Here is a 52,862-nt window from a genome sequence, read left to right as displayed (position 1 = left end):
CTGCCTTTGGATAAAACCCAAGTCAGTGAAGAAACAGACACTTCTAACTCCTTTTGTTGCTGAATGCAGACCTCAGAGACCTCAGCTCTTGGTTTTGCAAGCAGAAATGTGACTTTCCTTAGGAAACGGTTTTAAATGTTTGCTCTTCTCCACAAATGCTGGTATTTAGGGTTCTGAGACAGTTGTAAAAACACAAAATTGGAGCATTTGGAAAATTCTCGAGCAGCCTGGTTCTAGTAGGAGGTGTCCCTGCCTGTAACAGGGTTGGAACTAAATGATCTTTAAGGTCCCTTCCAACCCAAACCATTCTGTGATCTCTGATCATTTAGGTGACAATTTGGTACCATCTTGGGTACGTTCCACTGGAGCTGGTGGAACCTTCTGCTAGATGAGGGTTGATGTTATTTGATGTACCAGCAAAGCACAGAGTCTGGGGGCTGTGTTGTGTGGTCCAGCTGCTCTCTTGACAGCACAGCACCTGAAAGTTGTGTCCTTTGTCTAGATCCCATCGTGAAAGACCAAGCTCGGATGGGCTCCTCCAACATGCCAGGTGGCAGCACTCCTGTCAGCAGTGCCAGTATGATGTCAGGTCAGTTCTCTCACCAGCTCTTCTTAATGTCTGGCATTTTAAAGCATTTCTGTGTTCTGTGGGGATCCAGGAGGGTGAGTTCTGCTGATGGGACATGGGGTCACCTCCTGGGACCAGTGACAATGGCAAGCAGGGCTACGAAGAGGTGGGTGGGAGAAGGTGGTGAGGCCTCGCTGTGGCCTGACCTGGTTTTCTCCTGCGGAAAAGCACTTTGCAACTGGCTGGGTGGAGGTTTTTTTGGCAGCAGTTTGAAGGACACTGATCCTGCCAGAGTGTGACACTTGGGGAGCGTGTGCAACTCTGTGCCCTCCTCAGAGGCTGCAGGGAACAGAGATCTTCCATCTCAGCTGATTTTTGGCAGCTCTGAGAGCGTAACAAAGCAGCAGCAAACTGACCTGCAAAGGTTCATTATGGAAGCTGAGCTGCCCTGGCTGATGCCACACTGGTTTCATTCTAATTCCTTCTTCCCTGTCTCTCTTCCAGGGATTTCTTCAGTGCCAACACCTTCCCCCCTTGGACCTCTAGCAGGCTCACCTGTCATTTCTGCCACCACCACGCTGGGGATGCCTGTTCCAGCTGCTGCAGGAGCTCAGCAGTAGTGATGGGTTCGTGTCTCCTGCTGTGCCTGAGCTGAGTCAGGTGGAGAAGAGGTTGTCCCCCTCCACCTCTCCTCAAGACACAGCTCGTGCCTGGCAGGGGCTGGGAGGGGATGAAGGCTTCAGAGGCACCGTGTCTGAACTGTTGCTTGTGGATTTATAGTAGTTCAGTCATTATATACAAAAAATTATTCTAGGCTGATTTTTTTTTTTTTTTCCCCCCTCCTTTTTTTACTTGAACTTTTCGTAACTCAGGGTAATCCCTGAAAATACAAACAGGTGGAATATTTCTTGGAGTTTTTTTTTTTTTGGTTGGTTTTGTTTTTCTCCCCTCTCTCCCTATCCCCATTCTAAAGAAAGCAAGAAAAGAAAAAAAAAGGAAAAAAAACACAACTATTTTTCATTTAAGAACAAAGGAACCAACAGCATTTCCAAGCTCTTTGCATCCTGCTGGAAATCTCTTCATGTTCCCACCATTGCTCCTCCATGAGCCTACACCTTAGGGGATTTGTGCTGTTTCTCCAGAGAGACTCCCAAACCAAGTCTTTGTGGGGTGGGGAGGGGGGATTCTTAACCTACCACTCACCCCTAACCCCACAGCCTCCACCTGACTCAGCCAGGGGTACGCTGAGGAGACAACTCCAGCGTGGTAGAAGCTTAAAAAGAGTAAGTGAAGATAATGTCTTGAAACCCTAATTGGATTGAATCATGTCTCCTTAGGAGCCAAGCAGAAGGCCAGCTCACCCCTTTGCATGTCATTTTAGCTAGACAAGATGAAGTTACTGATCCAATTGGAGTCCTTATCCCCCTCCTGAAGGAGGGACTTCTCTTAGAGCAAGCCAAACTCTAACCAGCCCCTTTCTCTTGGAGGCTTTCTTCCCCTTGCCATTGCTTGGCTTGGGTCTCTGGAATTAAGTTTGTTATTGGGTATCTTGGTTTTTCTGGGTTTCTTTTGGTTGTTGGTTTTGTTTTGTTTTGTTTTGTTTTATCTTCAATTGTTTCTATAGGTTTGATTGAAGCTGGTGGCTACTTAAAAAAAAAAAAAACTAAAAAAAAAAACTAAAAAGGAAAAAACCAAACTACTAATCAGACTGCGCCAAGTCGGATCTCACATCTTCACCACCCACCATCCCCTCCCTCACGTGCCATGTGGTGAGAAAAAGTTACCAGTTTTACCTCACAGTCTTGTAAATATGCACTGAGAGGAAGGAGCTGAGCAGCTGTGAAACCGAAAATGGTAGAGCAGTAAAAAAAAAAAAAAAAAAGGAAAAAAAGAAAAGAAAAGGAAAAAAAAAAAACAATTGTGGACAACTCTTGATCATTGAGAACAGAAGAGCACCCTTGTTACAGCCCTGCTAACCCCTTGCTGTGTATATATCCTTTGTCCTTCATATGTGAAAGATCCAGTGTTGGAATTCTTTGGTGTAAATAAACATTTGGTTTTATTTATCGAGGTTAGATTTGAAGTTCCCTGTGTAGAGGACCTCTCCCAGGGGTTGGTGGTGGTAAGGGCAAGAGGAGGGGAGGCTGCGTGCCCCTCGTCTGCACCTCACTCAGACCTCGCCTCACAGGGACCTGCCTCAGGAGTCAAGGACAACCATCAAGGGGAAGAAATTGTTCCTCATGTCCAACCTAAACCTCCCCTAGGGCAACTCGAAACTATTTCCTCTTGTCCTATTACTGTTCCTTGGGGGAAGAGACCAACCACCACCTGGCTCCAACCTCCTTTCAGGGAGCTGTAGAGAGCCAGAAGGTCTCCCCTCAGCCTCCTTTTCTCCAGGCTGAACACCCCCAGCTCCCTCAGCTGCTCCTCCCCAGCCCTGTTCTCCAGACCATTCTCTGCCTGCTCCAACCTGTCAATGTCATTCTTTGAGTGAGGGGCCCAAAACCCAACCCAGAATTGGAGATGTGGCCTCACCAGTGCCCAGTCCAGGGGGACAATCCCTGCCCTGCTCCTTGTGGCTGGTATAGCTGATCAAAGCCAGGCTGCTAGTGGCCTCGACCACCTCAGCACACAGTGGCTTATCTTCAGGCAGCTGTGAACCACCAGCCCTAGGTCCTTTTCCACTGGGAACAGAACCTTAATCCTCTCTCTCTGCAAGTGATCAGAAAGTTGGGCCGTGTTGACAGTCTTCTTAATGTCCTGTTGCATGACAGCCCCAGCGGGTGGGTGTTTGCAGCAGGGTCTGAGCTGCACAGGGAGATTTACCTCGGCTCTTGGGGATCGTTTCCAGCGAGGTTTGTGTGTACCTCTAAGTTTGCTGCCCCTTCCCAGCTTAAAGAGCCGCTGAGCTCTACTGGAGAGGCGTCTGAGGAGCGTGCTTATGGGGGTACTACTGGCGGATATACTACCCCACCCCGACAGTGCCGGGAAGAAGCCGTTTCGGTGGTTTATTAAACTTGTTTAATTGGCCGCTCGGGGCCGGGGAGAGCTCCACGTGCTGTGCGCTGCCGTCTGCGCATGCGCGATCCCGCCCCGTGCCGCACGTGGCCCTTCCCGCGCGCTGCGCCTGCGGATTGCGGCGCTGTGACGTAACGCGCGCGCGCCGGAGGCTAATGGGAGGGGAAGAGAAGGGGAGGGGCGTGAGGGGTGGAGGGGCAGCGCGCAGTGGGGGCGGGACCGAGAACCGGACCGGGAGGGGAGGTGGCAGAACCCCGGTCCGATCCGGTCCGGTTTACCGGCCCGGTATGCGCCGAAGTGTTTGGGGAATATGGCCCGACGGAGCCCGCCGCGCAACGGTGTCGGCGGTCACGGTAAGGGCCTGGCCGCTGCGGGCCCGCAGAGAGGGGGCACGCTGGTTCCTTCGAGGTGGGGTGGGGGCTGGAGCGTCCCCTGGAGGCGCGGTGGCGCCCTCTAGCGGTGGGGCGGAGCTCGATGCTGTGCTCGGCGCTGTACCCGCAGGGACCGGGCCCGGGGGCAGCCCGGGAACCCTTCGCTGTGGAAGTGTCCCTCGGGGCGGTGGAGGGCTCCCTCGCTCGGGCGGCCAGGGAGCAGCCGGGGCTGCGTTTTGGCCGCTGCCTGACGAGACGCTTGGGCTGTTTTGCTTTCCGGGCTTCGCTTTTCGCTGCCGCACATCACGGCAGTAGCGAGGGCGGGGGACGGGACTTGGCAGCAGCAGCACGGGGGCTGTGTCGGCTTCGGGAACCGTTGTGTAAGCGTCGGTGCCCGGTTGGAAAGCTGGGCTGCCTCATTCTGCGGAACCGAGCTCTGGTACTGGCGGTCATGGAGTTACAGAATGGTTTTGGTTGGAACAGACCTCTGGAGTCCCGCTGTTAACCTACTACCGCCCGGGTTTGGTTCTCTACAGGCAGCTGGGCGCTGCGCTCGGAGGCTTCGCTGTGAGAACGGGGCCAGCCGCTAGATTTAGCGGCGGAAGTAAATAAAGACCCACCGGGGCCGGTCGGGTGGAGCTTCCGCGAGGGCAGCGTTGGAGTTAGGGAACCATGAGCCCAGAGCTCTGGACTTGTGTTTGTGCCTCTCCTTCAAAGGGTGAATCATTCGGCGAGTTCAGGTTTTGGGGGTGCAAGTAAAAAGTTTTGAACTCCCCAGTTTTATGGCATCTCTCCCCTGTGCATTTAGCCAGTGGGAACATCGGGGTGTTTGCTGGTGAATCTTCAAGGAGGAGCTCACAATAAGTGCTGCTTCCTTCATCTAATCCTTAAATTGTGTCCTTCCCTCATACTACTCCTTAAATTCCTTGGGTCCTTACTTCATGCTATTGCTGGAGTTCTCTGTGTGAGGAGGTGTTTTTTTCTCCTTCCCTAGGCTTTGTGTCCTTCTTCCCTTGGTGTCTCCATGTCTCAGGGGACAGGGACCAGACAGTTGAGCAGAGCTGGTTCCTCTGTTCCTGGACAAATTGCTTTGCTTGCACAGGGTGTGAGGAAGGAGATAAAAGGAAATTGGGGTCACTGGGCGAGTGGAAGAAGCTTTAATGTTATCAGGGACTTGCTGTTTGGAGCTGAATCTCTGCTGTGGGCTGTTGAGGCTGGTTTTCAGCCCCAAAGTGCTTTAAAAAAGCTATTTGGAGAAGGGACAGCACCCACCTCTTGACCTGCTGAGTGTCTGTGTGTCCCAGCTGCCTGCTGCCCTGCTGTCTGCCTTTCACACACCTCAGAAAGTGGCACTTCCAGCCAGACACTCGCACACAGCTCCTTGGGAGTGGGGAGAAGCTGGCACTGTGCCAAGAGGCCAGAGGTGCCACGTGGGCAGAAGGAGCTGCCGGGAGGGCGTGGGGAGAAGCAGCTCTGTCTCCATCCAATCTTCTCATCCTCCCACCCCGAATCCTATTCGGCCACGTCCCAGAGCGAATGAGTCCCAGCACTAGTTGGACCTGTTGGAAAAGCCTGGCCAGAGGCCCCATGGCTGCTCAGCAAAGCCTCTGCACTGGAAACTCCTCTGGTGTGGGATATCAAGTGGCAGCAGAAACAAATCCCACAGTCCGGTGGGAAATGGTGTCCCAGGAAGCTATTCCCTGTCCTCTAAGAGCATGTAACCCTTCTGAAACCAGACAGCACCCTGTGCTGTGTGAGTTGTTCCCTTCCCTGCCTGCCCCCAACCACTCCTGCTCCACAGAGCAGCTTTGGGTGTTCAATCCTGGCTCAGCTGAGGGTGCAGAGAGCTGCCAGGTCTGGGGTTGTTGGGACAGAAGTTGATCTGCTTGCAATTCATTAATTCCAGCAAAATTCCAGCCTTCCTTGTGACTTCTGTCAGTGGAAATGCTCAAACTTCTCAGCCTGGGCTAGGTGAAGGTGTCCATGACCATGGCAGGGGTTTAGAATCAGATGATCATTAAGGTCGTTTCCAACCCAAACCATTCCCTGACTCTCGCTAGGATGGCTCCATCCAGGAGCCCCTCTCTGGCTGGGAGTTGGTGGGAGCACAAAGTCCTGCTCTGAGGAGACACTTGACACCTGAGCTGGCAGCTGCGTCAGAGAGCAAACAGTTGCAGCCTGGCTTTGCACAGCTGTCACAGCCCCAAACACAGTCATCACCTGCTGGGGAATGTGGGATTTGAGGGTGTGGGATCCACCCAGGCAGCAGTGACAGCTCCATAGCAGGAGGAGCAGCAGTTTCCTCCCACGATGGGACTGGTGGGGTCGTGGAGATGTTGTGGAGGGGCCTTGTGAGCCATGAAGTACTCACTTGGAGCACTGTGTCCAGCTATGAGAGCCCCAGCACAAGAGGGACATGGACCTGCTGGAGTGGGTCCAGAAGGGGCTATGAAGAGGATCAGAGGGCTGGAGAACCTCCCCTGTGGGGACAGGCTCAAGGAGTTGGGGCTGTTCAGCCTGGAGAAGAGAAAGCTCCAGGGAGACCTTAGAGCTGCATTTCAATATCTGAAGGAGACCTACAGGCAGGCTGGGGAGAGACTGTTCAGAAGGTGGGGGTAGGACGAGGGGCAGTGGTTTGAAAGTGGAGCAGGGAAGGTTTAGGTTGGACATCAGGAGGAAGCTCTGCACAATGAGGTTGGTCAGACACTGGAACAGGTTGTCCAGAGATGTGGTTGAGGCTCCATCCCTGAAGACATTCAAGATCAGACTTGATGTGGCCCTGGGCAGCCTGATCTAGTTGGAGGTGTCCCTGCTGAGTGCTGGACAAATGCCCTTCGAGGGTCCCTTCCAGCTCAATGCAATCTGTGAAGTGCCCCCAAGCCTGTCTCTGTGGAGATAGGGAAAGTCAGCTGGAGGTTGTCCTTTCCCTGTCCTCACAGCTCTGTGCCAACCCTCTCCTGTCACCTCCCTGGTGCGTGTGACATCGCTGCCAGGGGATTTCCACCACCCTCCCCCCCGCTCTTAGCTGCTCCCCTCCCTGTGGTGGTGCTGCCCATCAGCTGGTGCCTGTGTGCTCTCCTCACAGACTTCGACGCTAAGAAGAAAAGGAAAGTGGCGGAGATCTACCAGGCTCTGAACAGTGACCCCATCAACGTGGCGGCGCTGCGGCGCATGGCCATCAGCGAGGGCGGGCTGCTGACCGACGAGATCCGCTGCAAGGTGTGGCCAAAGCTGCTCAGCGTCAACACCGACGACCTGCCCCCGCTCCCAGGTACGCTGCAGCCTGCAAATCACCGGCAGGAACTTCTCTGCTCTCAAGGGGGTGCCAGAGCCCTCGACCAGGCTGCCCGGAGAAGTTGCAGAGTCGTCTCCCCTCCGCCACCCAGAGAAGCCCCAAAGGCTTCCGAGGTGTCTCTTGCAGGGGTAGGGGGAAGGGACCTTACAGGAGAGCTGGGGAGGGACTTTTGAGAAGGGCTCGGTCTGATGGGAGGAGAGGGAATGGATTGGAGCTTGAGGAGGAGAGATTGAGACTGGAGATGAGGAAGAAATTCTTGACAGTGAGGGTGGGAGACACTGTCACAGGTTGCCCAGGGTGTCCCCTCCCTGGAGGTGTTCAGGGCCAGGCTGGATGAGGCCTTGAGCAACCTGGGCTGGTGGGAGCTGTCCCTGCCCATGGCAGGGGGGTTGGAACTGGATGATCTTGAAAGTTCCTTCCAACCCAACCCATGCTATGAGTGGTGTTTGATCAGAGCAGAAGCAGGGAAAAAGACCTTGCTGCTGAGGTACCTGCATGGTTTATGAACCTTGGCAATGCAGCATCATAGAACTGTTTGATTGGAAAAGCTCTCCAGGATCATCCAGTCCAACCAGCAACCCAACCTCACCATGGCCATCAAACCATGGCCCCAAGTGCCATGGCCTCAGGTTTCTTGAACACCTCCAGAGATGGGGACATCCCTGGGCAGCCTGATCCAATCCCTGACCAACAAATCTCCAGGTTCTGTAGGTTCACAGCCACTGTCAGATGTTGTTCCTGAATCTGTGGCTGTTCAGAACTGTGCCAGGTGACAGGGAGCTCAGTCCAGAGCTGGGTTGTGTTAGGTGATCAGAGCTGCTGGAAGACAGCGTTTCACTCCACTGTGCTCACACAGAGCTCTCTGTGCCGGCAAATTCTTTGTGTCCATGGGGAATTGAGGCTGGTTCTGAATGATTCCTGCCTCATAAACTCCCTTGTGTGGTCCCCACTACACATGCCACACCCTGCTGAGGAAGAAATTGTTGCTCACCTCCAATCTAAACTTCCCCTGCTGCAACTTGAGGCTGTTTCCTCTTGCCCTGTCACAATTTTTAATTTGTGCACCAAACCAGTAGAGGAGCAAAGCTGTTCCCAGGCCTGTGGGGAGCGTGGTAACAGGTGAAGCATTTTAACTTCACTCCTTTAAAGAAAGAAATCTCCTGTCCTCCCACCGAGGTGCTGGGGACGGCGCTGGGCTGTGACATACAAGCAAGGGGACAGACAAGGGGGTGGTGTGTCTGTGTGTGGTCCCCTGCCCCCCAGCAGGCTGTCTGCTGGCTCCCTTGCCCTCTTCCTTTGCAGAGCTCAGAGGTAACTCCCATTCCTTCTCTTCTCAGCAGGGAAGGAGCTGCGGGAGGACAACAAGGACTACCAGCAGGTGCTGCTGGACGTGCGGCGATCCCTGCGCCGCTTCCCACCAGGTGAGGGAAGGGTCCTGCTCGGGGGCTCCTCCTGCCTCACACCATGCTCAGGGCTTGCAGTAGGGGATGCTCCACTGCTCCAAGAGCCTCTGGAATTCTGCTCCTTGGGAGCTTTACAGGAGCTTCTGAGAATCACAGAATGGTTTAGTCTGCAAAGAGGCCTTTAATATCACTGAGTCCAACCCTGCCAGGGCACTGCCAAACCGTGGCCTCAGCACCACAGCTCCAAGGCTTTGAAACCCCTCCAGGGATGGGGACTCCACCACTGCCCTGGGCAGCCTGGGTCAGGCTTTGATAACCCTCAAGGGGAAGAAATTGTTCCTCATGTCCAACCTAAACCTCCCCTGGGGCAACTCGAAGCCATTTCCTCTTGTCCTATTACTGTTCCTTGGAAGAAGAGCCCAATCCCCACCTGGCTCCAGCCTCCTTTCAGGGAGCTGTAGAGAGCCAGAAGGTCTCCCCTCAGCCTCCTTCTCTCCAGGCAGAACACCCCCAGCTCCCTCAGCTGCTCCTCCCCAGCCCTGTTCTCCAGACCCTTCCCCAGCTTTGTCAACCTTCTCCAGCCCCTCAATGTCCTCAGAGTGCAGTGCCCAAAACTGAACCCAGGATTCAAGCTGCAGCCTTCCCAGTGCCCAGTACACAGGGGACAATCCCTGCCCTGGTCCTGCAGGCACTGGTAGGTGACACAGCCCATCCCACCACGCCCTGCTGCTGTCCCCACAGGTATGCCAGATGACCAGAGGGAAGGTCTGCAGGAGGAGCTCATCGATATCATCCTCCACGTCCTGAAGCGCAACCCCCAGCTGCACTACTACCAGGGCTACCATGACATCGTGGTCACCTTCCTGCTGGTGGTGGGGGACAGGCTAGCCACTGCTCTAGTGGAAAAGCTCTCCACACATCATCTCAGGTACTTGGTGGCCTCAGCTAGAGGAGAGGAGCCACCTGCATGCCCTCAGGCTGTGGGGATACCAGGGCTGGCCTGGAAGGGAAGCCTGGAAGGCAGAACCTTGGGTCAAGACCCATCGTGGCCATACCCAAAGGGAAGCTGTTGGAGCAGTGTAGCCACAACACCACATGTGGCTGTGCAGGGAGTTGAGCTCCAGGGAAGGGATAATTGAGGGCTCTCAGTTCATTTCCAGCACCTCCTGCAGCTGAAGAGGCCCAGCCCATGCATTACTCATGGTTCTTGTCCATCTCTGCTGTCGGGGCCTCTGCAGCTCCTGGGTGCTGGCTCAGCCCTCTGCCTCCTGCTTGCCTGGCAGAGCCCTGGGCAGGGTGGTTGGTGCCAGCAGTGTCCTGAGCCCCACATCAAGTGATTCTCCTGCTTCTGTGTGTGCTGGAATGAGAAGAAAATTCCAGCTGGGGAGTGCTTTGGGGGGGTTGTCCTTCTTCCCCCAGGCTGGGCATTAGTTTTGGGAGAGACTTCATGGTCCATGTGTGCACTGAAGGAAGCCTCAGCTGGGGCCAAAGGGGTTGGCTGGGGCCAGGTTTTCCGCCCTGCCTGTCTCAGAGGTGGGAAAGAGACTGGCCCAAAATTCCTGGGGGCAAAGCTACTCATTGCAGGGATGTTTATCTTCTGGTTTCACTGGAGGAGACTTTGCTGCTGTTGTTGCCTGATGGAGCCTCTCTTAATCTTCCCTCAGGGATTTTATGGACCCAACGATGGATAACACCAAGCACATCTTAAATTACCTGATGCCCATCATAGACCAGGTGAACCCTGAGGTGCACGACTTCATGCAGAGGTAGGCAGATGTCCCTCAGAGCCTCCTGGCTCTTCCTTCTGAGTCTCCATCTTATTGTTCATGGGGCTTTCTGCACCAGCCCAGGGAGGTTGTGGGTGCCCCCTCCCTGGAGGTGTTCAAGGCCAGGTTGAATGAGGCCTTGAGCAACCTGGGCTGGTGGGAGGTGTCCCTGCCCATGGTAGGGGCTTGGAACTGGATGATCTTTAAGGTTCCTACCAACCCAAACCATTCCCTGGTTCTAGAAAGTATAGTCTGGGCAGGTCAAAGCAGAAGCAGGAAGATGAGGAGGAAGGTTCAGCCCAGAGGCCTTTTCTGGTGTCCCTGTCACATTTCATGGCCAGGATGCCTTTGAGTACCAAGCTTGCTTAGAAACTCCCAGAAATCAATAAACCTTTAGGATGGGAAGGAATCAGAAAGGTTGGCTGTGCTGCAGGGCTGGGATGTCCTTGGGTCAGTGTGTCCCAGGGGCAGGGCACATCACAGAGGCAGCTTCTCCTGAAAGCAGAACATAGGATCAGAGGATGTTAGGGGTTGGAACTGACCCCAGGAGATCATCCAGTCCAACCCCCCTGTCAGAGCAGGACCATAGAATCCAGCACAGGTCACACAGCAACACATCCAGATGGGGCTTGAAAGTCTCCAGAGAAGGAGACTCCACAACCTCTCTGGGCAGCTCTGTGACCCTCACAGTGCAGAAGTTCCTCCTCATGCTGAGGTGGAACCTCCTGTGTTGGAGTTTCTATCCACTGCCCCTTGTCCTATCCCAGGGTGCAGCTGAGCAGAGCCTGTCCCCTCCCTCTTGACCCTCAGCCCTCAGCTGTTTATAAACATTGATTAAATCCCCTCTCAGCCTTTCTCTTCTCCAGACTGAACAGCCCCAGGACGCTGGGTTTGGCTTTGAGCCCAGCGGGTGCCAGGGGTTGTGCCTCGGGTGCGGACTGAGCTCTGGATGCTCAGCCAGCACTGCCTCCCTTCCCAGCTCCCAGGAGTGTGTCAGCACTGGTGCCAGGCTGCTGGCAGCAGCTGCTCTGAGAGCCCTTTCTCTCTGCAGCGCGGAGGTGGGCACCATCTTTGCCCTCAGCTGGCTCATCACCTGGTTTGGGCACGTCCTGTCCGACTTCAGGCACGTGGTGCGATTGTACGACTTCTTCCTGGCCTGCCACCCGCTGATGCCCATCTACTTTGCTGCTGTGGTAGGTACTGGGCAGTCTTGGGGGCACCTTCACTGAATCCTTGGGAGCTACCCCTGCTTTGGGGGCTGCCAAACCCAGTGCTGCTGCTGCTGCTGCTTGTCCCTGGCTGCACCCCCACTCTGCAGAGGCGACCCCAGGGCCAGTGATGTCCTTGGTGATGGATCTAGTAGAGCTCAGGGCAGCCTGGAGATGACTTCCACTGGTAGGCACTTACTGGGATGCTGGGGAGCCTGGCTGGCTGAGGACAGCCCGGTGCTGGGTGTCCAGCAGCCCTTCCTCCTATGGGAGATCCGAACACATCTCTGCTTAAGGGCACCCCACGGAGTTTTAAGCCCTGCTGAGGTTCTGCCCACATCTCTGACTTGCCAGAGCAGGCTGAGTTCAGAAGATGGACCTAACGCCCTAGGAAGGGTCTTTCCATGGCCTGAGTCTCAAGAAGAAGGGTTTGGTGTTTCTTTTCCCCAGGATGGGGCTCTCTGCAGCCTGAGAGCCTCAGGAAGAAGGGTTTAGTGTTTCTTCTCCCCAGTGAATGCCTCCCTGTGGTGTCTCTTTGAGGTGGGGCAGGTCTTTGAGCTGGAAGTGAAGTGTGGGTCTCTTTCAACTCTGCAGTGAGTGTCAAGGAGCCAGCCCTGCTCCCCCAGCTGTCCTCAGTGCTCTCCCTCCTCTCTGCAGATTGTGCTGTATCGGAAGCAGGAAGTCCTGGACTGTGAATGTGACATGGCCTCTGTCCACCACCTCCTGTCCCAGATCCCACAGGACCTTCCTTATGAGACTCTGATCAGCAGAGCGGGGGACCTTTTTGTCCAGTTCCCACCATCTGAACTGGCCAGGGAGGCAGCTCAGCAGCAGGCAGAACGGTGAGTGCAGGCTGCTTTGTGTGTTCTCAGGCACTGGAACAGGCTGCCCAGGGGGTGATGGAGTAACCATCCTTGGAGGTCTTCAAGAAATTTGTGGCCATGGCACTTAGGGCCATGGTTTAGTGGTGGTGTTGGGTTGATGGTTGGACTGGATGATCTTAGGGAGCTTTTCCAACCTTAATGATTCTGTGATTCTCCACATCCTCTGGGTGTTTTTTCTTTCCTCACCATGAAGATCTGGAGGTGTTCAAGGCCAGGCTGGATGAGGCCTTGAGCAACCTGGTCCTACCCATAGCACAGGGGTCGGAACTGGATGATCTCCAAGCTCCCTTCCAACCCAAACCATTCTATGAGTCTCCCCCCTGGCTGCTCCTGCAGCTGGGGACCTTCCTTGACCCCTTTCTTCTCCTGCAGCACCGCAGCTTCCACGTTCAAGGACTTTGAGCTGGCGTCGGTGCAGCAGCGACCGGACACTGTGTTGAGACAGCGCTTCAGGGAGCGGCTCCGGGGGGAGGAGAGGACAAAATCCTTCCTGACAAAGCCAAGGACCAACCGCTTTGTCAAGCTGGCAGTGATGGGGCTGACGGTGGCACTGGGGGCAGCTGCCCTGGCCGTGGTGAAGAGCGCCCTGGAGTGGGCACCCAAGTTTGAACTGCAGCTATTCCCCTGAAGCTGGGGGAAGAGGCCCTCCCTGTCAGCTTCTCCTGCCTGCTGGGCAGGGCTGATGGAAGGACACATCCAGAAGCCACCTGGCTGAAGATGACTTTTTTTTTTTTCCCCACTCTTGGCCTTTGCGACAGGAAACCGACAGGAGCCTGCCCAGCAGGAGCCTTCCCACACCTCCTCTCCTTCGGGTGCAGGGGTGAGCAGACACTGCCACTGTCCCCTGAGGAGCCACAGGGGGACTGAGCTGGGCTCTGCAGGTTGTGCACAGGTGACTGCAGGAGCAGAGAGCCACGTGTGGGCTGTGCCAAAACCATCCCACCCGCTCCCGGCAGGAGCAGCAGCGAGGGCAGGTCCTCCCCTGGGGGAGGGCATGAGGGCAGGGGTTGGGGAAGATGACACCAGGGGTTATTGCACTCCTGCAGCACAGGGCAGCCCTCTGGCTCTGCATCCAGCTTCACCAGTGGCCTGACCCTTCCTTCTCTTACTGGCACCCTCTGTGTAGAGCCAACCCTTCCACAAAGCCCTGCTGTGGGCTCCTCTCCAGCTCCTGCTTCCTCATCTCCCCAGCCTGATCTGCTCATGGGAGAGAGGGGCAGGAGCAGAGCAGAGGGAGCTCACTGAGGTGGGACTTCATCCTGCTTGGGGTAAGTGCTGCCATGTGCCAGATGGTGTCACCATGAGCAGCAGCACCACCAGTTGCAGACTGGTGTGACAGCTCTGGAAGGCTCTGAGGCCAGGAAAGGCTTTCTCCACCTCTGCACAGGGCACTCTGTGTCACTGTGGTAGGACATGTGTCCTAAATCCCCCCCATGAGCTGATCAGTGTCAGCCCTCAGAGTAACACAAGTGAGGGAGCTTCCCAGAAAGGCCACCCCTGATCTCTGCCACCCCCTTTCACCTCCTCACCCTGTTAACCTCCTTGCTCCCCACACTAACCACCACCCTTCTGGCCAGCTCAGTGTCCTGCTGAGACAAAGCCAACAGCCACTCAATGCCTCTACCTCTCCCCTCAGCTGCTAAACCTCCCACAAGTGCCCTTACCTGTCCCCTCCAGCCCCCTCCCTGCTCCCTGCCATCGCTCTGTGTGCCCAGAGTCACCTGTGCCACGCCTGGGGTCTGTGCCCAGGCAATGGTATTGGTTTGAAGAGTCAGGGATTTGGGGAGAGAGAAGAAAATCTGTGCCCTGCAAAGCTCAGCACCCTCCTGTCCCAACCTGTTTCCCTGTTGGTTCCTGGCCACCTCTGGGTGGGTCCTGTGGGTGGTTGCTCTCACAGGGGCTGTGCCTTTGTCACGCTCATGATGGCTTGGAGGGCCTGTGGGCATTTGTTACACCTCACCGATGTTTCCCTAAAGCAGAGGAGCTTCCTATGCCTCTGCAGGCTGAAAGCTGGGGAGTGTGAAATCCACTCCTGCAGAAGCAGGGCAAGTGAGGGATCAGTTCCCTCTGCCTCTCCCTGCTTCCAGGGCTGCCTGTGCCACTGGTGAGGCCCAGGAACTACCCACAGGTCCCCTCTCCTAGCGTGGTTGAAGGCAGAGCCCCTCTCTGCCCCTTGGCACCTCCCAGGGCAGAGGGGTTGGAGGATATAGCACTTTAGAAACTGGTGGTGCAGGAGTGGTGAGGGTCCCTGGACCCCTCTGTATGCTGCCCTTTACGAGGGGATGGCTGGAGCCCCCCACCCATCCCCGCAGGGAAGCTCCTGCAGCCCCCCCACTCTCTGGCCATGATGCACTTTAGCTCCTGCGTTGTCCCCAGGGGAGGAAGGACCTTGGGAGGAGATGGTGGTGTTGGGTGCTTCACTTACTCTGTACAGACCCCCCCTGTAAATGCAGATTCATACAAACCCTCGAACTGTTCAATAAACACTCAACTCCCTGCCCTCCCTCCGTGCCAGCAGGGGCCATGGCATGGGGCTGGCAGTGCTACAGCTCTCATGCCACCACCCTGTGACCCAAGAGCTGGAACCAACCCTGCAGTCACCTCCTCAGGGGAGGAGAAGCCACAGTGGAGCCGAAGGGCTGTGGGGTGCCCCAGTTCTGGGTGAGGGCCAGGACCCATGCGTGCCCTCTGCTCTCCAGGGCCTTCTCCAGCCTGGTGGGCAGAGCCAGGCTGGGAATAGCCTGACCCCCTCCTGCCCCCAGGCCTAAGAGCCTGGGCATGCTGCCTGGCTGCCACCACTTCACCCAGGCAGCTCTGCTGAGCCTTGGTGACTCAGCCAGCCCTGGCCCCTGGCCTCAGGGGGGTGGCATCAGGCCGGTGCCTGCCTTGAGCAGGTCAGGAAGGGACTATTTTTAGTTCCCTGTGGTTTCCCCTCTGGGAAGGGATCTCAGCAGTGCACAGAGCCCTCTGGGAGGGACACAAGGGCAGAGGCTGAGGGCTCAGTGGGGTTTGGCAGGGGCAGAGGGAAGCATGGAGAGCTGGCAGTGCCGATCCCTGTGCTGTGGGACTGGGGCTGACCTTGATCCCAAAGGTCTTGAGCTTAAAAGATTTCGATCTTAAAAGTCTTGATGGTCTTAAAGGGCTTGACCAACCCTCTCCACTACCACCCTGCACCACGCCCCGCACCGGCTCAAACCCCGGCACAGCCCCGGCACAGCCCCGCTGCCGTGTGGCAGGATCAGGCCCTGCATCAGGCCACTCGCAGCCACCCAATCGGCGGCGCTGGTGGAGGAGGAGGCGGTGGCAGGGAGGGACGCGGCCACCTTTGGGGTGACCGAGGGGCCGCTCCGTGCAGGGAACACGGGGGACACGGCCACCACACCGCAGGGATGGAGGTCACCACCGGGTCCCCTCCTCACACCCTGAGCGGGGATGGGGCATTGTCGTGGGTGGGGGTGGATGCGTGGGGAGGGTGAGGGGCGGGGGCACCGGGACCCTTTCGGTGCCGGCCGTGGCGCTGAACAAAGCCTTCCCCGGGGGGAAGGTGCAGGTTGTCCCCCGGCACACCCCCAGCCTGGGTGTCCCCACAGCTGGGGACATCTTCATCCCTCCATCCTTGCCTACATTCAGGGGTTTGGGGGGGGGACCAGCCCAGTCAAGGTTTGCAGGGAGCCAACCCTGAGCACCCCACCTGGTGCCCAACGCTCTCCTCCCCCAGGGTGCCACCATCCTGTGTCTGACCCCCAATGTGTCCCCCCCCGCGCTGTATGCTCCCCACTTACCTCTGGGGGGACAGAGGCCTTAACACATTCTTCCCTGTGCCCACGCTATCACTGGCAGCTGCCCTCTGCTGTCTTCGTGTCCCGGATGGATCCCACAGCACCGTCCACGAGTGGGCAGCCCCTCGCACTGTCCTTCTCCCCCCCCCCCCAAAGGACTCGGGGTGGGGATGGCAGAAGGGGGACAGTGCTGGGGTGGATGGGAGTGAGTCCCTGCTGCAAGGCCAGGAGCTGGTGCTCCCTGAGGAGTTGGGACGGTGGGGGTGGCATGTGCCTGGGTGGGCAGTGCCAGGTACTGAGCACTGATCCACGGCCAGGTCAGGAGGGCAGCAGCAATGCCTGGTGACCCAGGACCTCACCAGGCCATATCCACGACCCCCCCTGCTCCAGGTGCTGTCCCCAAACAGGAGCCTGGTGCCATGGCCAGGGGCTCCCATTGGCGCCATCCTGGGGCATCACTGTCCCCACAGCCTCAGGCTTACAGCTGGGGCACCACAGAGCCCGGGGGTGTGCTGGGTGCTGTCCCAGAGCGGGTGCAGCCCATGGTGGGGAGGGGGAGGTCACTGGAGCAAGGCCACCCCTCCAAACCACCTCCATCCCACCCCCCGGGGAACATCCCGGAGTCCAGCCCCACCCGGGGCAGCGGGAGGGGCCGCGGTACCCAGAGATGCTCCGAGCTCCCCTTGTTGCCGTGGCAACAGCTGCGGGCGGGGGCTTTGATGGGGTGGGGAGGGGGTTGACGCAACCGTTACGTGTCCCCTATGGTGTGTCCCCCACCCCCCCCAGCCCGGGTCCTCCTGTGGGGCTGGATTAATGCCCTCGGCCCCCAGCTTGATGGCGCTGCGTGTGAGCAGGGTGGGCACAGGAACACACCCACGTGTGCAGCACACCAGCTGCATGCATCCGGCCTGGGGGCTGGATGTCAGCCACTGGGCAACTCACATTCGCTTCCCGGGGACCCACATCCCACCTGGGAACCGCACACCCCGCCTGGGAATCCCACATCCCCATAGGGACCCCAAATTCCCTGCTGGAGACTCCTCATCCCTCCCTTGGGTACCTTGCATTTCCCTGGGAATGCTACATTCCCACTATGGATACCACGTTCCCTTGGGGGATGCTCACATCCCCCTGGAGACTCCTCATTCCCCTGGAAACCCCATGTCCCCCTGCAGACCCCACATCCCCCTGGGAGTCCTTCAACCCCGTGAGCCCCACATCATCCCCCTGCAGACCCCACATCTCCCTGAGGAACCCACATCCCCCTGGGAGTCCTTCATCCCTCTGAAAACCCCCACACCCCTCTGAGGACCCCACGCCCCCTGGGAACCCCACACCCCCCGGGGCGGCGCAGGAGAGCGCAGGAGCCGCGGGTAGCAGAACCACCAACACTTTATTCCATAGTCACGACAGTCGGGATAAACCTTCACCGAGCCTCCGGGGAGCCGGGGCCGGACTCATCCCCTCCCCACCCCGGGGCTGCTGAGCAGGGGGGTGGGGGGAGGGGAGGGGAGGATGCTGAGCCTTGCCTAAAATCCTGGACTTTTTCCACCACAACAGCTACAGGAACCCTTCACTAACACAACACTTACAGAGGTGACCCTCCCAAGCGCTGGCACCCATCCGGGGTCCCACCAGCTCCGGGGGACCCTCCCCCCAACCCCGGCCCACTTGGCCGCTGCCGCTGGGGGACAGCTTCTTCCTGAGAGAGGTTTGGTTTATTTTTTATTATTATTATTTATTTATTATTATTTATTATTATTATTCTTTGTCTCTAGTGATGGCAGGATGTCACACACCTGCCCGCTCCCACACATGTGCCAGCCTGCAGTGGGCAGCAGGGAGGGCAAGGGACACAGTGGGAGGGGGCCACACGCTGGGGTTGGGGGGTTTTGGGGGTTATTTGGGGGGGGGGGGATGGGGATGTCTCTAATCACTACAACCACACGGCACAGAAAAAAATCCACCACTGTCCACAAGGGTTCTCCCCCTGACAAACACAGCCAGCGAGTCGAGGGGAGGGGGACGGGGCAGGGAGAGGGGGACAAGGGGACAAAGCGGATGGTGTTGTGCTTGTGGCTGGGGTCGGTAGGAGGGAAAGACCCCAGCTCTGGCTCTGGTTCTGGTGCTGACCCAGAACCTGCTCCTGAGGAAACGTTTTGCCTGACAAGTCTGTGGAGGAAGCACCCAGGCCCACGGGTGACACATGGCACGCTGGGGGGACACCAAGGCCACCTGTGTCCCCCACTGGGAAAAGGACAGGCAGCCTCGAGCTGCAGGCCCAGCAGAGCACATGCAGGATGTGAGACCCTCACCGTGGTCTCAAACCCTGCTGGTCCTTGGGAATGGGAATGGAAGGTGGGTGGGCAGCAGCCCCCACACCTTCCCCAAGCACCCTTGGCCACAGCGTGGGGCAGCCATGTGCCCTGAGAAGGCACCGAGGTGCTGGGTGAGATCTGTGCACATTGGAGAGCCCTGGGACACCCCAGTGGACCCCCAAACACAGCTCACACATGGGAGGGGGGTCAGGGTCTTCCTGGCACAGGGCTGCCCAGGGGGTGGGAGGGCAGAGCCCCCCCCCGGGATGGCAGCAGGTGCCGGCGTCGCCGCTCATCCAGCGCTTATTTGGCTTTTCCACCTTGAGGAGGGCTGGATCTGGTGGGGAAGGGCCTTAGGGGGGGAGAGGGGGAGGGATGGGGACACGCTCTATAGGGAGTACATGTGTCTGATGTGTGGCACCCACCTGGCTCCACAGGCTGGCACCGCACTGAGGCTACTGCAACACCGTAGCTAACGCGACGCCGACACACACACAGCTACCGCTACACACCGAACATCTATGCTGCTGGGCAGGGCACCCTGCGGCCACCCGGGACAGGGCTCAGCTGCAGGGACCTCCAGCACCCCTGCAAAGAGCCCAGGGGGCATCACCTCTCCCTGCACCAAGGTGCCTGAGACACCTCTGGCAGCAGGGCCAGGCAGATCCCCCTGCTCTGAGCCCCCTTGGGGGGATGCCTGGGCACCAGGGCTGGGGGATGATACCTTTCCTCTGGCAATGGCTCTGTCCAGCCCCGTGGTAATGGGGCAGCCCAAAAATGAGGATGCAAAGCCCTGAGTGGGTAACCCCCAGCACCCCACTGCCCAGGGAGGCTCAGAGGGGCTCCTGCACACACAGAACCCTTGAGGAACGGGAGGCCATGGGGGACCATCAAGCAGTGGTCCCTGCCAAGCTCTTTTGGCCATGGCCACAGCCCCAAGGGTGGCAGCTTGAGGTGGCCAAGGTCCCCACACAGCCCAGGCCTTGCCTCACAAGTGCAGCCTGCTGCAGCCACCAAGGCAGCCACGTGCTTGGTGGCAGCAGGCAGAGGAGGCTCCTTGCAGGAAGAAGCCATTAGGGAAAGCAAAGAAAAACACGGCTGGAAGAGCCACTGCAGCACGACCTTCCCCGGGAAGCTCCTTGCAGCACTTTGGGATGCTCTGGCTCTTGGCACAGCTGGCAGCAGGGCACGGAATGGAGAAGCACCATGCCGGAGCATCGCCCACACCCCACTGGTGCCTGCCATGACTCTCAGCCCGGTTTGGGTGGACGTTTAAGGCAGGTTTCTCTCAGCTTCCCTTCCCAGCCCTCGTGCCACCCTGGCAGCACCACCCACCGCCAGCAGGCACAGTGGGATCAGCTCCACCAGCCCAGGCAAGCCAGCCCACAGAGGGTTCTGTGTGGGCAGTGGGTCTAAGGCTAAATCTGGGGCTGGGGGCTGTGGGAAGGGCTCATCCCTGCAGGGGTTTAGGGTGGCTCTGGGCACAGCCCCCTCGGCATGACTGCCTGGCAAGAGGAGCAGCACAGCCTCCTGCTGCCACGTGGGCATCACGTGCAAGCAGCTTGGCTCTTCCCAAAGCCAGCGGCGGGCAGCAGGGAAAGAGCTGGGTCCTGTGCCACCCCCAGCCCCCAGGGATCCCCAGAAAACGGGGTGCTTGGCAGAGAGGGCTCCACATGGCTCCACTCCCCTCCTGCAGCAAGGGAGAGGAGAAAATCGAAGCTGAGCTTTAAATGGAGTCAAAAAGCCAAAGGAATTTGGCATTCCCCCAAGGACTGGGGAGGGTGGGATGAGCACCAAGAGGCTGGCATTGATGCCCCTACTGCCCATATGGGCCAGAGGGCTGGTGTGGGTGCCCCCACTGCCCGGTGGGGCTGGGAGCAGCCATGGCTGGAGCGGTGGGGGGAAGGAGCGGGCACTGACAAGGCAAACCCGCGGGATGTTCAGCATTCCACGGACAAACAACCGCGGCGGCCAGGCGAGAGCCGGACAGACGGAAGGACAGAGGAGTGGGTGTGTGCTGGGGGGTGGGGTGAGCAGGGAGCTCTGCCTTCCAGCGGCTTCAAGGCGAAATACCTGATTCCTGCATGTAAACAGCTGGTTTCGGTTCTTTTTTGTTTGTTTGTTTGTTTTATCCTGGTTTTTGGATACGACCTGATTGTGGGAAAGAAGGAGGAGCGTTACCTGCGGAGCGTGGCACTCAGTAGGTAAAGACCAAGTCCGAGATGCTGGACATGAGCCAGTCCCCTGCTATCATCTCCGTCACCTCGGGTGTGCAATAGTCCGGGAACTCGAAGTGTGAGGAGCTTCCCCGTGGGAAGAGGTCGTGGTCCTTGTCGAAGACAGACCAGTCCAGGCCACCACTGGTGGAACCAGTGGCCACCCGCTCCGGCAGGACCCCCAGCAGCTCTTCCTCCAGCTCCTCATCGGAGGAGCTGAAGGAGGAGGGAGGTGACCCAGCTGACATGGGAGAAGGGGAACCACTCTCTGGAGACCTCCCCGGCTCAGGGCAGGCAGCAGCGAGGCTGGGAGGCGCGGGGGGCTCCTGGGAGCCACACTCCCCGGTGGGTGCCATGCTGGGTGCCGTGGGGCAGTCCTCAGTGGGCACCTCCTGAGTGGGTTCCTTGGGGGCATCGTGACCGGTGAGCGTCTTGGCGGTCTGCCTGCGGCCGGTGGAGACGCGGCCCAGCACCGAGGGCTTGATCTTCACCGGGAGGCGCGGGCGGGCCGCGGCCGTGCCCACTTTGCCCTTTTTCCGTGGCCGGTACTTGTAGTCGGGGTAGTCGGCCATGTGCTTGAGGCGCAGGCGCTCAGCCTCCTTCACAAAGGGGATCTTCTCCGAGTCATGGAGGAGCTGCCAGCGCCGGCCCAGGCGCTTGGAGATCTCGGCGTTGTGCATGTCCGGCCACTGGTCCATGATCTTGCGGCGTTCGTGCTGGGACCAGACCATGAAGGCGTTCATGGGGCGCTTGATGTGCCCGCTCGGCGTTTTGCACCACGCCGGTTCCGTGTCACGAGTGGGTAACGGGGCACAGGGCTCCCGACGAGCCTCTGCGCCCCGGCCCCGCGGGCCGCGCTGCTGCACCATACCGGGGCCCGGTTCCCCTCCTCCTCCTCCTCCACCACCGCCTCCACCTCCTCCTCCTCCTCCCCGCCCGCCGCCGCCGCCTCCCCGCCCGCCGTTACCCACCGCACCGCGCCGCCCCCATTGTGCGGAGCGGGCGGCGGGGCGGGGCGCAGGGGGCCGTGCCGGGGACCGGGGGCGCACGGCGGGGGCGGCTCCGCCGGGGCGGCGGCTGCTGAGATGCTCCGGAGGGGCCCCGAGCCGGGCCGGCGGTTACCGACTCCGGGATGCTCCACAGCGGTCCAGTCCGAGGATGCTCCGCACTGGCTCGGGGATGCTCCTGGGATGCTCTGAACCGGACCCGGGATGCTCTGTACTGGTTCGGGATGCTCTGCACCGACCCGAGGATGCTCCGGGATGTTCTGTACCGGCTCGTGGATGTCCTGCACTGGTCCAAGGATGCTGCGGGGTGCTCTGCACCGGCTCCGGGATGAACCGCAACGCCCTGCCCTGCCCCGCCCCGGGGATGCTTCCCCGGTTAAGTCGGCGGACACTCCGGTCGGGTGGAGTGCGGGGTTGCTGCGGCGGGGTGCGGGTCGGGGGTTGTACGCGGGGGCAGTGCGGGCAGCCCGGGAGCCGCACGCCCCCCGGTGCCGCTCTTATATCCGTCGCCGCTCCGCCCCCGGTAAACACCGCCGCGCCGGTTCTGTCAATGGGAGGCACCGCCTCCCCCGGCCCATTGGCCGCCGGGCGGGGGGGAATATTCGTCTCCGCCAATGGGCGCCCTCCGGAGAGGGGTTGCTGGAGAGAATGGCAGGGCGGCACTCCCCGGTACCCCCGGTAACGCCCGGTAACGCCGCCACGGCACCCCGGGAACTCCCTGAGCTCCTACATGAATAGTACAGAAAACCCGGTGCTCTCACACGAGCGCCCCAGTACCCCGGCCTGGCCACCCCGCGACCTCTCCATGCCCTTCAGTATACCTCCCCGTGCCCTCCGGTACCCACCCAGGGATGCTCCAACTGCCCACCCAGTCTGGGCACCCCGGTGTCTGCAGTGTCCCCTGTGTCCCAGACAACCACACACGGGCACTTCCGGGAGCCTTCGCACCACCCCCTCGGGAGCTGCACCCCAGCACCGGTGCCCAAAGGGCTGCCCCGGTAACACGAGTCCCGGCTGCCTCGTCCTCAGCAGCGCGCCCGGCCCCTCCCCCCGGGCCCTGCCCCGCCCCGCTGCCCGCGGGCGGCACCAATGGGGCGGCGGCGGCGGCCTTGTTGCCCCGGAGACCGCGGGCTGCCCGCCAGGGACCGCGCCCATTGGCTGCCGCCGCCCCGCGCGGGCCGCCGCAGGGCGAGAGCCCATTGGCTGAAGCGCCGCCGCCAGTTGCTGTGGTAACATGGACCCGAGCGGCGCCCGCGGCCTGGGTCCTGGGCACTGCGGTCTGCCTCGGGCACTGCACCGGGCACGGCTGCCTAGCTACGGGCAGTGTGGTCTCTCCTGGGTCCTACACCCGGCAATTGCATCCTGCTCTAGGGCCTGCAGCAAGAAGTGCCACCTAGTGACGGGCACTGCAGCCTAGCCACGGGGCTTACACCAGGCACTGCAGCCTATGTCAGGCACTATGGTCGGTCCTGGGGCCTACACTGCAGCCTGCCCCAAAGCCTATACCAAGTACTGCAACCTGGCCACAGGCATGGCAGCCTACTGCAGGGTCTTTCTCAGGCATTGCAGTCTGCTCTAGGGCCTACACCAGGTGCTGCAGCCTACCCTGGGCACTCTGACCTACGCCAGGGCCTATCCCTGAGCCTATACTGGCTCCTGCGGTCTGCCCTGGGGCTTACACCGGGCACTGCAGCCTATCCTAGAGCCTAGCCCTGGTAATGTGGCCTAGACCTGGGCACCGCAGCCTACCCTAAGGCCTGCCCCAGGTACTGTGGCCTGTCGTGGGACCTGGTCTGTGCTCCTTAGTCCTGCCCAAACTGTACCCAGAGCCCCCCTGCCCCGGGGAACACCACACAACCCTCTGCTGTGGCCTCCCCATACTCCTGGGCCTTTCAGCCTGCAAGCTGTGCCTGCCTGAGCAGTTCCCAACCGGTGTGGCTGGAAGCCATGCCTGACACCAACAGCTCCCATATGACCCTGGCACCACACACCCCCGGGGGCAGCACCGGATGAGTGTGCATTAGAATGGCAACGACCTCAGAATGGCTCTGCAGGGCCCCGAGGTGGCTGCACCGGGCTCGCTGGCTCTGTGCACCGCTGCTGCCTTGCTCCGGGCTCTCCAGGGCAGGCGGGAGACTCTGCTCCCTCCCAGCCGAATCCCCACCCCACGGGTCTGATCTGACCCAGCTCCCACCAGGCCCAGGCCCCCACATCCCCAGCCCCAGTGGATCCTTGTCCCGGCGGCTTCTGTCCCTCTGCCCCTGGCGGAGCCGGCAGGGGGCGCCCCTTCCCGGGAGCGCCAGCCCCGCCCGGTGTCCGCAGCCGCCTGCTGTTACCATGGAGACGGGGAAAGAGAGGGCGGGGGGGGTGTGCCCGGAGAACCGGGGGGTACGAGAGGATCGCCGGGGGGACCATGGGACATGGAGAGATCCCTGGGGAGCAGGGGGTTATCGGGGTCCACAGGGTATGAGGGGATCCCCGAGGATCAGTGGGGTAAGAGGGGATCCCCCGGGGACAGCAGGATGGCAGGGGACACCCTGGCGAAGAGGGGAACCCCGAGGTGCCGGTGGGACAAAGAAGCGGAGCCCAGTGGGACAAAGGAGCGGACTGGGAGGTCTCCTCATAGGGGCCAGGCAGGAGGACTCCCTGTGGGGTGTGGGGTGGGGAGGGGGCTTCCTCATGGGGCAAGGAGGATGGAGAAGGGAAGTCCTGCAGGGCAGGAGGTTGGTAAAGTGGGTGGGGGTTCGCTAAGGAGGTGTCACTGCCTCTCGGTTCTGCCTTTGGAGCCACAGAGGCTTCTCCATGGGGGCAGGCAGAGCTGTGGGGCTCAGCCCCCTCACTGGGGTTGTGTTTCCTTCCAGAGACTGCCTGGAGATGGATGTGCAGGGCCTGGGAGTCTAGCTCTAAAGGGTCTGCAACACTCAGCGCTGTCTCTCAAACAAGCCTGAGAATTGCTGCTGGCAAAAGGGAAAAAGGGGCACCAGGAAGGCCCAGAGGAGGGGAGGCAGAGCTGTGGATCACATCAGAGAGGTCTCTGCTTACACACTTCTGTGACTCCCCATCCTTTCTGTGACACTGCCGTGCTGTGTTTAGGGTTACAGCAACTGAGAGGAGACAGGAGAGGAAATCTCCAGCCCACAGGTTGACATTGCCACCAGCATCTGATGAGGACAAGAAGAAGAAAGGGAAGAACGAGCCAGGTTGGGAGAGATTCCCTTACACTGAGCCTCTGCCCACTGCTGATGCTTCTGCATTAACCTAGAGCTTTCTGCTGGGAGATGTTCAGCAGGAGCCACAAAAAGAAAATGACTCAAGGGCAATAAAGAGGGAGAGCTAGAAAAGGCTGAAGAGCACTTTATAGGCTGAGCTTTTGGGTTCTACCAGTGAGCAACATTTGCTGGGGCTGCAGAAGGTTTGAATTCAGCCTCTCAGTTGATCTTTGTATTTCCCTCAGCGACACATGACAAGAGGGAGCAGATGTAAGCCTTGAGACTGGGCTGGGAAAGAAGCTCAGCCTCTTTTTTATCTTTCACCAGTCACATTTATGCTCAGCAGAAAAAAAAAACACCAGCCAAACCCACCCTTGCCTTGGGAGCCATCATCACCCCCAGAGAAACAGAGCAGCTTTACTCAGAAGAGACAAGCACTGGAGGAGGCAGAATCAGCTAAAAGCTTGGGAGAGATCAACCATGGAGGGTGCTACAGACACCCAGATGTAGATTACAAATCCACACAGGGCAAATCAAGAGGCCTGACTGACCCTTTCAAAATGTCCTGTCTGTGTTAATTAATGTCCTGGGGATAATTGTGCTACTCTGCTCGATGCTGGTGGAATTTAACCTCCTTTTTTTTTGTTGGTTTTTTTTTTTTTTTTTTAATCCATCAAGAAAAATTAAGACAAACCAAGAGAGAGTCCTGAGCGTAGAAGGGATGAGATTCAGGAATTGTGACCTGTTGGTACCAGATTTTCTGAATGTAGGAAGGAAAAAGGTAAAGGTGGAGGACACAAGCACAGCTTTTTAAGTGGAAGATGGTTGGAAAAGGATTGGTGATCCTGCAGCTGGGCTTTGCTGTAGAAGGGGAAGTCAGGATGCTGTTACCATGGGATGGCAGAGAACTTGGGGCAGGTGGGATTGGTGGAATCCACAACACTGTAATCCACAAATTCCTGTAGGATCTGACCAATCTGAAGAGAAATGCCACTGAAGAGCTGAAGCTGGGCAGTGCCCCCCTGGCAGAGACCAGCTGCCAGCTGAGGGAGGAAATCCAGCAAAGAGAGCACTGAGAGAGAACCAGGAGCCTGCTGCAGCAGTGTGAGGTGGTTCAGGTGGGGCTTTGGGGTTCACCAACACAGCCAGTCCAGCAGAATGCTGAATTCCCATTACACACAGAATCCCAGCCCGGTGGGGTTGGAAGGGAGCTCTGGAGCTCACCCAGTCCAACCCCCTGCTCCAGCAGGGCACCCACAGCAGCTTGCCCAGGAGCACAATGCCCAGGGGGAGTTGGAAGCTCTCCAGAGAAGGAGACTCCACAGCCTCTCTGGGCAGCCTGCTGCAGGGCTCTGCACCCTCACACCAAAGAAGTTTCTCCTCATGGATCCTCCTGGCTTCCACTTTGTGCCCATTGCCCCTTGTGCTGTCCCTGGGCACCACTGAGCAGAGCCTGGCCCCAGCCTCTTGTTCCCCACAGCTCCTTTAGCTCTTGCTGAGCACTGATCAGATCCCCTCTGGGGCTGCTCTTCTCCAGGCTCTCAGCCCCAGGGCTCTCAGCCTTTGCTCCTCACAGAGCTGCTCCAGGCCCCTCAGCAGCTTTGGAGCCTCTGCTGGACTCTCTCCAGCAGTTCCCTGTCTCTCTTGACCTGAGGAGTCCAGAACTGGACCCAGTACTCCAACTATGGCCTCAGCAGGACAGAGTAGAGGGTGAGGATAACCTCCCTTGCCCTGCTGGCCACATTCTTCTTCATGCACCAAGCCTGACTGGAGCATCCCCAGTTCTGGGGCAGCTCTCTGATGTCTAAAGGTCCTGTGAGATGCTCGTTTTGCACACATGTATTAAATCTCCCCTGATTGTGTCCCAAACAATAGTTAGCCTCCCCTTTAACAGCCCAAACCCCTCTCTCCATGCTGTCCTTGGCTCCAGCAGCTCCTGAATTACATTTTTGGAAGCTCCCATGCTCAAGCTGGAACCAGCCACAGCCCCAGGTTCTTCTGTGCCCCCAACACAAGCGAGAGGCAGGTCAGGGGTGGTGCTAGGGATGTCCCTGAGATCTGTGGAGCAAGCAGTGAGTGGATTTCTCTCTGTGCAAGGGGTGAAGGTGCTGGTGCAGACCTGGAATCACAACCAGCTGGATGCAGCAAGGGCAGAGCTCCAGGAAATGGAAAAAAAAAAAACAATGGAAAAGAATCTGGGAAGTGAGTTGCTCACATGGCTGTGACATGCAGTGGCAGGGCCCTGCTTGCTTTGCTTTGCATCTCGCTGGGGTAAGGACACTCTGTTGATCTTAGAAATGTCAAACAATTCCATTGCTGAAAATGGATCCCCTGGGCTCTCTGGGGATCATCTTCCTCTGGAAGGAGAGAGAGAGTCCAGTGACACCCAGCAGCCCGGGCTGGGGGTGGGAAGGATCATTCCCAGTGGGTCAGGAATCTGGCCAAGGTGGTCTGGCTAGGGGTGACTGTTCCCAGTTGCCTCAGTGTGTAGTCTCCATAGATGAAGATCTACAAAGTCAAGTGCAAGGTCCTGCCCCTGGGGCGAGGCAATCTCAGGCACAGATCCAGGCTGGGGGAGGAGGGGCTGGAGGGCAGCCCTGTGGAGAAGGACTTGGGGGTGCTGGTGGGTGGAAAGCTGGACATGAGCTGGCAGTGTGCACTCCCAGCCCAGAGCCAGACTGTCCTGGGCTGATCCAGGGTTTCATGGTCTTGTCCAAGCTGAAGCCATGACCCTGATACTGCTCCTTGCTCACATCTCTCCAGAGGACATCATGGAGGACATCTCCTGATGTGTCCTGAGGACATCATGGAATCATAAAGGTTGGAAGAGGCCTTCCAGATCAGCTCAGCCCAGCAGTGCTTTGCTTCCCAGCTCACCCTTCATGGTCTGCCCCAGCCACTAAGCTGGTGACTGAAGAAATCAGCTCCAAGCCTGAGCTCTGCTCCAGAGCCCTGCCTGAGAAGTATGGAGTGGTTTGGGTTGGAAGAGACCTTTAAGGTCATCAAGCACTGCCAGGGCACCACTAAACCATGGCCCTCAGCACCACATCTCCATGGCTTTGAAACCCCTCCAGGGATGGGGACTCTACCACTGTCCTGGGCCAGGGCACAGGACAACACTTTGGGGAAAGAAATTGTTCCTCTTGTCCAACCTAAACCTCTCCTAGGGCAACCTGAGGCCATTTCCTCTTGTCCTACCCCTTGTTAGAATCCCTTGGGATCAGCAGGCAACAGGAGGGGCTGGATCTCCCACCCCATGCCTGGGTTTGAGCTGGATCCCCCCAGGTAGAGCTGCAGAGGCAGGAGGAGAAGGAGGAGAAAAGAGCCTGGACTGTGTCAGGAGGCAGTGGGGGGAGGCCAGTGGCTGCCTGGTGGATTCGTGCAGCATTGCTTCTCTTTGTCTTTTTTTTTCTTTTTTTCTTCTGATTAAAAAAAAAAAAGATAAAAAAGGGAATTAATTAGCCTGGGCAGCTGGTGGGGCCAGGGTTACCGAGGGTGGCTGGGAGGAGAGTTATAAATAGCAGGAAGGCCCAAGTGGAAAGTTTCTGTAACATCACAAGTCAGGCATTTGGTGCTTGCCCGCCCTGACAGGCAGCAGCCTGTGCCAGGGGCCCCTGTGCCATCCCCTGGCCCTTTCCCACTGCCCTCACTGCCACTTCTCACACAGCTCCAACACTCCTCTGGGCTTCCTCATTAACCCTTTGGTTCCAGACACTGGATTTGCCTCTTGAATGAGCAAAATCAGACTCAAAGTCTGCTCAGCCTGGGTGTGTAGGTCTGGGAGAAGCAGGACAGGCATTGTGCCCCTGTGCTGGGCAAATCCTGGGGTCAGGTTTGGGACCTTCACTCCAAGAAGAACACTGAGGGGCTGGAGCAGGTCCAGAGTAGGGAGATGAAGCTGGGGAAGGGTCTGGAGGACAGGGCTGGGGAGGAACAGCTGAGGGAGCTGGGGGTGTTCAGCCTGGAGAAGAGGAGGCTGAGGGGAGACCTTCTGGCTCTGTACAGCTCCCTGAAAGGAGGCTGGAGCCAGGTGGGGGTTGGTCTCTTCTCCCGAGGGACAGGACAAGAGGAAATGGCCTCAAGTTGCCCCAAGGTGCATTTAGATTGGACATGAGAAGAAAATTCTTCACTGAGAGGGTTCTCAAAGACTGGAATGGGCTCCCCAGGGAGGTGATTGAATCTCTATCCCTGGAGCTGTTTAAAAGGCATAGAGATGTGGTGCTGAGGGCCATGGTTCAGCACCAGACTTGGCAGAGTTAGAGAAGGGCTGGACTGGATGAGCTTTTCCAAACAAAATGATTCTGGTTCTGACTCTGGGGTTCTTGCTGACCCTCCTTGGGCACAGAGCCCATCAGAGCTGTGCCCTCTGTGTGTCCATTCCCACCTGCACTTCAGTTCCCCCTCATTAAAACCTCATTTTTGCTTCAAGGGCTTCCACCAGCAGCCTCCAGCCCTGCATGGGGCCACTCTGGACATACAGTTTGTCCTGGCCTGAGATGGAGATGAATGAGCAGGGCCCTGAGCAAGCCCAACTCCCTGTGAGAAAGCAGATGTGCCTGCCTGCTCCTGCCTGCTCCTGCCTGCTCCTGTCTGCTCCTGCCTGCTCTTAACCAGGCCTTCTTGGCTTCTGTCTGCCTTTCAGGACTCACTGATGTGGGCTAATTTCATTCCTTCTCCCTCTGAAGGATTATCTCTGGCTTGGCCCAGGCTGCCCAGGGCAGTGGTGGAGTCCCCATCCCTGGAGGGGTTTCAAAGCCATGGAGACGTGGTGCTGAGGGCCATGGCAGTGCTGGGCTAAGGGTTGGACTCAACGATCTCCAAGGTCTCTTCCAACCAAAGCTCTGCTGTGATTCTCAGACAGGGCCCTGAAGGGCTGAGGCTTGGAGCTGATTTCTTCTGTCACCTGTTTAGTAGCTGGGACAGACCATGAGGGGTGAGCTGGGAAGCAAAGCTGTGCTGGGCTGAGCCAGAGGTGGGACTGGGCTCAACTGGGGCAACCCTCAATTGGTTTGAAAAAGTTTCCCCTGCTCCCCCAGCAGCTTGCTTTGTCCTGTGTCCTACAACAAGTTGGGTCCTCCCCACTAAATGCCAGTCTCAGACCCTGGGGACGTGGAGAAACCAGCACAGCTAACACCAGCTGGCTTCCCCCCACCTCCAGCTGCTGGGGGAGGTGGGATTGGACATGGCCAAGCAGTCCCCAAACTCCCACCCTAACCACGCAGAAGCTTCTCCTCCTCCTCACACCAATCCAGCCAAAACTTCTTCCTGTTCTTTGCTTTGCCCCTCCTAAGCCTCCTCTCTCTCTCTCTCTCTCTCTCTCAGGTGCTGACAGGATATGGAGGTGTTTTCAGTGTCCCCACCAAGGGGACTTTGCTCATCTGAGCCTTGCCACAGAGTGTCCTCTTGGTGTCACCACATCCTCTCCATTCCATCACACCCCCTTCGTGCCATCATGTCTGCTCCATGCCATCGTGTTCTCTTCGTGCCCTCACACCCCCTTCGTGCCATCCTAGTAACACAGGAGGAGCTGATGCCAAGAGTAGCTTCCCTATCCCTCTGAGGGGTGTCCTGGGACTGGCCCTGCTGCTTTGGGGTTCTTCCAGTCCTTCCCAGTGTGGGTTAGACTGGGGATGGGGCCAGACTGCTGCCAGTGTTTGGGACGTTTGCTGACAGTGGTGCCAACGAACAAGTTCAAATAAAAACAGTTCCTGTCCTCACCCGTGCCAGGCAAGCTTCAGGCCGTGCTTTCCATCACCAGCTCTTGGTGACAGTGCTGTGGCCTCTGCCAAGCTGGGCATCGAGCTCCCGGCAAAGCACAGCCCTGCTGGGCAGCGGGCACTACTCGCTCCTTACTTGGCAAGGCAGTGGAGCCATGCGGGGGGCACCGGCAGGGAACCGCCACCCCCCCCGGCTGCTCCCCGGACACGGAGGGGACGCACTCCGCGGGGGAAAACTCGCCCTTCCCCAGCACCGGGAGCCCCGCGGGGACCTCGGGGACCGGACGGAGCATCCGGGACCGGAGCCGGTGCGGGCGGGGGTGTGTCCGGTGTGGGAGGGACCGGGCGCGGTCAGGGGGCTCCGCCTCCAGCGATTTAAAGCCCGGGACCGGGCGGTGGCGGGGTCTGTCCCGGGGAAAGTTGTGCCCGAACTACCGCCGGCTGGGACGGGCACCGGGAACCGGGACCGACACCGGGAACCGGGGCCTGTGGGTGCCTCGATGACCCTGAACACGCAGCACGGGAGCAAGACCCCGCTGCGGAGGAGAGCCAGCACTCCTCTGCCGCGGCCGGGGGTGCTGGATGCTCCCCCCCGGAGCGAGCCCGGGCACCCCCAGCTCGGTCACACCGCGCCCGAGGCCAGGGGCAGGGCCGCGGCCTCCCGGAGCAGTTGGTCCTCGGAGTCTTCGGGCTCCTCTGTCTCCTTGGAGCCCCGGTACCGAGTGGTGCTGCTGGGTGACCCCGGCGTGGGCAAGACCAGCCTGGCCAACGTCTTCGCCGGTGTCCAGGAGCGGGACCTGCTGGAGCAGCACGGAGGTGAGTGCCGGGAGGGCTGAGGGCTGCTTGGGGACCCTCTGCGGCAGGGACACCCACCCTGGAGGGGCCTGGAGGAGGGGGCGAGGGGGGGCGGCGGCAGAGTGCGTCCATTAGGGCCCCGCAGTGGGAAACATCCATGTCTGAGATGGAGAGGAGCCTGGCACCGGGGCCAGGGCTGGGTGCCCAGGCAGTGCCAGGCCAACCAGGCTCTCCTGGCATCTTGCAGGGGCCATGTACGAGCGCACACTGGCCGTGGACGGTGAGGAGACCACACTGCTGGTGATGGACGCTTGGGAGTCGGAGCAAAGGGTACGGCAGGGCTGGGGGAGCTGGCATGTGCTCAGGCAGGAGGCATTGGGTGGGCACAGCCACTGCTTTGGGGCTGCTGGGCTCTGTGAAGTGCCCTGGGGCTTTCCCAGAGGTGTCCAGCGCTTGCTGCTTGCCCTCACCACACAGAGGGACATGGCACTGGGGGCAAGATCCCTGCCTTGGGGGTCATGTCTCTGGGTGACTCTTTGCCCACCTTCCCCAGGTGTGAAGATTCTCATGACAGGGCACCATGCGGGCACAGGGTGCCCCTGGTGTGAGGGGTGGTGGGGGGGGAAGGAGCGTGGTGCCAGCCTGCTTTGAGAGGCATGGAAAGGGTTTGAGGACGGGGCTGGGGAAGCCAACTGGGCACATCCACATGAGATGGTGCTGCCAGCCAGGCCACGTGATTCAACGGGCAGAGCGGTGGCAGAGCCTGGCATGGGGCATTCCTTCCACCCAGCGCACAGAGGCATCTTCTGGGCAGTGCTGCTGTCACCTCCTCCTTCAAAACACTCCTTGGCCTCCCTCCATGCCAGGGCCTGGCATTCTTGTGGGTGCCACTGGGCAGCAACTAACCCTCCAGGGCAGCGATGCATGGGCAGAGCACCCGCATGGGCTGAGGCTGCGTTTGGCATCTCCAGAGATGCCCCAGCATCAAAATACCCCCAAAACATCCCTTTATTTCCACCAGCGACCTACCCCAGGGGCTGGGCCTGGCTCAGGCACCCACGATGCCAGCCTTGAGTGGCCGAGGGCAGTGCTCCATGCCAAGCTGAGCCCACAGCCCCAGTTTGTTGCCGAGAGAGGAGGAAACTCCGAATCAGGAGGTTCACGGGGCCACACCTCTGGTGCCCACCATGCAGGGCCAGGTGGGGTGCGCTGCGTGGTGCCAGCGTGCTCTGCCATGCCTTGGCAGCGGTCAGGGGGATGCCAGCAGCCCTTCGCGGGGCGATGCCATCCTGTTCCCCTCTGGGCAGGGCGAGGAGAGCCGGCGCCGCAGCCGGTGCCTGCGGATGGGGGACGCCTACGTCCTGGTCTACTCCATCACCGACCGCGGCAGCTTCGAGAGCGCCTCGGAGCTGCGCATCCAGCTGCGCCGCGCCCGGCAGGCTGAGGACATCCCAATCATCCTGGTGGGCAACAAAACCGACCTGGTGCGGTGCCGAGAGGTCTCCCTCGAAGGTGAGAGCTGACAGCAGGCCTTGGCTGGGTGCTGCGGACCCCACTCCTTGCACCCCGCGTCTGTCCCTTTTGTCCCCGAACCTGACTGCGGCCGGGGTGCCAGCGGGGCCGTGCCCCGTTTTCCTGCCCTTCCCTTTGCAGAGGGCCGAGCCTGCGCCGTGGTGTTCGATTGCAAGTTCATCGAGACGTCGGCAGCCCTGCAGCACAACGTGGCCGAGCTCTTCGAGGGGGTGGTGCGGCAGATCCGCCTGCGCCGCGGACCCAAAGAGGCCCCCAAGAACCCCGCGGCTGGCCAGAAGCGCAAGGAGAGCCTCACCAAGAGGGCGCGGCGCTTCCTCGACAGGCTGGTAGCCAGGAACAGCAGCAAAGTGACCCTCAAAGCCCGCTCCAAATCCTGCCACGACCTGTCCGTGCTCTGAGTGCTGCCACCTGCCCGTCCCTCCCGCATGCCAGCGGCCACCGGCTCCGCGGAGAGCCCAGACAGAGCTGGAGCCGTGCTGAGGACCTGGAGATGATTGGTCTGGTGCTGAGGGATGCCCGGGGCGGCTCCAGATCCAGTTGCTTCTCCTCCAGGAGAGGGGATGATTCCCTGGAATGCACTCGTGGAGCCGAGGGTGGGATGGGCACCTGTACTTGGGGTGGTGGGACCCTGGGAGACTGATCATAGAATCCCAGAATGGTTTGGGTTGGTAGGGACCTTAAAGACCACCTGGGGCCAACCTCCTGCCATGGGCAGGGACACCTCCCACTACACCAAGTTGCCCAAAGCCTCATCCAGCCTGGCCTGGAACACCCTCAGGAATGAGGCATCTACAGCTTCTCTGGGCAACCCATTCCAGTGTCTCACCACCCTCACCACAGATGGTCCTGTGGAGCTGCAGGTGAGGGCTGGCTGTGCCCTAGTGCAGGGCTGGGCACTGCTGGGGGTGTGGCAGGTCCTGCCCATGGTGCCTGTTCTTTGTGGGGCAGCAGGGACCAGTGAGGGTGCAGTGGCAGTGTCCACCTCTTGAACATCCTACGTGGGGAGAGTGGCTGAGGGTGCACTGGCAGCATCTCCTGGCACCCCTGTGCCAGGGTTTTGTGCCACGTCTCCCTGGCACTGGTGTTTCTCAGGCTGAGGTTTTTCTGTCCTGGTGCAATGGGGAAAGCCCTGGACCTGCAGAATAAACCAGAGCAGAGAGATGCTGCTCTCTGCTCAGTCCCTGCCCTGCCTGGGGAGCTGTATTCCAGAGCCATGTGGCTAGATTCCTTGGATGTAGCCAGGGCAGAGGACTTGCCTCCTGGTCCAGCATGGCCTTGGTGGGCTCCATCTCCACCAGCTGAAACATCTAAGAGCAGGCAGAGCCTCTGTCCCGGGAGTGGAAGTCTCAGTTCCTGCCCCTGTGTCTGCAGCATCATTCCCTGCCATGAAAGAAGGTCCCAGCCCCTCTGCACCGCCCAGCTGGCTCCAGAAGAGCCTCTGGAAAGGGCTCATTGGCACCATGGGAGCTGCATCTTGGGCTGCTGGTGGTTCCTGGCTCCCTGGACAGGGTGGCACTGCCAGGAAGGGACGTGTTTGGCTGCAGCAAGCAGTGAGTGCCCCTGGGCACCTGGGCAGGTGACGCTGGAGCCGTGTGGGCTCCACTGGTTGTTTTTGGGCTGTGCTGGCATTGAGCAGCCAGAACACCACGAGGGATCCTGCCCAGGGAGCCTGGTGCCAGGGAGGATCAGCCATGGGTCAGGTCAGGAGTTTCCACTTGCTCTGCAGCTGGAGCCTGAGGAGATGCTTGGCCCTGGCCAGCACGGTGCAGCCAGAGAGGAGGTCAGCAGCACAAAGGGGACACAAGAAGGACATGGACCTGCTGGAGTGAGTCCTGAGGAGGGCCACGAAAAGGCTCAGGGGGCTGGAGCACCTCTGCTACGAGCACAGGCTGAGGGAGCTGGGGGTGTTCAGCCTGGGAAAGAGAAAGCTCCAGGCACACCTCAGAGCTGCATTTCAAAATCTGAAGAGGACCTACAGGCAGGCTGGGGAGGGACTGTTCAGAAGGGTCTGTGAGGACAGGAGGGGAGGGGCAGTGGTTTGAAACAGGAGCAAGGGAGGTTTGGATTGGACATCAGGAGGAAGTTCTGCACAGTGAGGGTGGTGCAATAATGGAACAGGTTGATCAGACAGGTGGTTGAGGCCCCATCCCTGGGGACATTCAAGATCAGACTTGATGTGGCCCTGAGCAGCCTGATCTAATTGCAGGTGTCCCTGCTGCCTGCAGGAGGGTTGGACAAGATGCCCTTGGAAGGTCCCTTCCAGCCAGATGCAATCTGTGAAAACAGCCTCTCCTCAAGGGCAAACCCCAGCCAGGGCTGCTGCCCAGGACCAGGGGAGCCTTTTCTTCATGCTCCTTTGTGCTTTGCACAGTGCTGGTGCCCATGGCATTGCTGCTGTGCCAGGGCCCTGCCCTTGAGCTCCCTGTACCCTACTTCCCGGGACTGCTGGATGATCACAGGGTGCTGGGGGCTGCCTACTCGGGCCGAGGGGCTCCTTGCTGCTGCCTGTCCCTCCCGCAGCTGTGGCCAGTGTTTCCCTACGGCAGGAGGCAGCAGGGGGGTCACGGGATGGAAAATTGGCAGCCAGCAGCGAGGGGAGTGGAAAGAATGAGCTCAAACCCAGAAAAATGCAACCAAGCTGCAGGGTGGGAGGAGAGGCCAAGGGGGGGCCATGGCCTGGAGCTGGGAAACGAAGCGAGGGAGGAAGAAGGAGGCACTGGTGGGGGACTGGGGGCTGCCTGTGGCCCCCAGCAGGGCTGTCACCTGGGGTTTGGTGCCTCCAGACCCTCCCTGGATGGCCTTCTGTCCCAGTGCTATCTGTCCTAGTGCTACCCCTTCCAGTGCCATCGGTCCCAGTGCCATCCATCCCTGGGTGGTTATCTGTCCAGTGTTATCCATCCCAGTGCCACCCATGCCACTGTTGTCCATCCCTGGGTGTCCATCAGCCCCAGTGCCTGCCATTCCAGTTCCACTCATCCCAGTACCGTCCATCCCTGAGTGGCCACTGGTCCCATCAATTCCTGTGCCACCCATGCCACTGCCATCTGTCCTTGGGTGGCCATTGGCTTCAGTGCCATCTGTCCCAGTGCCACCCATTCCTGGGTGCCCATCAATCCCAGTCCAATCTCCCCTAATCCCACCTCCTTCCTGGCACTATTTGCCCCTTATGCCATGCCACCCACCCCAGTGCCAGCAGCCTTGGTGTCATCAGTCCTGGCATACTCTGTTCTGCTCACCATCTCCCTGGGACAAGGGAACATCTGCCCTGGGATGCCAACCCCAGGGCTGCAGAGACACAACTCTTCTCTTTTTTTTGCCCAGTTTCCTCAGCCCATGCAGGAGGGCACCCCCACCATCACTTGGGGCTCCCTCTCAGCTCAGGACTATGCACCCACCCTGCTTAACTGGGATTTGGTGCAGGAGGAGCTGAGCTGGGACACCTCAACTCCCTGCCCAGCCATGGCAGTGCCCAGGGCATTGCTGCTCCCATTGAGGGAGCATTGGTGCCAGTGGGGATGGAGGTTCCTGCTATCTGGGGGCACTGTGGGAGCAAATGGAGCTGCTGCTCCTCAGGCAGGAACCAAAACCAAGGGAGAGGCTTTGGGGGACTCCTGGAAGGGTTTGAGGTGGGAGCTGCATCTTGGAGCCCAAAATGGGGCTGGCATGATGCAGGGCCATGGCACAGGGGCCTGAGCAGCAGGAGCAAGGCTGGGAGAGAAGCATCAGCCTGTGATGAGGGTTCCCAACCCAATCTGTGGTTTGGGACAGGGGTGTGTGTCCCCAAAGGGGTCAAGAAGGGGGTCACAGCTGCTCTGTGCCTGTCCTTCTCCTTTGGGGAAGAACCAGCAGCAGCAAGAGGCCAGTGGCCCAGAATGGGGCTCCCAGGGGGCCATTCCATCTGCCCTTTGCCTGCAACACAAAACTATGAATCACCCTCGGTCCTGAAATAGATTATTTTGTAAAAAATACCCACAAAACCCACAAAAAAACAAAAACCCAAACATTAAAACAGAAATCCGTTTAAAACTTGGAGTTTTCAGCCCACTGCCCTCTTTCCCCCCTGCCCTGGCTCAGGTTCCCCCCCACACACACACTTTGCTCAGGTTTTATCTTTTGTGCCTCAGCAAACTCTCACCCCACAGAGGGCGATGGGGACGTGCAGGAGGAGGAAGAGGAGGAAGAGGGGGAGGAGGCTTGGTGGCGTGGCCAGGCTGCCGGCGGCTCAGGAGGGGATATGTGGGAGGAAAAAACACATTTCAGCCAATTTTCCAGCGGAACCCTGGCCCCTGTCCAGCGTCAGAGAGAATTTGGTGTCACTTATGAGGTGTTTTGTGAAGCGGCTGCTTGATGAGCGTGGCCATGGGTGGGCTAGGAGTGGCTCAGCAGCACCGGGGGGGTGCGTTGGGAACGGGGAAGGGCAGGAAAACCCAGGGCTGGATGGAGAAGTCTGTGAGACCCTGACCCACCTCAGGTGGCTGAAGCCACCACCTTCCTGCTCACTCCTGGTCCTCATGGCTGAGGGCAGGAGGGAGCTGGGGAACTGCTGCCTCACTGGCTTCACTCCTGGCACCATGGGGTCTGGGATAAGTGACCATAGACTGGGATGGTCCCGGGCTGAGGGGGCTGGGACAGCACAGCAGTTGCAGGCAGCCTGGACTGGGCATTGGTGAGGCTGCACTTCCAATATTGGGTTCAGTCTTGGGCCCCTCACTCCAAGAAGGACATTGAGGGGCTGGAGTGGGTCTGGAAAAGGGCAAGAAAGCTGGGGAAGGGTCTGGAGAACAGGGCTGGGGAGGAGCAGCTGAGGGAGCTGGGGGTGTTCAGCCTGGAGGAGGCTGAGGGGAGACCTTCTGGCTCTCTGCAGCTCCCTGAAAGGAGGCTGGAGCCAGGTGGGGCTTGGTCTCTTCTCCCTAGGTAACAAGTGGTAAAATGAGAGGAAATGGCCTCAAGCAGCAGCAGGGGAGGTTTAGGTTGCATATTATGAAAAACTTCTTCACTGAAAGGGCCTTGGGGCACTGGCCCAGGCTGCCCATGGCAGTGGTGGAGCCCCATCCCTGCAGGGCTTTCAGAGTCGCTTGGATAAGGAGCTTAGGGCCGTGGTCTAACAGCTGCGTCCAGGGAGATGTTAGGTTATGGTCGGACTAGATGACCTTAAGGTCCCTTCCAACCAGGACATCCTGTGACCAGCAGGACCAAGGCTCTGCCCGGTCCCACCAGCCTCGGCCTGCCCTCACGGTTCCCGGTCCCGGTCTCGAAGCAGTGGAGTGAGTGGAGCAGGGCCTGCCCACCCCCGGAGAGTGACCCTCGGGGCTTAGCTGCCGAGCCGCGGGACCCCCGAGCGGAGCCGCGGAAGCCCCGAGCAGAGCCGCGGGACCCCCGAGCGGAGCCGCGAGACCCCCGAACGGAGCCGCGGGACCCTAGAACGGAGCCGCGGGACCCCCAAGCGGAGCCGCGGAAGCCCCAAGCGGAGCCGCGGGACCCCCGAGCGGAGCCGCGGGACCCTCGAACGGAGCCGCGGGACCCCCGAGCGGAGCCGCGGGACCCCCGAGCGCAGTCGCGGGACCCGGGACCGCTTCCCGGCTGCCGCCGTCTCCTAGCAACGCGCGGCGCGCGGCGGTGGGCGGGCCAGGCGGCCGCGTGCCGCGTGACGCACTTCCGGTGGCAAGAAGGACGTGTCCCTGCCGCGCGCCGGCCGGAAGCGGAGCCGGCGGGGAGCAGCCGCCATGGAGGAGGCCGCGGCGCACAACGGCAGCGCCGCCGGGGCCGGGGCTGGAGCCGGAGCCGGAGCCGGAGCTGGAGCCGGGACCGGGACCCCCGCGGCTACCCGCCCTCCCGCCACCCCCGAGGGCATGGCACTGGCCTACGGCAGCCTCGTCCTCATGGCGCTGTTGCCCATCTTCTTCGGGGCGCTGCGCTCCGTCAGCTGCGCCAAGAGCAAGGTACCGCCGCGGGCCCGGGGCAGCCCCACCGAACGCCCTCCTGGGGCGGCCAGGCCTCTCCGCAAGCCGTGTCGCTTCCTGACAGGCCCTCCGGGGCCTCCAGCCCTCGGGAGCCCACCCCCACCTTGCGGGGCCCCGTCCCACAAGCCGGCCCCCGGCCCTGGCAAGGCAGAGAGAGCCGCGTCCCGGTAGAGGCGGGACACCCATGGGGGAGATCCGTCTGCCCTCGGCGTCTCCAGCCCTGTTTTCACTGTCACGATAAATTCAAGTGCTGCAAAACCCGACCCCGTCCCTTATCATGGAATCCTAGAACGGTTTGGGTTGGAAGGTGCCTTAAAGATCATCTGCTCCAACCCCCTTTCAGGGGGCAGGGACAGCTCCCACTAGACCAGGACGCTCAGAGCTCCCCTGCAAGAGATGCCGTTTTGGGGAGGCTCTTGTGTGGCTTTGCCTGGCTGTGCCCCACAGCAGTGGAGCAGGTCCCCTGGGTGCTGCCTGCCCTCCCTGTGCTAACCCTGCAGCCCATCCTGCTGCTCTCTACATCTCTCCCCTGGCCTCGGGTAGAAACGGGAACTTAAACCCCAACACTGTCTCCTGAAGCTCAGGAGGTGGAACTGGCTTACACAGTCTGATTTCTTACTCTTTTTGAAGCCCCTTGTCACCCTTATGTCTTACTTAAGGGGTTCCAGATGATTTGGGGGGGGGGGCTCCTGCCAGCTCAGTCCAATATGTTCTGTGAGCAGTGCCCAGATACGGTTTTGGGGGAGGGATTCTCTTTGGTCATGCCATGGGCAGCCTTTGTTAGGCCTTTGCTTGAGCACTGTGTGGCAGCTGCCATGCCCAGGAGAAGCTGTTGTTCCTTCACAGAGTGGCTTTGCAGAAGGGCTGCCAGCAGGAGCCCTGTCTGGTGCTGGCTGCAGGTGCCTGTGTGAGATTAGACCTCCAGGCAGCAGCCAGATGGGCAGGGGAGCAGGCAGCAGCACAGGCAGCCCTCTGCCTCTCCTCTGAAAGCTGCAAATCTCTCTCCTGGGAAATGGCTTGAAAAGGGGCTGGTTTAGCTGCTGCAGAGATGTCTCAGAAATAAAAAGGCATTTAGAAATTGGGCTTTTGAGCACAAGGAGTGTCCCAAGAGCGAGGTGAGGGATAAAAAGGTGGCTGGAGAGAAACGTCACCCACAGGGTGCTGGACATATGGTGTGCACAGATGGGGCTGGCTGGGTGGGGATGGGGAGGGAGCCCAGCTGGGCAGGGGGGGAAGGAACAATGCCAGTGCAGGTTTTTTTTTTTCTTTTTCCTTCCCCAAGAGGATAAAAGCAGCAAATTATCACAGCCCTTGGAAGGATGAGGTTTGCTTTTCCCATCCCAAGCTCTGCCTGTGACGCAGCCCCACCTCTGGGAATCATGAGGGAGCAGTGGATGCTGTGCCCCTCTTAAAGGCTCTCTTGAGTCTGTTCAGCTGCTGCTCAAGTGTGCAGCCAGAGCAAGGCCTGATCCCCTCTGTCCTCTCCTTCCCTCCCCAGAACTCCTCAGAGATGCCAGAGACCATCACCAGCCGAGATGCTGCTCGATTTCCCATCGTTGCCAGTTGCACCCTTCTGGGGCTCTACCTCTTCTTTAAAGTAAGTGAGCAGCACTGGAGCTGCTGCCTGCCACCCTCCCTACCTGGGCAGGAGCTCCCCAGCTGGGGCTGGCTCCATTATTGGCCCTTAGTGTTGGGACAAAGTGTGTAAGGCTGCACAGCTCAAGCTCTTCAGTGCCCCCGTGCATGTTGGTCCTCACCTGACCTGGCACATCCTGGGGGAAATCAGAATGGTTTTGTGCACAGGTGGGTTCTGGAGAGCTGCTGAGGGATCAGTTCACCCTTGAGCTTTTCCTGGTTCCAGGAACTGACCTGATGGTGCACAGAAGGTGCCAGGGACTGCTGAGGTGCAAATGCTGCTGTCTCTGTGTGGTGCTCTGTGCTGGGCTTCCAAAGCCACCTCAGCAGCAGGCCTGGGGGGGTCCTAGCTTGGGGTGAGCCCCTGTGTGTTGAGGTGAGGTCTTCTAGAGGTGCAGAGCCAACACAGAGCTGGTCAGGAAATCATTTTGGTTGGAAGAGAACTTCAAGACCATTGAGTTAACCCAGCACTGCCAGGGCACCACCAACCCATGGCCCTCAGCACCACATCCCCACAGCTCTGAAACCCCTCCAGGGATGCAGACTCCACCACTGCCCTGGACAGCCTGGGGCAGGCCTTGACAGCCCTCAAGGGGAAGAAATTGTTCCTCATGGCCAACCTAAACCTCCCCTGGGGCAGCTTGAGGCTGTTCCCTCTCATCTCTCACTTCTTCCTTAGGAGAAGAGCCCAATCCCCACCTGGCTCCAGCCTCCTTTCAGGGAGCTGTAGGGAGCCAGAAGGTCTCCCCTCAGCCTTCTTCTCTCCAAGCTGCACAACCCCAGCTCCCTCAGCTGCTCCTCCCCAGCCTTGTGCTCTACCAGACCTGTCCCTCCCACAGGGGGCTGTAGGGCTGCGAGTTAGCAGTTAGGCCGCAGCCTGTGGGGGGAAGGAGTTCTAATTACCCCTTGTTTAATTAGGCCAGGACACACTCAGCCACTGCAGCAGGAGGTGGGGGTGCTGCTGCTGCTGCTCCCCACTGCTGGAGCAGCCTCAGTGCCTGCTGCTGGCTGGGTGGGGGAAGCTCTGTCCTCCTTTCTGCAGCACAGGAGTTATTTTTCAACCCCAGCAGCTTGGGAGGTGCAGGACATCTCCCAGGGCCATTGTGCTTGTTCAGGGTTATTTCCAACATCTTTCCCATCAGCAGAGCAGGAATTTGGGTTATTCCAGCTATTCTCCTCCTCTCCCTGGAGCACTGACACAGCAGCTGCCAATAGGAGCGTGAAATGCTGTGGCTGGGGAGGCCTCTGCAGTGACTAACCCCTCTCTGCCTTTGCCTTGCAGATATTCTCTCAAGAGTACATCAATCTGCTCCTTTCCATGTATTTCTTCGTGCTGGGGATCCTTGCCCTCTCCCACACCATCAGGTAGAGCAGAGGGAAGGCTGTGAGTGGGGCAGGGGTGGCTGAGGCTTGCCCCCTCTGCCAGCTGTTGTGTTTCTTGGGGAGGGGTTTTCTGGAGCCCTGCTACCTCACAGCAGAGCCCAGCTCTTCAATTGTTGGCCCTTGGTGGTGTGAAGATGTGAACCAAACTTTGTGGGGGAAACCAATGCCTTGGGAGTCCCCATACAGCTTCCCTGGGAGAGCTCCTGGAGATCTGGGTGGCCACCATCAAGCCCACCTCACCCCCAGGGGCTGCTGTGGCTTGGCACAGTCCTTGCTGTGAAGGACAGAGCTCCTCAGCTCCTGTGCTGCCCTTCCTGGGATGGCTGAAACAGGCAGCTGGAGCTGATGGTAATGTCCCCAGCCCCTCAGCCTGCTGCTTGGTGGGAGGTGTTGAAAGCTGGAGCTGTTTCAGTAACTGAAAAACTAAAAGCTGGTTTCCTGTTTCCTGAGCTGTGGGGTGCTGGGGACCAGATGTGTTCCCTACAGTAGCTCTGGGCAAGGGATTTGTCTTTGACTGTCCAGTGGTGGCACAGCCAAGTTCTGGGTGCCCAGAGTGCTGCTGGGAGGCACAGGGCACATGCTGGGGGCTGGGATGGGTTCTTCCCTTCTTATTCTGGTCCTGCTGGCTTAAAGCACTTGTGGGGACTGTCACCTGTGGGCAGATCAGACCTCTGGGGAGGATGAGGTCCTGTGTCTGCAGCTTGGGGGCTGAAGCTGGGGCTCCTGCCAGGATCTGAGGTGGTAAAACTTGGCAGAGGTTGTGGGCAGAGCGTCCCACAAGGTTTCTGTTGAACTGCCCTTCTCTGCTGCTCTCATTTCAGCCCCATGATGAACAGATTCTTCCCTGCAAACTTCCCCAACAAGCAGTACCAGCTGCTCTTCACCCAGGGCTCCGGGGAGAGCAAGGAGGGTATGTTGGCTCCCCCACCTCCTGAGCAGCTTCCGGGTCCTCTGCCTTCACTGCTTTGCTTTGTGCTCCTTTGGTGGTTTGACTTCCAGCCTCCTAAAGCAACCTGCTCACTGCTTCTGGAGCCAGTGTGAGCCCCACTTGTCCCTGCAGAGCTGGGGCTGCTTTGGCCACCTTCTTGCTGGTGTTTTCCCCTCCGTGCAGCCTCTCTGCTTGGCAGCAAAAAAAGCTCCCAGAGTGCTGCAGGGACAGAGCTGTGGCTGCTGCTCAGTGTAGTGCCTTTATTTTGCCCCCCCTCTGGCCAACTTCAGGTTGGTTGGGGCTGTGAGCAACCTGCTCTAGTTGCAGATGGCCCTGCTGACTGCAGGGGGCTTGGGCTAGATGAGCTTGAAAGGTTCCTTCCAACCCAAACCAGTCTGGGATTCTATTTAAGCTCCTTGGGGAGTCTCTTTTTGTGGTGCCTTAACTGATGTGGGTTCAAGTCTTTGCACTGGGAGAAGATGCTTTGATGAGTACCTTGCCCTGTAGCTTCACTGGTAAGGGAATAATACTTCTAGAGATACCACCAGGAGTTAACTGGTGCAGGAAGGGGGAGAAGCTTTGCCTCCCCTGCCTTGGACGGTGCCTGAATCCAATTTCCTCTTCAGCAGAAGGATTCACAGATGCTGAGCCTGTGGCAGAGGCTGCCTGAAGGAGGAGGTTTGGGCTTCCAGGGCTGGCTGCTCCCTCTGTGGGGTTTTGCATGCGTTTCCCTTGGGCCGGGGCATTGCTGGGGTGTCTGTCCCCCTGTCTGGGACATGGGTGCTGTGGTGAAGCCTCCCAGCTCAGCCCCACGCAGGAGGAGTGGCTGCTGGGGCTGCCCAGAGTGTCTGACTCCGCTCTGGTTGGTTGCAGAAATAGTGAACTACGAGTTTGACACCAAGGATCTGGTCTGCCTGGCCCTGAGCAGCGTGGTGGGGGTCTGGTACCTGCTGAGAAAGGTAAATGAACCACAGCCCTGGGGCAGAGCTGGGGATGGGGAACCAAGCACCAAGCTGGATCAAACCCCAGCCCCTTGCTAGGCGAAGCCTCCTCAGGCTGTCGGGCACGGGAGGGACCCAAATCTTCCTTTTCCTGTCGTTCTCAGCACTGGATTGCCAACAACCTCTTTGGGCTGGCATTCTCCCTCAATGGGGTGGAGCTGCTGCACCTGAACAACGTCAGCACAGGCTGCATCTTGCTGGGAGGCCTCTTCATCTACGACGTCTTCTGGGTAAAGGTCCCCCCCGGGGCGGACCTGGCAGGCACGTGCCAGGGCCTGCTGCCTCTCTGGAGGCCCCAGGCTGGCTGGGCACCAGCTGGCAGGAGGGATTTAGGGATTCCCACCTCCTCAGCCCAAAGGGCTGTGCTGGGGATGATGGCAGAACCCAAAGGGTTGTGGTGATGATGATGGCAGAACCCAAAGGGCTGTGGTGAGGATGATGGCAGAACCCAAAGGGTTGTGGTGAGGATGATGGCAGAACCCAAAGGGTTGTGGTGGGGATGATGGCAGAACCCAAAGGGTTGTGGTGGGGATGATGGCAGAACCCAAAGGGTTGTGGTGGGGATGATGGCAGAACCCAAAGGGCTGTGGTGGGGATGATGGCAGAACCCAAAGGGCTGTGCTGGGGATGATGGCAGAACCCAACAGCAGGAGAATGTGGCTCAGCTAAAGTTTTTTTGCATCTCTTGAGCACTTGCTTTAAGGTTTCTCTTTAATCCTGAGCTCTAAGATCTGCTCACCTGCTGCTAACCAGCACCTGCTTGGTGTCTGCTGCTGGTGGATCCCAGAGTAGAAGCCTGGGTAGGGAAAAGAGCACAAATAAACCTCAGCATGTGAGAGATGTGGAGCTGTTGGAGCAGGGCCAGAGGTGGCTACAACGATGCTGGGAGGGCTGAAGCCCTCTGCTGTGAGCCCAGGCTGAGAGAGTTGGGGTTGCTCAGCCTGGAGAAGAAAAGGCTCCAGGGAAACCTTCTGGTGGGATTTTAGTGCTCAGAGAGGCTGAGCAGAAAGCTGGTGGCAGACTTCTGAGCAGGGCCTCTTGGGACAGGGCAAGGGGTGGTGGTTTGAATTCAAGAGAGATGCAGACCTGGAAAGAAGAGAGAAATGTTTGACTCTGAGGGTGGGGAGAGCCTGGCCCAGGCTGCCCAGAGAGGTGGGAGCTGCCCCATCCCTGGCACCATTGCAGCTCAGGTTGTTTGGGGCTGGGAGCAACCTGCTCTGGTTGGGGATGTCCCTGGGGACTGCAGGGGCTTGGACTGGGTGAGCTTCAAAGGTCCCTTCCCCCCCAAACCAGTCTCTGCTGAGTGTGGTGGCTGCCCTTTGTGTTTGCAGTCCAGCCCCAAACCCTGCCAGCATTTAAAGCCACGAGTGCAGGACAAATAAATGACCTCAGGGCCAAGCACAGCTGATGTGACAATCACTGCAGTCTCTGTTGGAAGCTCAGAGGCAGCAGCCTGCTGCTGGCTGGGGCTCTCTGCTGAGACCTCCTGCCTTCAGCTCACCCCTTGCATAGTGCCCAGGCTGTCCAGATTTGGGTAGTTAGAGCTGAAACAGCCCTGGGTGGTGGGTGGGATGTGAGTGGTCTCCTGGCTCTGCTCTGGAAGCACCCCTGGTGTGCTCACCTGTCCCAGCACCGTGCTGTGCCTTCTCCCCTGGCTGCTGGGCTCACCTCTGGGGCTCCTCTGCCCACAGTTTGGTGACTTTTGGGCTATTTTCTGCCACTGAGGCCACGCTGGGGCCTATATCTGAACATGTTCATGTCCCTGTGCAGCCATGGTCACCCTGGCCTCCTCTGCTTGTCCCTAGGTCTTTGGCACCAACGTGATGGTGACAGTTGCCAAATCGTTCGAGGCCCCAATAAAACGTGAGTGGACCTTCCCCTGTCTGCTGGAGGAGGGGGAATTTGCTCTGCCCTGCTGCAGTCACTGCCCTCTGCACCCCCCCCACCACCTGGAGATGGCTCAGAGGGTGGGATGTGTGCAGGAGGGTTTCCCTCTAGTGATCTATTAGGCTGCTGTGTGGTGTCACCAACCTGCAGGCAGCGGGGCCAGGCTCTGGGGAGGGATGGTTTGCAGAGCCCTGAGCTGGCTGGGTTGGTCTCTACCCACAGAGTGAGCAATTTCATCAAAAATCACAGAACCCCCCCCAAAAACCAACCAACCAACCAAACCCCCTCCAGAAGGCAGCAGGAGGGCAGATCTAGACTGGAGCTTAGGAAGACATTCTTGACAGTGAGAGTGGGCAGACACTGGCACAGGTTGCCCAGGAGGTTGTGATTCCCCACTCCCTGGAGGTGTGCAGGGCCAGGTTGGATGAGCAGCCTGGGCTGGTGGGAGGTGTCCCTGCCCATGGCAGGGGGTTGGAACTGGATGATCCTGAAGGTTCCTTCCAACCCATCCCATTCTGTGAGTCTCTGCATTTCTGCTGCTGTGGAGCACACAGTGCTTTGGGTCCTGGGAGCTGGGGCTGAAACCTGCCTGAAACCCCTCAGATTCCCATGCCAGAAGTTCTCAGGAAGAGGAAAAGGGAGAGCTGCAGGAGAGGAGGAGGCCAAGGGTCTTGCCCTGCTCTGGTCCCCTTTCACCAGGCAACAGCAGTGCTGGGATGTGCTGAGCACAAACCTTCCTCCCTCACTGCTCCTCTCTGCTCCTGGCAGTGGTTTTCCCACAGGACCTGCTGGAGAAGGGGCTGGAAGCTGACAACTTTGCCATGCTGGGTCTGGGAGACATTGTCATTCCAGGTGAGGCCAGAGAAGGGGGGGACACGCCCGGGGTCCCCTCACTGCTCAGGCTGTGGGCAGCTGAGCAGGTGCCCGGCTCTGCCTTTGGCCGTTTCTGGCAGGAGGCTGTGTGACCTGGGGGACCTCCCAGCAGGTCCTGGTGCTTGTCCCAATGCCTTGTGCCACCAGAGGGCACTGTCAGCCCAGGCATGGCACCCGGAGCCGCTGCAGGTCCTGCCCTGCCTGGCTCAAGCCCTCTGTCCCCTCACTGTCCCCTCACTGTCCCCTTCTCCCCGCAGGGATCTTCATTGCCTTGCTGCTGCGGTTTGACATCAGGTGAGTGGGTGGCAGGGAAGGGGCTTGGGCAGGTTGGATCTTGCAGCATTTTTGAGCTGCTTTTGTAGAGGGGGGAGGAAAAAAAAAGAAAAAAAGAAGAAACCATCAAACTGCAGATCAAGGGGGAGGCAGGAGAGGAACAGTTGTGTGCTCCCCTCCAGGGCTTGGTGTGGGGACCCAGGGAGGGAGGCTGGGACAAGGCAGAGTGTGAGGGGAAGCTCTTGGAGAGCTTTGTGAGTGCTGCAGGGGATTTGTTTGAGCTCAGTGCAGTTGCTGCATGATGTGGCAGGGCAGGCAGCACCTAACAGCCACCCCTGAGCCTCTCCAGCTCCCTGGCTCTGAGGAGGAGAGGGCTGAGGCAGCGAGGGGAAGCGGTGATGGCACGGGGAAGAGCTGGGCATGCTGGCACCTGGGAGGTGCCTCACATGGATGCAAATCAGTGCCTGGCAGTGCTGGCTGCTGCTGGGCTGGCAATGGGGAAAGCAGTTCCTTCCTACACAGGGGAGCTGCACCTCTGGCCAGGGTGTAGCTTGCAGCAGTTGCCCCACACTGAGTGGGTCGTTGTGGAGCTGCAGTGGTGTGGCCCTGCTCCTGCTGTTGTTGCTCAGCCCCTCTCTGCTCTGTGCTAGCTCTCCAGGTGTTTCCACCCACATCCTGCCTGCACCTGCTGGGAATCCCAGTTCCTGCTGCCTGTCCTGCAATGAACCAGCAAGTGCTAAGAGTTGGGGTGTCGGGGACTGGCTGTGTCTCCCCCAAGAAAGGGGGGACCCTCTGTCTGGGTCCAAGCACTGATTCTTCCCACCCCCCAGTGGCCATCCAGCAGCTGGATCATAGAACCACAGAGTCATTTTGGTTGGAAGAGATCTTTAAGATCATGGAGTCCAACCATCAACCCAGCCCTGCCAGAGCACCACCAACCCATGGCCCTCAGCACCACAGCTCCACAGCTCTGAAACCCCTCCAGGGGTGGGGACTCCACCACTGCCCTGGGCAGCCTGGGCCAGCCCTTGACAACCCTTGGGAGGAAGAAACTGTTCTTGATGTCCAATCTCAACCTCCCCTGGGGCAACTTGAGGCCATTTCCTCTCATCCTGTCACTTGTTCCTTTTTCCCCAGCCTGTCACCTGGGTGTCACCCCTTCCTGTCCCACACCACTCCCATGGGACTGGGAATGCTGTGCCAGCTCCATTTTGGCCCCTGGCATCTCTAAGCCAAGGTCACTGTGCTCTGCTCCCTTTCCCTGCAGCCTGAAGAAGAACACACACACCTATTTCTACACCAGCTTCGTGGCCTACATCTTCGGGCTGGGCCTGACCATATTCATCATGCACATCTTCAAGCACGCCCAGGTGAGCTCCACCATGCACATCCCAAGCAGGCCACACCAGTCTGACCATGATATCCCTCTCTACCATGCCAGGAAAAAGTCCCATTCCTTCTCTTGGCTTTTGTTTTTCCAGTATCTTTCCTGCCCAGTGGAGTCCTGGCTCCAGGCAGCTGCATTTCCACTCACAAGCCTCTCACCCAGGCTGCCCTGGGGGGTTTTTGGAGCTCTTTGCAACCAAACTGCCCCTGAAGCCCCACCCTGGGTGCTCTGCATGTGGACCCTGGCTGTGTTTGTGGCCTCAGAGCAGGGGTTTCTTGCTGCTGAGTGCCACTTGGCTCCCAAAGCCACTTTGGGGGCACAAAGCCTCTGTGCCGCACCGTGACTGATGCCATGGGGTGCCAAGGGGCCAGGGCCAGCTCCCCTCAGGCTCCTCTTGAGGGGGACTCTGTGGTTTAACTGTTGTTTTTCCCTCCCCCACAGCCTGCTCTTCTCTACCTGGTCCCTGCATGCATTGGATTCCCACTTCTGGTGGCCTTGGCCAAGGGGGAAGTAACCGAAATGTTCAGGTGAGGCTCAGCTGGGGCCCGGGGCGGCTCTGCCCGCAGGGCTGCAGCACGGGGTGGGGGGTGGAGGGTGCAGATGTTCCCACGCTGGGCACAGCTGGAGGGATGGGTTCACCTGGGCAGGCCCTGGGCGTGTGAGCTGGCACGGGCACGGGGCTGTGTTGGGACATGCCAGCCCTGGCTCCAGCCACCTCCCCGCAGCTGGGCTGGGCCTCTGGTGCGGCACCAACGGGCAGGCAGCATCTGGTGTTGGCTTTTCCGCCCCAGTGACAGAGCCCTGCCGTGTGCTGGCAGGCAGGGCAGGGTGGGACCATGCACCTGGGCTGCAGATACTTGGTCATTGTGTCCCAGGGCCTGGGGGTGGGGGAGAGCAGAGCTGGATCCAGCTGCGAGAGCAGCCAGGGCTGGTTTGAGCACATCCCAGTTCCCAGCTCAGGTGGAGGATCTTGGTTGGCAGCAATCTGCCTGCCCCAGGGAATGCAGAGAAAAGGATCCCTGAATCCCAGCCTGGTGAGGTTGGAAGGGACCTCTGGTGATCACCCAGTCCAAGCCCTGCTCCAGCAGGGCACCCACAGCAGCTTGCCCAGGAGCACAATGCCCAGGGGTGGTTGGAAGCTCTCCAGAGAAGGAGACTCCACAACCTCTCTGGGCAGCCTGCTGCAGGGCTCTGCACCCTCACACCAAACAAGTTTCTCCTGTTCAGGTAGAACCTCCTGGCTTCCAGTTTGTGCCCACTGCTCCTTGTCCTGTTGCTGGGCACCACTGATAAGAGTCTGGCCCTATTAGGGCCCCCCCAGGGCCCCCCCCACCCTTTAGCTCTTGCTGAGCACTGATCAGATCCCCTCTGGGGCTGCTCTTCTCCAGGCTCTCAGCCCCAGGGCTCTCAGCCTTTGCTCCTCACAGAGCTGCTCCAGGCCCCTCAGCAGCTTTGGAGCCTCTGCTGGACTCTCTCCAGCAGTTCCCTGTCTCTCTTGACCTGGGGAGCCCAGAGCTGTGCTGTCACTTCCAGCCTTTCTCTCAGCCTGCCACACTCCAGGCCTTTGCCTGTTTGCTGTCAGCCAGCAGCTGCCATCTCCTGCCTGGACTGTCCCCTCTGAGCCCCAGGGAGCCTGGCCTGGCCCTGCTGGGAACTGGTTCTCCCAGTTGTACTAGTGGATGAGTGGTGGCCCAGGGCAGCTGAAGCAGAGGAGGGACAGCAATAGAACCATGGAATGTTTTCAGTTTGAAAAGACTTTTTAAGACTCTCAAGTCCAGCCAGAACAATAATTTGCCCAACCCAGACTGGGGAAGATTCTTCCCAGAGCAGGGCCCTGCAGCCTCCCTGCTCCAGGGGTGCCCTTACCCAAGCTCCCAGCTTGCTCCGAGTGAAACCAGTGCCAAGACTGGGACACAGCATGGATCCAGCTGCCTTGGCCTCCTTCCCCTCCCCTGGGAGATGCTGCTTTGCCTGTTCCCAGTGTTCCCAGCAAGCTCTCAGCTGGGCCCCCAGCTCCCCAGCCCTGCCACACCTGCCCTCCCTTTGATGTTTGCTTCTGAGGATCGATGCTGCAGGCGCCGAGCGTCCTGGGATCGTCCTTCCTGTGCACCTGGGAGCCCACTGCCTGACTCACCAGCTGACACCAGCACCACCTCCCTCCCTCCTTCCCTCTCTCCCTCCCTCCCTCCAGCGCTGGGAAACTGGGGAGAGAGGAGCTGTGGGGCTGGGAGGCTGGCAGCTGTGTGCCAGGGGCTAGTTGCCCCCTCCCAGAGCGCTGGTACAAACTGCTCCAGCAGCAGAGTTCTGCCTGCTGGGATTGGCTGAGTGTAGGTGGCTGGGGGAGGGGATGCAACCCTGGAGTGCAGCCCCCCCTTGCAGTCACTGCAGTTGCAGGCAGAGGAAGTGGGACATGACAGGACATGTGCCTGGGAGGGTTCCCACTGCAGGAGTCCCATCAGGTGGAGCTCAGCCTTGGTGTGCTCTGTGGCCTGATCCTCCCCACGCTGGTCACAGCCCAGAGGTGGCAGCTCCCTGCTTGCTTATGGGCTCTGAGAGAGGGTCTCATACAGGGACCAGTAAGGGCAGTGCTGGGGGGAGGGTGGGAGCCAGCAACTCTGTGCTGCCAGATGGGGAGGGGCTGCTGATGGAGCTAGAGGTTGGGGACACAGATGAGTTTTGAGGCTCTCAACCTCACTGAGCCTTCCCAGGCAGGCAGTGACCTTCACCCTGCCCCTCAACAGTGAGGAAACCATCCTGGGGCTCATGCTGCTGTAGGCACTGACCTGGAGCTGCAGGACAGGGGCTGCCACCTTGATCTGCTCCCTGTCCCACTCTGCTGCTGCCCCCCACCAGTGCCCAAGCTTGCTGCCCTGTGGGCTCCAGCTGCCTGGCTCTACCCATGGGTCTGGATTTTAGTGGGAGCTGCTTTTCCTTGGGATCTCACCCCTCTCTTTTCCATGCTGCAACCCTGCCCTGGGCTCTGCAGACAGAAGCTGAGGCCCACCTCACCCTCAGCTGGCAGCGGCCAGCAGCCAGAGGGGACAGCACCCTGCCCAGGGTGGTGAGTTTGCAGCAGCCTCACTCCCAAAATTCTTCTGCTTTTTCTTTCTCTCTCTCCCTGCCTCTCCTTTCTGTCCTCCTCTCCCTCCTTTCCCTTCCTGCTTCCTTTTGCTCTTTCTCTCTCTCCTGCAGCTACGAATCCTCTGCTGAAATCTTGCCTCACACTCCAAGGCTCACCCACTTCCCCACTGTGTCAGGCTCTCCAGCCAGCCTTGCTGACTCCATGCAGCAGAAGCTGTCCTGCCCCCGCCGACGCCGGCAGCAAAGCCCCAGTGCCATGTAGCAGTCGCCTGTGGTGCCCTTTTTCTGTCTGTCGCTCTGCCCAGGTAGGGGCTGCTCCTGGCATCCCCCCCTTTCCCCTGGCAGCAGCAGTTGGCATCCTCTCACTGCTCCACATCAGCTTCTCCCTCTTTTTGGTTGGTTTTGTTTTTTTCCAGAGGAAAACTCTGAAGGGGGAGAGGATTTCACTTCTCTGCCCCTCCAGGCTCTTGGGTTTCCTTCGCCAGGGCCCCAGGGATGGTGCTGGGGGTGGGGGGAGAGTGGCTGCCAGAGGAGCAAAACCCTGGGAAGGGGAGGTGGTGGTTGTTGGTCTCGCTGTGGCTCCCACCTCCTTGCTGGCAGCAGTGTTTGGCATGGAAATGTGTGGCTAGCCAGGATGGTGCTCTCAGGAATGAGGACAGAGCCCAGGCTCAGAGCTGGCCTGAGGGCTGGCTGGATGAAGCCTCAGTCCCTAGCTGGGTTGCCCCCCATGGCTGGAGGTGTCTGGGGGGTGTCCCAGTACTTGTCTCCCCACCCCTGAGCTTTGCCCCATCATGTTTCCTGCTCTGGGAGGTGATGGCTGGAGCTCACCTTGGCTTCCTGGGCTGGCCCTGCCTGGCACAGGTCTCTGTCCCCAGACAAGGTCTGACCTCAAGGAATTACAGATTGCATCGGGTTGGAAGGGTTCCTCAAATCTCGTCTTGTGTGTCCCCCCTGCAGTCAGCTGGGACCCCTTCAACCAGATCAGGCTGCCCAGGGCCTCACTGAGTCTGATCTTGACTGTCTCCAGAGGCAGGACTTTAACCACATCCCCAAACAACCTCTTCTAGTGTTTTACCACCTTCTTGTCCCTCTCTCCCTCAGCTACGAGGAGAGCTCTACCCCCAAGGAGGTGCCTGGGGCCTCCAAAGAAGAGTTGACAGAAGCCCCCAAGAAGGAGAAGTGACCTTGCCCGTGGGGCTGTGCCTGGCGCCGCTGGGCTGGGGCCCTTCCAGACCCTCTGCAAAGTGACAGACGACGAAACAATTGTTACAAGAGCATCGTGTTGTGTGTGTGGGAGCAGCCACCATAGCCAGCCGACCCCCAGCCCCCTCCCTGCATGCTGGGCTCCTCCTGGGGGGGGAGAGGTG

At 59.3% G+C, this 52,862-nt stretch overlaps 5 protein-coding genes across 7 annotated transcripts in view; 4 read left to right on the top strand and 1 right to left on the bottom strand.

Moving 5' to 3' along the window:
• The window catches only part of CSNK2A1 (casein kinase 2 alpha 1), a 12,249-nt gene extending 10,860 nt beyond the window's left edge, over positions 1–1,389 (top strand). For 2 of the 3 annotated variants that reach the window (XM_054391762.1, XM_054391761.1), the window contains 2 exons: positions 503–589; positions 1,073–1,389. In XM_054391762.1, coding sequence (XP_054247737.1) covers positions 503–589; positions 1,073–1,188 — 203 coding nt within the window. In that variant the 3' untranslated portion in view covers positions 1,189–1,389. Of the gene's footprint in view, positions 1–502; positions 623–1,072 lie in introns of all 3 variants that reach the window. The other variant, XM_054391760.1, reaches the window with a different exon arrangement.
• A 2,507-nt stretch (positions 1,390–3,896) lies between these two features.
• Positions 3,897–13,141, top strand: TBC1D20 (TBC1 domain family member 20). The gene is made up of 8 exons (XM_054391982.1): positions 3,897–3,939; positions 7,043–7,228; positions 8,593–8,673; positions 9,397–9,583; positions 10,320–10,421; positions 11,473–11,614; positions 12,287–12,471; positions 12,886–13,141. The coding sequence occupies exons 1-8, from the start codon at positions 3,897–3,899 to the stop codon at positions 13,139–13,141; spliced, it is 1,182 nt and encodes a 393-aa protein (XP_054247957.1).
• A 7,666-nt stretch (positions 13,142–20,807) lies between these two features.
• Positions 20,808–21,695, bottom strand: SOX12 (SRY-box transcription factor 12). The gene has a single exon (XM_054391898.1). It carries the CDS (start codon positions 21,693–21,695, stop codon positions 20,808–20,810), a length of 888 nt encoding a protein of 295 aa, XP_054247873.1.
• A 9,564-nt stretch (positions 21,696–31,259) lies between these two features.
• On the top strand, positions 31,260–33,485 carry REM1 (RRAD and GEM like GTPase 1). The gene is made up of 4 exons (XM_054391938.1): positions 31,260–31,575; positions 31,802–31,907; positions 32,885–33,066; positions 33,208–33,485. The coding sequence occupies exons 1-4, from the start codon at positions 31,260–31,262 to the stop codon at positions 33,483–33,485; spliced, it is 882 nt and encodes a 293-aa protein (XP_054247913.1).
• A 5,325-nt stretch (positions 33,486–38,810) lies between these two features.
• HM13 (histocompatibility minor 13) lies at positions 38,811–52,633 on the top strand. The gene is made up of 13 exons (XM_054391869.1): positions 38,811–39,026; positions 40,546–40,644; positions 41,965–42,047; positions 42,887–42,975; positions 43,867–43,952; positions 44,099–44,224; positions 45,800–45,857; positions 46,650–46,733; positions 47,012–47,048; positions 48,295–48,397; positions 48,856–48,941; positions 51,607–51,800; positions 52,597–52,633. Exons 1-12 carry the CDS (start codon positions 38,811–38,813, stop codon positions 51,755–51,757), a joined length of 1,218 nt encoding a protein of 405 aa, XP_054247844.1. The 3' UTR covers positions 51,758–51,800; positions 52,597–52,633.
• The last annotated feature ends 229 nt before the right edge of the window (positions 52,634–52,862 follow it).

Source organism: Indicator indicator, chromosome 24 (assembly GCF_027791375.1).
Source record: "Indicator indicator isolate 239-I01 chromosome 24, UM_Iind_1.1, whole genome shotgun sequence".
NCBI classification, from domain to species: domain Eukaryota; kingdom Metazoa; phylum Chordata; class Aves; order Piciformes; family Indicatoridae; genus Indicator; species Indicator indicator.
The sequence above is the reverse complement of the archived record's forward strand: the minus strand, read 5'-3'. Positions and strand labels throughout refer to the sequence as shown.

Excerpts from the sequence above, each read along its gene's own strand:
- SOX12 (XM_054391898.1), bottom strand. The coding sequence starts at position 21,695 with ATGGTGCAGCAGCGCGGCCCGCGGGGCCGGGGCGCAGAGGCTCGTCGG.
- TBC1D20 (XM_054391982.1), top strand. The coding sequence starts at position 3,897 with ATGGCCCGACGGAGCCCGCCGCGCAACGGTGTCGGCGGTCACG. Across the intron at positions 7,229-8,592 it reads CGACCTGCCCCCGCTCCCAG|GGAAGGAGCTGCGGGAGGAC; the intron begins GTACGCTGCAGC and ends TCTTCTCAGCAG. Across the intron at positions 8,674-9,396 it reads CCTGCGCCGCTTCCCACCAG|GTATGCCAGATGACCAGAGG; the intron begins GTGAGGGAAGGG and ends CTGTCCCCACAG.
- REM1 (XM_054391938.1), top strand. The coding sequence starts at position 31,260 with ATGACCCTGAACACGCAGCACGGGAGCAAGACCCCGCTGCGGAGGAGA. Across the intron at positions 31,576-31,801 it reads CCTGCTGGAGCAGCACGGAG|GGGCCATGTACGAGCGCACA; the intron begins GTGAGTGCCGGG and ends GGCATCTTGCAG. Across the intron at positions 33,067-33,207 it reads CCGAGAGGTCTCCCTCGAAG|AGGGCCGAGCCTGCGCCGTG; the intron begins GTGAGAGCTGAC and ends TTCCCTTTGCAG.
- HM13 (XM_054391869.1), top strand. The coding sequence starts at position 38,811 with ATGGAGGAGGCCGCGGCGCACAACGGCAGCGCCGCCGGGGCCGGGGCT. Across the intron at positions 47,049-48,294 it reads CTGCTGCGGTTTGACATCAG|CCTGAAGAAGAACACACACA; the intron begins GTGAGTGGGTGG and ends CTTTCCCTGCAG. Across the intron at positions 48,398-48,855 it reads ACATCTTCAAGCACGCCCAG|CCTGCTCTTCTCTACCTGGT; the intron begins GTGAGCTCCACC and ends CCTCCCCCACAG.